The following is a 72,089-nucleotide window of genomic DNA, read 5'->3' on the forward strand; positions in this document are numbered from 1 at the left end:
CGCCACCACCGCCGACCACCACTACCGCCGACCGTCACCACAGCCACCGCGCCACCACCACCGCCGTCCACCACCAACGTCACCGCGCCACCACCTTCGACCGCCACCACCGTCGACCACCACCGACCAAAACCAGCACCACCGCCACCAGCACCACCGATCGCCCACCACCATCGACCTCCAGCACCACTGTTGCCCACCACCTCCCACCATCGCCGACCACCATCGCCGGCAAGAATATGATGATTTTTTTTTTTGATGAAACCAAAACTGGTTTCATCAAAAAAATGAAAAAAATATGTTGAAACCAAAATTGGTTCCAACAATAAACTACAATTTGGTTTCTCGACAAATCTGAAACATGAAACCAAAATTTGTTTCAACATAAAATTCTCGTATCACAAACAAGATTTTTTGTCCAAAAAAACTATAAAAAAAAAGTGCAATAAAATTAGATGAAACCGAAACTCGTTTCAACATAAATTATCGTATCACCAGCAATATTCGTTTCGTCGGAAAAATTTAGAAAAAAATGAAACCAAAGCTCGTCTCAACATAAAGTTATCGTATCACCAATAATATTGGTTTCGTGGATAAAAAGTAAAAAAAAAAAAAGTGGAATAAAATTAGAAGCAACCAAAACTCGTTTCAACATAAATTACCGTATCACCAACAAGATTGGTTTCATCGACATAAAATCTGAAGAAAAAAAATCACATATTTGATGAAACCAAAACTGGCTTCAACAAAAAAAAAAAGATTATTATATCACCAACAAATTGGTTTCGTCGAAAAAAATAGCAAAAATACGATAAACTAATTTTGGTTTCATCATAAATAAGATGAAACCGTAATTGGTTTCGTGCAAATGTCCATTCAACTTCAAGAGAAATTACAAGAGTGTATACAATTCCATTGAACAGATGCGGACTTGTTGTGTACTTGTTGTCTATTCAACTGCAGATCAGTGTCAAATATAAAAGCAAGCTGCCAAGGTGATAACGTTTTCAACCAAATGTATAAAAGAACTTAAATTTGATAAAAGTATTGGAAAGATGAAAAACTGAGAAGAGGGGACTTTAAGGAAATTACAGACCTGGGATCTGCGAGCCTCAAATTGAGGCATAACCAGGGTAACTAATGTTGCTTCATCTTTCATGAGTTTGACTATAGCAGGTATCACCTTCATTAAAAAAAATATAAAATGTCAGGGTTCATTGTGCCAGGGTTCAGTCAATAAACTTGCATAGCAAAGAAAAATATAAGACAGGCACGCGAGTGAATACATCAACATATGATATACGTCTAAGATATAGAACATCAAGCAACTTGACTTGGTTTCAACAAAAAAAAAAATTATTATATCACCAACAAATTGGTTTCGTCGACAAAAATTAGCAATTAATACGATGAAACCAATTTTGGTTTCATCATAAATAAGATGAAACCGTAATTGGTTTCGTGTAAATGTCTATTAAACTGCAAGAGAAATTACAAGAGTGTATAATACAATTCCATTGAACAGATGCGGACTTGTTGTGTACCTTCAAGAGATATTACAAGAGGTTTTATACAAGTCCATTGAACAAATGAAACAAACAAAAGGGGTATGGATATCTAGTAATTTAGTTTACCAAATTTTTGCAAACTGAACAGGCTTAATCTGACCGGTGGGGTACTTGCTACACGAATATGGGGGTGATGATTTTGAGAAGCCACCAGCACCTCGCAAGTAAACAATAATCCTGCAAGTTAGTTACACATTAATACTAATCACGCGAATTAAATCCTTCCAAAATGAAAATCCCACTTCATGCTACGTAGAGAGAAATAACAAGTACACTGACCAGTTCAAGCATTGAGCTTTGCCGAGTTGTTTTTAATAATTTGTGGTACGTGTAATAACCATTAATGTACTTCCTCACCATGTTCAACCTTCCAACAATTCTTCCTCCTCATTGGTTAATTCCTGCAGCAAACAAACATACTCATAAATGATCCCTAAGTTAATACCGTAGTGTTCGAAGTATAACCAACAAGATTGGTTTCATTGACATAAACTCAAAAAAAGAAATAAAAATAGATGAAACCAAAACTGGTTTCAACAAATAAAAATAATCATATGACCAAAAAAATTGGTTTCGTTGACAAAAACTAGATGAAACCAAAATAAAACACTAACACAAAATGAAACACTAACATAATCATATTGGGGCAACTGTTTTAACAACATCAATAACAGAGCATACATTTTACTTGCTTTACAGTTTTTCACACCGTAAACAGAAGCCAACCCTTCTTGTTTCCTTTACTTCCTTTACTGTTTGCACAACAACATCCTTCTTGTTGTCTTTATTTCCTTTACACTGTACACGTAAATGATCCTAAGTTGATATTATCGGTATCTGGTAGAAGTATAACCAACAATATTGGTTTAATCGACATAAACTTGAAAACATGAGATGAATATTTGATGAAACCAAAACTGGTTTCAGTGGAAAAAATCATATTACCAGAAAATGCAGGAAGATGTATAGGATACGGGAAAATGTACATTTTTTCCTCCACCAGCTTTATCAAAGACAAAACTAAATAAAAATATCAATCTCTAATACCTAATCAAAATGACCTCGAATGCTAATGGTACAGAAAAAGTACACATGTTTACTTCAACAACGTTACTGCCTCAAATTAACAATTAATAGACAAATACCAATGTAGTAAAGAATGATTCCGATAGTATCACCACATAGCACCACATACAATTATTGGCAGATTGAATTAAGCACTGACATCAAATAAGAATGGTAAAAAATAAACTATTCACTTTTTCCTCGGTGTGAAACTAATAGGTACTGTGCGACTTAGGCGAGAGTGCTTAAAGTTAAAGTTGAAATCCATAACTTATTTCAGAGCGATATGTTGATTCAAATATCATCCATATAACTGGAAAATTATGCTACATGTCCATGGTTTGACTTTCCAAAAGGGTTAAACAGATTTTGTAGATGATAATTACGCATTGTGGTGCATTATGTAGATGCACAAGAACACCTTTGTCATCAAAATTCCAATTTTTAACATATTTACCTCTACAATTATGTGAGATTTGATTGAAGGTGAAGAACTCTATCTTTGGCGTCATCCAGAGACATTAAACGCTTCAATTTGTGTTCACTCTCTCGTAGTCATTGCATCAGTACCTTATCCTGCAGTGTAAATCCACGCACCAAAGGAAAAAAATTTCTTGTAAGCTAACCAAAATACATCAAATTCTCCATGTTTTATTATACTAAGCTAACCACATAGAGCTATTATCCCCAATTTTGTACATAACTTGGTAATCTAACCTAAACACATCAAATTTTCAAGAATCAAAATTAACGAAATGTCAAACAAAATGGGATCTGGTATCCAATTGAATTAAAAAATTAGTGAAATGATAAGATTTTTTAATACTTAAAAACTTCAAATTACCATTCTAAAATCCACCGTTTCTCCCAACATAACCAGATGAACTTAAATCCCGTCGTCATCGAGAAAGGTGTTGTTGGTAAAGAATCAGGACATGATAGGAGATTTGGTGTTGCTGTCGGAGCAGAAAGATGAGGTGCTTCAGGGATGGTGGGGGAGGAAGAGGAAGAGACGGAGGTGCTGTTGATGTCAGATCTGAACATCGATCGTAGTGGGTTTGGTGGCGGCAGAGGTGATGTTGGTGGAGATCTGAAATTATAGTAGGAAAAATCAAAAAGAAGCGTTGGTGGGGGAGGACAAGAAGAGCCAGAGGTCATCATGGCAGATCTGGATAATGGCTTACTGGTGGTGCTGGGGTCGGAGGAGTTGCTGCTGGTAGTAGGGGAGAAGAAAGATCGATAAGGATATATACAGTAAAGGGTAAGATTGAGATTATAAAATTTAATAAATACTAAATTTCAATATTTTAAATGGAAATGGGGTTTTTATTCCATTTTTATTGGATATGATTTCACTGAGCCCAAATAATATGGCTGATGTTTGTGTAACTCAAAGAGTATCACCTTGATTTTTTAGAGCTTAATATGAAAAAAAATGCAAAGAACAAGGATATTAATCAAGTATGGCTTTAAGGCTCCCATTCTTCCTTGGGCTTTTTGGGCCAGATGGAATAGCATTTGTAGGCCCACACTCGTTGGAGCAGATCGAGGTATGAGTCCGGGAGAAATCAATTTTTCCGTCGACTCTTTAACAAAGAAGGTGTTTTTAAGCCTAGTGTTCTTAGATCTAGCACTGTGGAGAGCCCCATCCCTTCCCTATCCCTCAAATGTAGGGAAGGGATAGCACAAGGAAGCCAAGCTTGTTATAGTGTCCTCTCATCTCTTCCCTACACGAAACGGCTACTCAGTAGCCGTGTGAATAGTGCTAAACGGCTACTGGGTTGTCGTATATTTTTTCCCCAGTTTTTTTTTCCAACAAGAATATAAAGGAAAATTTTAGGATAAAATTTCAAAAACCAAATACGGAAACTCAGTAGCCGTGTAAAATGTTACGGCTACTGAGTAACCGTAAAGTGTAAAAAAAATACGGCTATTGAGTAGCCGTGTGATTTCCCTTATGATCCTCCAAGTAGGGATCCCTGTGAATATCTCTATATGAGTAGGGATTTGGGAGACCATAGCACTTGATTTTTTGTGTTTTTAAGGGATAGTGAGGGGATGAACCCCTCCATAGTGCTAGCTCTTACAAGATCGGAATAAGCTTTTCTATTTGTCTGATGCCTTTGGGCGTCCTCCTGTAATCTCTTTCGTTTTGTAATGAATACTTTTAAGAGAGAAAACTAAAAGTCGTGCAGAACAGTTCTCCCTCCGTGGAAAAAAGTTACTAATCACTTCTCCCAATATGGGCCTATTTTTAGGTTAAAATGAAAAAAAATGCCAACAGCCTAGCACCTCATTTCCAGACATGGAGATAGTATTGTTTTATATAGATCGGTACAAGCCCTTGCAAAGCTCATACTTGCCTTGAGCAATCAAGAAAACATATTGAGCTTAATTTTTCCAACAATTGGATTGTGGATACAAAGTGTCCATGGTGACAGGGATTATGAGCACGAAGTGCAGTATAAGGATTTACACCAGAAATCTAAATGAAATGTGGGATCGACATTGTACAAAGAAGAGTCCCGGATAATATTTAGACATATTAATGAAACATGGAAAATTCTGTAATAGAGGCAAATTAACTTACACATCTACTGCTTATCGTCCATTTAAACTACGTTCAAAAAACAGATTACAGTATAAGTTGTACCAAGTGTACTAGTTCCAAAGAGCTTTTGGGAGTGGTAGAACACTTAATCGCAGCCATTAATTTTTGGATCAATGAGTCAGGGAGTAGAATCACACAGATGGGAAGAACTTGTTAAGATTAAAAGGCAGGGAGTAGAATTCCTCACTTCTAGTATCGCCCTTAAACGATCGGAACTTGGCCCACCAATGCATACCTCTGTCTTTCCTAATTGAGTTGTCCTTTCTATGCATAGTAAGGTCTAGAAAAAATGCAACAAGTCCAGCGACAAAAGCTTCAGATTGGAAAGGGACGTTGATCATATCATTGAACTGCACAAACAAGATCAGGAGTTAGAACTTGAGTAAATTTGGACAATTCACAGCATCTGGTGATTTAACAACTGAACTGAAGGAAATTAGAGGTACGCTCAAGAGTATTTACCCATCTTGCAGTTGTATGAACAGGACCATAACCCTTGACCACAGTGTACTCGTTAAAGTACTGTGGTATCGATAGACCTAAGAAAAATGAGAAGCCTAAAATGAACTTTGTTCTGAAACTGTTTAGATTGCAGAACTGAAGGAAGCTGACACCCGCCGAACCTGTTAATTACAATAAAATCATAAGATTAACTAAAAATAGGCATAAGACATAAAAATAAAATTAAAAGAAGAAAGAAAGAAATAGAGGAAGATAGGTTGCGTGTACATACCAACGTAAGCGAAGAATAGACAATAAAAGGCAGCTATAATTGGAGCGGGGATGGATGCAAAGATTGATCCAAATTTTCCTGGATGGGCCATCAAATGTTTAGTCATGTCTAACGCTGAATATTTTCAGAAACTGCACAAATCAGGGTCAAATACTAACCTAGAACTGAAAAGAACAGCATGAAACCAGCTGAAATTTGCACAACTCTTCGACTACCAACACGGGTTAATGCTAGCAGACCAGTATTTTCACTGCAATTCAACAGCGCGATAATCAATAGGAGATAACAATTATGTTCGCTTGGAATGGAAGGACATCACCAGAGGTGTATATCATTTTATTAAGGAACTTACGGAGATACTGTGGATCCAGTTACAGTTCCAAACAACCCAGAGAGAAGAATTGCAATTCCCTGAAATCAGAACAAAGCCACTTTACATACTGAGGTAAAATTTCAACTTTGGTTCAAATTTATAGTGCCCTTCTACATTGTCTTGCTCGCCGCTGAATTAAAAAGTAGGACACCTGTCCTCCAAGATATGCAAGGGCTCAAGAGAACCTACTTTGCAATTTTAATCGGCAAAACATGGTGACTCTTTCCATGATATGGTTAAAGTATATTACATACACTGTTACAAACAACAAAAAAAAGAAGCTCAATTGCCAAGTGGCCTACACGCATGCACAGAGGATACATCACAAGGCAAGCAGAGAAGTCCGGACTCCAGACTAGTTTTTATACAATATATTTTCTTTTAATTTTAATTTAATGATGTTTTCATTAGTTGCAGGCGGAAAAGTTGGGAAACAGTACAAGACCTTGCGACTATATTTACCTGCCAACCAACACCACGGCTGAGAATAGAAGGTGGCAAGGGAGTGGCACTTGCATACCTTGCCAGTGCAATGTAGACACCGGTAGACTGCAAAGATAATGACATATGGTATCAGCCATAATAAAAAATATCAAGCTGTCATTATGAACAATTTAAATGCAACTACTGGTGGACACAGGGGGTGCAGAAATAAATGTTGCTAGGGAAGTGCCTTATGAAAGAGCAAGAATTATCAAGGCAAGTGTGAAAGAAGAAGTATTGGCTGGTCTCGTAGTAAAAAATATTGTCTGGTATCATGAAGTTCTTTTGAAACGAATCAAGTGAAAATATATCAGACCTCTACAAGAGCTACAAATGAAGCCATCATCATTGCGAAGACTTCTCCAGCGTCAAATGTAGGAGCACCCCATTGAAATGGATATGGAACTCTTATCCTGAGCATAAAGATGAACATGATTAGGATCAGTATAAAACTACAATAATGACACCCAATAAAGGAAACCAAATCAAAAGCAGTCCGCATTAGGCCCAATAACTTAATTTGATGGAATTCCAAAAGCCTTACCATGGAGCAGCGCCTACAAGTCCACGACGATCTGTACGACAACTAAATTGAGTTGTCAGAGGCGAATTCTTATAGGCACCACCAACGGTTAGGAGGTGAGCATAAATCCATACGATAGCCACCGAAAATAGAACAGCAAACCGGTCAAACACATCTTTCGCGTGTATTAGATGAGGTAAATACTGTTACAAGCATTAGCAGTAAATTCCATATCAGTTCATGATAGAAGACAATAATGTCAGTTTCTCAATCAGAAAACATACAAACGGGCACATTAGAAAGTACCTGTGAGAATATTACTAACAATATTAGCTGAGGTAGTCCGATTTCTATACATTTTGCAACCTAATCCAGAGAAATAAGCTTGTCAGAAAAGATGAAATTCATTCCAAAGCTATAGTTCTCAACAGTTAAGCAATGACGCTTCAACAAACAAAAGCTACATAAGTAACCGTAATCTAAAAGTTTTGACTGACACTTCTAGAGTTTCAGTTTATTAAAAAGCAATTTGCAAGATCTTACCCCAGGAAAACCTAGCTCATAAAGCCCGAACCCAGCTAGAGCCACCAAAGGAACGGCTGAGAGTGGACTTAGGAACCTGTTAGGCACAGAGGAATACATATAATGCAATCAGCCATTCAGCGTATGCTACAGAGATTTCAGTGACATCACAGACCAAAATTAAGGTCTAACCACATTTTGGAAACCACTCTTTTAGACCAAGGGTGAGGTAAGTCATGAATCGAACTCATGGAAAGTGGTTAACCTATTGGAGTAGCTTATTAAACAGGGGAAGCTCAATTCAGAAGGCAACACTGAAGTAATTTCAAGTACCTATACAGGTTCTCCATGTCATATAACAATTAACTTTAAAGAATATCAATTGATAGTAACAGATACAAAATTGTAATTTCTAATTGTTCCCAAAACCGACCTAGTCACATTACGCCAAAGACCACTAAAGCCAAGTACAATCTGAAGAGTTGAAGCAACGATTAAGGCCCCTTGAATTGCTCGCATAGTCCGCTCAAATCTCTGCAGAAGAGGCCACGGTTAAAAACCAAACAGACTACAAAGTAGACGTAATCCGAGGAAGTAAGATTCGAAGCAAGACCTCATGAGGATCCACGATAGAGCTGAATCGACCAGCTAAAATTATTGAAATTGTAGGTGCCACAAACGTATAAGAACCTCCAATTACAGCAGGTAACCGAGTTCCAAACATTGTTTGGGCTAAAGTGTTCAAACCAGCAACAAAGAGTAATGTCTGGATGACCTTTGCTTTCTCCTCCTGAGAATAACAAAACCGACTTACATTAAAAGGAAGATAACCCATCACTGAAAACAAGGACAATCGATAGACATAAACTGATAAGCAGCATTTCTATGGTTTCGCAACTTTCTTCCAAAGTCTTACATTATCTCCTCCCATCTGGGGTACAAGTGCAGTAGGGATGATGACAGTGGTACCAAGCATAACTAAGTAGTGCTGGAAACCCAGAAGTATAGCCTCCGCTGCATTTAACCAATACAACCAAATGATTTGGAAACTGTAAGTCATAACTATATCAATTGAAAACAAATACAAATCAAGAAACAATTAAAAACAACACTAGATTCCCAAATAAGATGCATATAAACAGACATAAAATGGCATGCTTCAAATTTTACAGACTCCATAACGTTAGCAGTGAAAAAACAACAAAATTTCACCCATCTGTAACTAAAGTTACAAGTAAAAGGTAGAGAGAACAACAAGAAACAATACAGTAAGAAACAAACTTAGATAAGATTTCTCTACCACCCATAATAGCAAAACATAAGGAACCATCTAACCCGAAAACTCTAGATCAGGTGAATCTAAGTAAAAAAAGATATCATACCATGTAGAACTGAAAAGAGCTTAAAAATGAGTTCCAAATGATTACCAGATAAAGAACAAGTAGTTTTTTACCCAGTTTAATGCACATTTATCTATACACAAATATGAGAAAAATGTCAAGAAAATCACTCACGCCATGGAGGAGGACTAGTTATACAGTATGCAATGTTAGGTAGTTGCTCTTTTGATGGATGTGGCTGTAACTCATCTTGTTTAGGTGCTGGAGCTGCTCCTCCTGCCATGATTTTCCTTCTTTACCACCTTTTTTTTTTCTTATCCTTAGTTTACAAAAACAAAAACCCACAAAATTAATTTCTAACTAATTAATCTTCACAACAACAACAACACTGAATGAACCCCAACCAAAACCCCAGAATCCCAAAATCACTTAAACAAAAGGTAACACAAACCCAGAAATCAAAACAGGGGTTTTTTCTTTCTTTTTTACAAGGTTACTGACACTTTGAGAGTGATAAATAAAAAGAAGTTAGAAATGTTTTACAACTAAAACCCACTTGATAGGATTTTAATTAAATAAAAAGAGAAGAGAAACAAAAGAAGAAGAAACCAAAATACCTCTCTATATATCACTGACACCTAGAGGAATCTCTTAATAGTTTTTTAATTATCTTCCTCCTCACTATAATCTTTCTTTCATTCTCTACTCTCTATTCTTCACTGTTTGTTTTGCTTTTCTTTTTGTGTAAAGCTTAAAAATAGAGTAAACAAACAGTGTTGCTGCTGCTACCCACTCTATAAAATGACCCAGAAAGATTGATGTAGTAGTTCTTTCACACTCATGACACGAAATACATTGAGATAGAGAGACAGAGAGGAGAAGTTTGGCGTTTCTCACACCTTTTCTCTCTCTTTCTAGATGTGTACAGTAAACAAGTTTGGTGTTTGCTTTATACAGCAAGGTAAGGTTTGTTACTGTACGAAATGTGAAAAAGAAACCAAGAAAGGGAAAAGCTTTAAGCCTAGAAAAGAGAAGAAGCAACCGACATTTTTTATTTTTTCTTCACTCCCTTTTGGACTAATCAAAATCAAAATAATTTTATACCGGAAAATAGTGTTAGGACTTTCGAATCATGGCGAGATTGGAGTATACCCGGATTAATTGGGTATATCCAATAAGATAAAATCTGGTCATTGTGAAGTAAAACCAAGCCATCCGTTAACCTTGTATTTTCTAAATGGCTAATATACCCTTGTTTAATTAACATAATCAAAATTTTAATGTTAATTAATTAAGTAGATTAAAACTTCTCAAATTCTGAAATTGAGTAATGAAATTTTGTTTTTGATTGAACTTATTTGGGAAGGTTTTTGATGAAAAAAATTTGTTTTGAGAAAATCTTTTGGAACGGAAATGAAAGCACACTACCTTAATACTTCTAAAGAGGGGATTGCAAAGATGTTGTATGAAATCATACTCAAAATTAGATCAGAAATCAACACTTTCAGTTCTGAAAGTATGAAAAGTCGGCAAGGTCGACGATGAAGACCTTGCCGACTTTTTTTTTTTTACATACAGGAGACGACAGAAAAAAAAAGTCGGCAAGGTCTTCAAAAAATACCTTGCGGCTGTTGAAAATACCTTGCCGGCTGTTGAAAATACCCTGTCGGCTGTTGAGAAAAATGTATTAGTCGGCAAGGTTTTCAAAAAATACCCTGCCGGTTGTTTATTAGTCGGCAAGGTCTTCAAAAAATACCTTGCCGGCTGTTGAAAAAATTTACAATCGCCATGGCTATTATGAAAAGTCGGAAAGATATGCATGTCACGACCTTGCCGGATGTATTGGCCGGCAAGGTCTTCAAAAAATACCCTGCCGGTTGTTGAAAAAAATTTACAGTCGCCATGGCTATTATGAAAAGTCGGCAAGATATGCATGTCACGACCTTGCCGGCCGAAGACACGGAAATCATAATTTTTGATTTCTAACCTAATATAACAATTATATAACAACCGAATCACACAACACAATGATGGGTTTAAGTTTAGACATCACTTAAAGTCTTCTTTTCGTCGGCCAATGTTGGAAAATCAATGTTGAAGATTTTCGATTGATAGAAGAAATGGAAGAAGATGAAGGGGAAGAGCAGAGAGATTAGGAAAGATTAAGAGTTTTTTAATTTTAGGGTTTAATTTTCTTTTAATTAGTTCAAGGGTATTAAAGTAAAATCACCAATTTTGACCACCCCTTAACAAAAGCACTATGTCCATTTAGATTTGGGCATACCCCAATTAATCTGGGTATACCCCAATCAAGCCAGATTTGAAATTGAATACAACCAAAAATACATTAAAACAAATAAGTTAAACTGAATACTGAACTTGGTTTGACTGTTTAGTCCTTTTTTTCTGCTGCTTTGACAAATGCTTTTCAGTTTTGGAAGTGAGTTTTCCTTTCTTGTTTTGACCATAGAAAAATACACGACCTCTATTTTCTGTTTGTTTGTTTTTTTGAATCATGAAATTAATTAACCTCTATTTTCTGTTGTATCATCATTACACAGTCGGTCAGCAGGGTTTGAAAACGCCAAAATGCTCAATCTAAATTAAGTTTCGTTTTAGTTCCTTTCTTTGTTTCTTTGTTTAAATGCTTCAAAAAAAAATACACAAAATTGGTTAAAAAGACCAAAATCAATAATTCCTGGGTGAAATGGACAGTTAGATTTTGATACTGTTTAAATGGACAAAAATGTAAAAATAGGCAGGATGTAACCAGTTTCATCGTGCCCATTTTCAAATATTTTTTTTATTTTTAATTTACACAGGATGTATCCAGTTTCATCCTTGCTATTTTTTAAATTTAAGCTAGGAGTTTCATCCTTACTATTTTTTTTTACCATTTCACCCAAATTACTTTTTACTCGTCCATTTGAACTGTGATTTAAAAATATTTGCACAAATGACCCATTTTCCGAAGAAAAAAAAAGACCTTAAAAATCCCTTCTATATTAGATTTATTTAAAAAAAACTTATGTGGTTAATGAAATCTGCATAATCTTAGAGTTTATTATTTTACAAGACAAACCTCATACTATTTGCAATGTTTTTTTCGTTGTCTGTCTAACATTTAGACGAGCTTGATTTTTTTTTTTCCTTTTTTTTTGATAAACAAGGAACCTTTTTATTAATGGGATTTCAAAGTTACAATGAGTTTAAGATCGAAAATAAGAGAATACGAAGTAACAAGAACATATCGTAAGAGTACAATACCGAGAAATCCGACAAGAGAAAGAGAAGGATTACCGGAGTAAGACAAATACAAGTATGAATAAAATCCGATTAAATCGGAAGAAGGATGGTTTTTCTCGGAATTAAATTCCAACCATTTAGTTTGTTTTTCTTCTTTAGAAAGAAATGCCCAAAATAGGAGTGATTTGCTCAAATCTCTTATAACTAGTGATGAAGCTTCCGTCGTCAAAAAGACCACCTATGGAGATTCCGTCGCCGGATAAGTTGATGATGAAGATTTCGTCGCGGGAGACAACCAAGATGAAGATTTCTTCGTTGGAGAGCATGGAGAGTATCACTATTGATCTTAAAACCCAACCCAATAATCAAGATTCGCCATTAAAGCGAAGATAAACCTCAAAAGAGTAGATAAAACCACTAAAATGATGTAGATAAGTAAAAAACATAATAAAAACCAAACTAATCTACTAACTAACCTAGAAAGCAAGGAAAAATGAAGAAATTTGCTCAGATCTAGTCCAAAAATGGACTAGATCTGAGCAGAGAAGGGTTGTTTTTGATGGTTTTGTTGAAAAAGAAGAAGGAGTGGGAGAGAGGAGAGAGAGGCCGGTCCATGGTGGTGCTTGAAATTTATGTGAACTTTAGAAAGAAGTTTAACCATGTTTCTATTTTGGAAATAACAATCGGATAATTAGTAAACTAACCAACAACCAAGTCTTTAATTTCAAGCAAATTGGGGTAAGCTAAAAATGAACCTAGTGACATAGTCATGAAATCCACAAACCTAAAAAGAAAAAATGACGAAAAATAAATATGCTTCAAAATTATGTTTAGTAAATTGTCAAGTGAAAATGTTGGAAACATAATTAATGACAAAAATAGATATGCTTTAAAAGTTATTTTTGGTTGTAAGTTGTTTTTTTTTGAAGCAATTTTTTTTTTTGATTGTAAGTTAATAAACACAAACAATGTCATTAATATTAGGAGAAATATTCGTTTGGTGTGGTCCATTTATATTTCGGACCACAACAGTTTGGTCAGCGAGAAAACACGCTTCGTGTTTGGTCCATAATTATTTATAAATGGACCAAAACATCCTTCCGTGTTAAATCCTACTACTTATTTTTTTGTAGCAGTTCATTTTGTATGATAAACTTCTGTTTGGTCCATAATAAAACCAAACTAAATCACATACGAAAACAGAGTTCATTCTGTAAAATGAACAAAACACAAAACTTCATTATTATGACAAAAAACAGAGTTCATTCTTTTTAAATGAACACCTGATAAAACCTAAAAAAACATTGTTTACTTTTTTTTTTGTAGCAGTTCATTCTGTCTGATGAACTTCGGAGTTCATTCTTTCAAATGAACACCTAATAAAACCAAACTAAATTACATATGAAAAACGGAGTTCATTCTGTAAAATGAACACAACACAAAACTTCATTATTATGACAAAAAAACAAGTTCATTCCTGATAAAACCTATATGAAAACAGAGTTCATTCTTTACATGAACACACAAAAAAATCCATAAAAATTAGAGTTCATTATGTTTGATGAACTTCGTCGTCTTCACCATTCTTCAACAACAACACATTTGAGTTCATTATGTTCGATGAACTTCATCGTCTTCATCATCTTCAAACAGAAGCAGAAAAGATATTCTTCGGCATCTCAACAGCAGCAGAACTTCATCTTCAACACGAGCAACAGATAATCAAAATTTAGATTCTTCAACAGAGTTCATCACCAACACGAGCAACAAACATCATCTATAAATCTCTGTAAATCAATCTTCAAATCTTCTTCGTCGACTTCATCATTTAATTGCAACAACATGAAAAAAAAACCTAGAAAAAATCACAACAGTAGCAACAGTTGACGAAAAACTAAAAATCTATGTCGTCTTCATCATCATATTTAACAGCAGCAGTAGCAACATAGAAGAAAAAACAAAAAAAAATATCGGCATTCTTCATCGTTTCCATGAGCAGCAGCAGGAAAAAAATGGAGATGAGAGAAACTAGATATGAAATCAGGAAGAGAGAGAAAGTAAATCTGAAAAATAAGATATTTTCTAGTGATTTTTTCTATATATATGGTCCAAAAAGAATATTTCAGTCACTACCAATATATAATTACATCATGCATGACGTCATCCCGAGTGTGTATTGTCCACCCTAAGACCAGACTATTTTTTCTAGGACAAAATAGTAATATATATTTAAAAATGGACCAAACTCTCTCTAATATATCATTTCTAGGACCATATGGTATTTTCTACTTAATATTTATTAATAAGAAAAATATTTCTATTTTATCAGTTTTATACCGAAAAGAAGAAGAAAATTTGAAAGGGCATATATTAGTAGGAATTGAAGATAAATTTTGTTTCCCTTGATAAAATAGCAAGATTAAAATGAGATACAATTATAAAAAAAAATATACGGGTCCAAAAATTTTATTTTTACTGTTGTTAGAGATTGTCCATATTAAAATTGAAGTGTTTTACAGAAAAACGCTTTGTATCTATTATCAACAAGTATTTAGTTTAAAAAATGTTATTGAACTTGTTACTTTTTAGGAAAAAAATCAATTTCAAATTAGACCAAAAATTGAAAAGGGAATATATTAATAAGAGTTGAAGATAAAATTTGTATCCGTTGATAAAATAACAAGACTAAACTGAGATACAATTATAATAAATTATATAGGTTTAGAATTTTATTTTTATTGTTGTTAGAGATTGGCTATGTGAAAATGGAAATGCTTTACAGAAAAACATTTTATATCTATTACCGACACGTATTTAGTTTAAAAATGTTACCTAATTTTTTACTTTTTAGGAATTCTTTCTTTTAATTAGGTCTTTAGTAATACTTTGTATACAAATTAATAATGATATCAATAGGTAATATAATTAATCAAGAAGATTAAAAACACGTGTATACCGATCAAGAAATATGGTCTCCAACTTACAAGTCAATTGGTAGGTTCAGTTTTATTACGCTGAATTACAAATCTGAAACCACTAAACCTGGCTCACTGCACAAACCCAATCCGATGCTCATATATATTTAGACAACATGTTATTTGAGCCCCACGTTCCATACCTAATTTACAAAATCCCGACCTTACGTTTATAAGGCAAGATGTAACCATCATACTAGTTCTGATGAGGATCCATCAAATAAACGTATACCTGAAAGGCTAGTTGATATTTTATCTGAGGTGAAAAAGGATATAGTGGATGCGCCTACTATGTTATGCCAAAATTTTTGGTCTACTTCGATTATAGAGGGGGATAGTTACACTGGTTTCTTATATAATAATATTAGTATGCGAAGAAATCATAGCGTTATTTCTGACCTTGCTCCTTCCATCAATCATCTGGACCTACGGTGTATATCAATAGCTCATAGTTTCGAGGATCATCCATAATTATCCATTATGAAAAGACCTTCATCTGATTAGATATGTAGAAGTACGCAATGATGATCCAGAGAAACATGTGGTCTCTTAACCCATTAAGATGACCCAAGAATTTCATTAGGATCCTACACAATAAAGTTTGTTGTTTTATCTAACGGGAAAGAAAGATTTATTAATAATGAGTACTAAAAAGGAGTATCTACTCAAATGAGTACAACGAAATCAAAATAGGGGCATAAGGCTGAGCAGCCAAGGCAAAACAAAAAACTTAATAAAATGGATCGAACCAAATTAGCATCCACGGATTATGACCATAGTTATTGATAACTCTAACAATTGTATCTTTGATTAACATCTTATCATAGCATGCACTATAGTAAGGCAAACATTATCTCGAAACTACAAAAACCATAAAAAAAATCGGTCGTGAAAAACAAATACTATAAAAGCATCCTTATTTTGATCCGCGAACTAACTATCATGCAAGATTTTTAGCAGATAATAAATATATGCACAAGCCTTCAAATGAAAAATACATGATTTTAATTTCTTTATTTAGCTGGACTCCGATGGTATCCGACGTGTGTATAATTTACACCCTAGACGAGATACTCAGTATCCATGGGGTAAATTATCCTTCCTGTTTTAATTGAACGGTCAGAAAAATGCGATATTTTATGGTCTTTCCCCACCATAGCAATTCGCATTTCCTTCCTTATCACCCATATGATGTGAAAAGCGGGTACCATGGTAGTTGCTCGCAACTCAGTTTTATCTGGAACTTGGCTTGATTTTAAATTGTGCCCTGATTAATTTCGTTTTTGGTATGATAATATATTATTTATTAATTCCAATTCTCCATGTTTTGTCAGACAAAAGGCAAGGTGATTCTAGAGTGTTATTTTTTCTGAAACGTCATGCTTGTATAACATCTCCCCTGATGTATTAGGTAACCGAGAAAAGGGAGATTCCATTTGAGCCAAGAATAAACCATCTACGTCGTCTCGATCCGATCATATAAGATGGTTGCCGCTAACAGTATATTTTCTTGGTATTTTATGAAGACCTAAAAGTAATGACTTAAATTCCTCTATGAATAATAATCAAGTTCTTGGAAACATATCTTCGTTTGTTGATGAATGTGCAAAAATACACCCTAAAACGTCTTTTGCAAGTAAGGTTTACTATTTCGAGTTTCTGGATGTTTACATTAATAAGTTATCTAAGCCTCATCAAGAAGGGATCATGTTTTCATTCGTATTACTAAGAAAGGTATCAGTTTGGTGTTGTTAATGGATATAATACTTGTTACTAAAGAAGAGTTCTACACCATTAAAGATTGAAAATTCTAACATCTTGATCTTTCCCGAGAAAACACTATGGGTGGGGTGGGGCGATTTTTCCTTAAAACACTAAAAACCATAAAAAGTTTTTGGGTGTGAAAACAACTGATATAGGAGCATATGTACTTTATGTATGTTGTATCCACAAATAATTGATTTACTTAGTTCCACTCAATTAACTCGTAGTACAATAGAGGTAAGATTCGTTCCCATGAAAAGAAATGAGATTTTAGTTGTTATAAATAACAGAGTTTTTTTAATAAAAAATGTATTGCAACAAAGTAAATAAAAAAATGATTAAAAATATGAGTTTGTAAGCAATGGGTATAGATATGACTGGGGATTCTTTACTCATTTTTAGGCATTCATTTAACTGTTATACTCATCTATCTTCATTCATCACCGATTATCACCAATCATAAGATAACAACGAACTCAGTGTTTTTCCCAAAACTTTTTAGATCACTTGATATAAAAGCTCTCCAACACCAGATAATATCCATCTAAACCACCTAGTAGTAGCTCATTTTAAGTGTAATTTGGCCGAAACACTTCATATATTTTGAATTTATTTGTTGATCCTAAGAGTTAAAATCATATAATTCTCCTAACACTTCATCTTAGTTCAAGGTTTAATTTCTAATGTTATTTTTTCATATAACTACTCTGCATAATCCCTCTGCAAGTTCTCTCGTTCTCTACTTGTGTGCGAGTTATTATAATATTATTTATCTCCTAACTCTTTACTAGCATTAGATTACTAATAAATCAAATTAGTTGGTCACCTAAACAATCAATTAATCATTCATATTCTTTACAGTACAACAAACGATAATCATTTGAAGAACTCAAAACAGATTCATAAAATAACTCAATTGAGAAGTCATTACGATAATGAAACCGTTTTGAAACCCTAGCTTTCGCTCCTTATGTTTGATTCTCCTACAAAAAAAATGCAAAGTAATATAAAAATGTCCCTTCTTAATATCTGGTGAAGCTTCTTATATAGTGCTATTAAATTTAGGTCTTTAAAACCTCATTGGGCATGTGTTTCCTTGAAAATATAGTCAAAACGCGTCAAAAGTGTCCCAGAGAGTTGTCAGGTACGGATGGCACTTGCACTGACTTCCTCAGTCAAACATGAAAAGTTAATTTCTGGATGAGTGTCAGGTTCCGCTGACATGAGGTGATGAGTTGTCAACCGAATTTTTCTTTATGACCTTTCCAGTTTTCGGAAAAATCTTTATTTTGGGTTCGGCTGCCACCTTTTTATCCGAATTTTCTTTAAGAGATTTTGTTGAAAAATTGATTTTAGATTCGTCTAGGTCTATTGAATCACTTCCTAGCAGAATATCTTTGTGTATCAAGTCTTTGAAACTTGTTTTCCAGTAACTTCTTTGTCCAACGCCTAAATGACCTTTGCTGGCTTCGCCTTTCGATTATATCCAAATCTGAGGTGAAGAATTATGGGTTTAAGTAAATTATAATTGGTCTTTGATCCTTCTTTATTTCTATACTTCACTTTCTTAACACTTTTAGAGCAATTTTTGTTGATTTCGGATGATTCGCCTAAAGAAACAAATAAAATAGAGAACGAGAGCAGTGCAAGGTGAAAGGAGACAAATATAACTAAAACAAGTATGAAATCGACACTAAACAAAATGTTGATTAATCACTTATGATACTTTAGTCGGAAACTAAGTATCATGCTAATATCCGCTAAGCTTTAAAATCAAATATGTATGATTTATTTTAGGTAAATAATGTTTAGAATATTTTTTAACAAAACTCTTAATTGATCTTCTCATGCCTTCTTCGATTTTATTTTAATGTTTCTTTAGTGTGTTTTTTTTTTGGTAAAAAAGTTTTATTTGGTATTGTATGGCTTTCCAATTTGCATGAACCTTTGGATATTTTTAGTTGCTTATTTATTGTTGTACGAGATTATATTTTTATGTTATATTTTTAATTATGATATTCAAGAATAAAACATGTATTCGATCAATTAGCCATTGTCTACGCTTTAATCAAAATACACTTAATCTGATGTACTAAACATACAATTCGTCTAAAAATTTTGTATATACGAATTCATTTTAAAATTCACACCCATACATATAACTAACATTTTAATCTTATAATTCACCGGTACAAGTACATTTTCCCAATATATTTATACTTTTATCCTAGAATTCACACACACGTATGTGGATTAATCTCTTAATCTACATGATTATTCTATAGTACATGGAATCACATCCAGTCAGTGTATATGTTATTCACCTATAATTATTGGGTTTACGAAAATTTAATTTATGTATATAATACACAGTTGTACATACACTCGATTCAAATACGATTGACTGGTGCACGTCACTTACATATACATAGTAATAAAAAGAGAAATCTAATACTCCCTTTCTCTTAAAATAATATATTATTTCTTCTAGTTTGCATTTTTTTTTTGGAAGCAAAGAGAAATGATGATTTTTATGTTTTTAAGTTTTTTTTCATGTGTAACAATGTAACAAAACTTAAAAGTTGCATATCTCTCTTAGGTGTTTGTAGATTTTATACTGCTGGAAAATTTTCTCAAATGAAATTTTGAATGACTTATGGGGAGTTTGCAAATCTACGGTAAGTCCACAAAGACTTTTGGAGAGTCTCTTAATGTCTCTTGTCATCCGTTAGAGACTTTTTTCAAGTCATTTAAATTCTCTGAAACTCCATGTTGTTGGATTGGCAGTTATGTGCCGCTTGTGCAATACGTCATAAAGCTCTGCATATGAAATCATAGGCGAGATAGCGTAGAAAATAAAATGTGGGATGAGTGGAATAAAGAGAATGAAAATTTAGGCATAGGACAACAGTGAGATTTATTTTGACAATAGAAACATATTTCATTAAGAAGTCATGGTACTTTTATTATAACTATAACGTGAATAATAAAAAAATCGGTAATGTTTGGAATTAGTCAGGGGATATCATACATTTTTTTGTCTCTATAAATCACATAAACTTTCTAGAAGTCTCATTTTGATTAAAGCGATATTAAAGCGAGATTTCTACCAGTCGCAAAGGCTCTCTAAAGTACTCTCAGAGAGTCACTAGAAATCTCTAAATTTTCAGAGAATATCCGAGAATCAGTCAAATTAAAAATCTATGAAAGTCCATAGAAATCTTAATTGACTACCTCCCTGTAAACGAACTACAACCACTATAAACATAATAGCAAACTATTTTCAATTACTAGAGAAAATTTTAAATCATGTTATAGGGCCTGTGATCCATGGATGTGCGGTCCATTTAGATGAATAGGTCTTCCCTTTCCTGTATATAAGAGAACATTGTATGTATGTAATAGAATGATGCCTCTTTATCAATACAAGTTCTTCTCCTTCTCTATCTCTTGCTTTAACCTAATTGTTACTCCAAAATGTTATCATGCACAAGCTCTAACCCTGCGGCAATGGATTTTCTTTTTTTTGGTTGCTATCAAATACGTGAAGGATTGTTTTGGATCTGTTTTTTTCTTTCAATCAAATATAATATGTTGGAATCAGTGGGATCGTTGGAATCGAATCAAATCAGATAAGTTGGATAAATTTTTTCCTATATTATATATATTTTTTCCCTGTTTTTATATTGGGTATATCAAATATGGGCCGAAAATCGATTTAATCAGAGTTTAGGGATTATTTTGATAAAGTATTTGCAATGAGGAATCATTTTTTATTATTATTTTTATTTTCGTAGATATGTACTAGTCAGGTACTAATCAAAATAATTAGATTAGAGCTACTTTGATTATTTTACTACTGCATATGTAGGTACCAATCAGGGATTGCTTTGATTTAATTTAGAATTGGTTTGATTTAATCTAATCGTTTGTATGTATTTTGGCATTTGCTTGCGGATCTGAGAATCTCTGGAAAGAGAAAGAAAAGAAAGTTTGTTCGTCTTCCAGAGATGTCCTTTCAGCTGTCCTGTCCCGTTCCGACTCAGCTGTCCTGTCCCGTTCCAGCAGCTGTCTTGTCCCGTTCCGGTTCTAGTTCAGGGTGTGAGCAACTAACGTCGTTCCAGTTCTGTATATATAAAGTGGGAACCGAAATTTAAGGTAAAGGTATGTAACCAAAATTAAATACTTGTTGGGCTTATTTTTTTTTTTTTAGAACATGGCTAGTTCTGCTTTTTATCTTATTCTTAAGATAAGTCCATACCATACAAACGGTCAATTTAAATTATGATTGTTGATCATTAAGAGTTTTGGTTTTAGTGTTATTTTGTTCTCTTAAATATGATATTGGCTATAGTTGAATGGTGTCTTTTGTTTAATTGGTTGTACCAACTCAATTCCAATGTATTTGTTTGGGGTTTAGAAGTACTTGAGCATTATTATTGTGTACTTGATATTCTCTTCCCAAATTTGAAATGTTCTTTGGGATGCAATCCACTGGCTCGACTATTAAGAGTCGGTATTTTTCTAAAGATACATTGCAAATAAAATCACATGTATTCCAATTTGTGGAAGAACTCACAAAAGGTGATATGAGTCAGAAAATTTCCATTTCTCTACTTCATCGATGATATCAACGAAACTGTATATGTTGAAGTATGACAACAAGAGAACTACCTTTTATACTCGACCTAAAGTAAGTGGTTGACATGTGTAGTAAGATTCTCTTGGCCTATTGAGATAAAGAAATTTCTCAAATTAAGCTAAATGTAACAAAAATTGAAAATGGAAAGAACTCCAATGTAATGAGGATTAGACGTACCGACTCATATAAAGCATGTGAAAAGGGACATATATATCATGATACAAAGATGTATTTTTTTCCCCAGTAGTAATGACACCAAAGTACAGGTATCAGCTGAATATGAGATGAAGCTAAGATGTAATTCTAGCTTCCATCATAAATGAAAGAGTTGGAAATGCACCTGGTCATAGGTATTGGTATATACAATCTAATGTGTGTATCATAGTAGCAACCAATTTTCAAATCAACTTTAATGGCAACAAGAACTTTGCTGGGCCAATCGACTATCTTATTGAGTTGAACGAGATCCAATGTCTGCACTTATGGAATAAAAACATGAGACATAAATTCTCTAAAGCACTTGAGATATATTTGGTGACACGTAATATATATTCACTCTAAAGTACTTGAGCTGAATCCCACTTTTATTACGTAATAAGGCCACACCACTTATTAAAACTCTCAAGACCCAAACGTCTAACTCACAGTTGTTTTTCTTCCACTAGCTTAAGGAATTTAAACTAGTTGTTGAACTATTTCCTTATGATGTGACTACGAGGATTGGATCATCGAGTGCAACACTGCTCAAAAATTTGTTTTCAAGATAGAACAAAGACGTCACAAAATCTCTATATGTACCGAGAGATAATCACACCTTGTTAAATTCCAAAGACACCCATGCAAACGGATATCATGTGAAACCTGACTGTGATGATTATGTAATTGATTGCATCTTTTATAGTTACTAACGTATTTGGAAGGAAACATATTTTAGAGAGACTAATAAGTCAATTTAGTGAAATGTAAATCACTGTATTATTAATTTGGATTATTGAATCCATATTGACTCTGACGATGAAATGTTGAAAATCGACTCATACAAACTTTGACGTAACCATAAAGGCACTTTGGTTGTGACATGATGTTTCGTTTTGAAAGGACTCATACATACATCGGTGTGTTTGAGTGGACGAGACAAAGGGAAAAAGATTGACAGAATGTGAAGGAACGACATATCTCTCAATAAGTGTTTTCTAAAGTACCAGATGCATGACCCCCTCCTCCCTCCCATTATGCTTTTAAGTAAGAGAGCATATCACTCATTTTACAAAGTCCTCAGTAAAACAGGATCGAGACCATCCTAAGATGCAAATGGTAAACAATCCATATTACAAAGATAAGAAGGTGAATTTAGAAAAATATTCATGCAGAATGCGGATCATTAAAGTGACTTATGGCTCTGGTGAATGTTTTGACATTTTGGACTAGTTATAGTTCCCAAGAAATTTGTGTTTAAAAACTCCTAGCACATATTACACAATGAAAAGTGCAAAGGCTAATCACCCTTGTTAATGCTAGAGAATTTACATCAAAAGGACTTGATGAATATTGCGTGTTTAATAGGATCAATATAGAGCATCTTATACCCAATGGTCTCACAGAGGCTATCATCAAAGGTTACAGATGGTGTCTAAGGAATATTTACCAACCTACCCTTTTATTGCTTTGGGAATATGCAATATTACACGCATCTTACTTAATTCGTTTTTAGAACCCAATATTAGTCAACCTTTTCTGCGTACCAGTTGGTAACTGGATTTAATCCTGACATTCGTGTTCTTACGCATTTTTGGTTGCACTATATATGTGCCATTATGACTCCACATCGTACTATGATGGGTATTCAAAAATGTTAAGTAGTTATGTTGGAAATGAGTTCCCAATAATTATCCGCATTTTAAAACTTTTGACAGGATATCTCTTACCGCTAGATTTGCGGGTTATCACTTTAATGAGACAGACAGTCTTCCCGTCGTTAGGGGAGATAAGAAAAAGTATTTTCTAAGGGAAGAACATGAATTGTCGTGGTGTATTCCCACTGTGTCTCATATTGATTCTTGTACTCCACAAATGCAAATGTGAAGTGATAAAGAATATTCGATTTTCAGAATGTACACTGATGTTGTTAAAGTGATGAGATCACACATACCAGCTGCAAACCGACCTGCAAAGTTACAAATCCTCAATACGGGACATACACCATAGGCTAAGGTATTGCAACTGCACTCAGTGGAAGTGTGGTTGAGGTCGTGGCCCCATAAAGGAAATTGGAGAGACCATTTGGTTCGATCAATCCTCACCTAGAAAGGAAGTAGGTGATTAAGGCACAACTTATTTATATCATCAAAAATCATGTCATAATATTGTCTCTGAATATGTCCATGAATCAACCTGGAGGACGCTCCGAAGTTTTAAATGATTCTAGAGAACAATGAAATCCTGGCGGATTATGAGAATGCATATGAGTCAATGGAAGGATCATGCGTGCACAGTGATGATATAATCCATAAATAGTTGCTCCAGAAGTAGAGCACAATGAGATCGAACCATGATTTATTTTGATTAATTTCAAATAAATAACATATTTGGCCTACGCAATCCAGGCAGAACTTAGTTCTTTGACAAATATACGAGTATTTGGTGTTGTAGTGCTAACCAACCTAGTGTAAAGCCTGTGGGATATATGTGGTTATTTGTCACAAAATGTAGTGAGAAGAATGAGGTCTTAAAGTATAAAGAATCACCTTGTAGCGCGAGGTTTCTCACAAACCCCTGGATCGCTTACTCTTTTGAACATCATAATGTTCAGTTAATTAGTTTTCTTGGTTTCAAAAGAACTTGAAACATAGTAGATGTGGTTATATCTCTGGAGATTTAGACTCAAATATATTTGCAAAAGTGCATGATGGCCTTTTGCTTCCCAAGTCGAATGACTCTAAACCACGGAGTGTGTTTGCAGTTACACTGGAACACTCACTCATTGATTTAAACAATCAGACGGATGTGGTATACCCGTCTAAGTGACTATTTGATTGGGAAGGGATAAACAAGTAAGGTTTCGTGCCATGCGTATTAAATAAGTTCCTGATTCAGAATTATAGCTATCTATGTCGACGGTATGGACATGATAAGTACTCTTAATGGAATAAGAGATCTTACAAACTATTTAAAATATGAATTTGAAATGACAATCCTGGGAAATCTCGATCTTATCTATGTTCTAAACTAGAAGACCGAGCTTGTGGTATATTATTCCACCAGTTTGCATATGTCCATTGTTAGGCAATTTAACAAGGACGTGCATGCTGCTAGCACTCCCATGATTAGTCGAGTTTCAAATGTACATAAATGACCAATTCGTCTAAAGGAAGATGACGAAGTTGGGTCGGGAGATGAATTTTCCTTATCTAAGTATAATAGACGCATTATTGTACTTAGCATAATGTACTCGACCAAATATTACATCCTCAATGAACTTGTTAGATAGATATAGCTCAGCGCCAACACAACGTCATTGGAATGGTATAGTGAATGCAATCATATACTTAAAAGTAACCATTGACATAAATTTGTTTTATCCATGCAAAGACATAGAAGGAATGATAATGAAAGTGCAATCCAAAAGTTGTTGATTATGAAGGAACAATAATCTCTTCTCCAACGAAAGTAACCAGGGGGAGATACAGTAGACTATTTTCTAGGTCATTACCAATATTCAGTTTCGAAAAGTATATGACCAAAGGAACAATCTGGAACAACTCTGGAAGTAATCAGGGGGAGATGCCGACATCAGGGGCAGGATTCAAGGATATGATGTCGACATAATTTACTTCGAAATTGAAGCTGTGTTGTACTCTTTTTCCCTTCGATCAAGAATAGTTTTTCCCAAAGGATTTTGTTACTCAACAAGGTTTTTAGCGAGACAATACTACAAACATCAAGTATGTTGAACGTTCAAGACATAAAGATCGCGTTGATATTACTGAAAATATCTGAATCAAAGAAATGAAATTTGATAGTCTGTTAAGCAACGTAACTTACATAATCAACAACAAGGTCTTATAAACATTTGAGTCACCAAAGTAAAGTGTGATGAACTCTCATGACTTGGTTGGACTAATGAAACTGTCCGACATCAGGGGGAGAATATAATAGTGTGTGGGACTCTTTTCCTTCACCGAGGTTATTTTTTTCCCACAGGGTTTTGTTACTCGGCAAGGTTTTTAATGAGACAACAACAAACACCGGGAAGTAATTTCCCAGCTAAGGCTATTGTCTTTCCCACGATGATTTTCTATCTTAGGAGTTGTGAAACAAATAGTCAACTTCAGCGGAGCAAAGTGATCATCTTCAACGGATCACCTTTACTTGCATCTGTCACGTTGTACTCTTTTCCCTTCGTCAAGGTTTTGTTCCACTGGGTTTTTCCTTGTCAAGGTTGTAATGAGGCAACATACTCAAGTCCAATTATGTTCTAAGTTTGCTTAGTATTGTACTCTTTTTATTTAGTTCAGGTTTTGTCCCTCTGGGTTTCCCTGGCGAAGTTTTAACGAGGCAATTAACTTAGACTCATCGATCTGTGAAGATCGTATTGCATGTGATGAACTACATGTAAAGTAAGAGACAACATGTGAAGAGTTGTACCAAGGTTTTATCCCACTGGGTTTTCCTTGTCAAAGTTTTAGTAAGGCAATTGATTTCGACACAAGTCATCAAGGAGAGAACAACATTTGAAGAACTACATTTAAAGCACTATATGTGAAGAACTATGTATAAAGTTTTGTTATTGAACCGCACAAGGGGTAGTGTTATAGGGCCTATGGCCCATGGATGTGCGGTCCATTTAGATGAATATGTCTTCCCTTTCCTGTATATAAGAGAACATTATATGTATGTAATATAATGATGCCTCTTTATCAATACAAGTTCTTCTCCTTCTCTATCTCTTGCTTTAACCTCATTGTTACTCCAAAAAATCACTTATTATTAAGAATTTTGAAATTTAATCACTAATTATTAAGAAATTTGTTTAAGAAATAGGGACAAGAATAAAGGAGAAGAACATAATGATCGGGAAAAGTTAAAATTAGAAACGACTTTATTTTATAATCTGGACTACTTTTATGTTTTGTTATTCGAATTTGAATTCAGATGTTATTGAGGAATTTTTACTAATAGTATTATCTTCTGTCAAAAATGCTATATATGTCATTAGATTTTTATAAAAATTGTTAAAATATATATATACACACACACAATAAAATCTCTATATAAGAATACTCCGTAACGGAATAAACTCTAAAAATAAATAAAAAATTCTGGTCCCATAATCTTTGTAAAATTTACCTCTATATAAGAATAAAATCCATATAAGAATAATTTTATATGGTTTTGAAGCATAATAAAGAAGAAGTCAAACTTTAGCTTTGATAAATCATTGTGCTCTGAAATCCCGACAACTTCACCTCTAATTTATACTTTCGTCGGGGGTGGAGTATGGCCGAGGAAAAGTTTTTGCACCCCTCTCCTAACTTTTGTCATCGATAGTGACTTACTAAACGCGTGGCATTTCTCTTCCTTTTCAAAGTTACAATTGTATTTTATCTCCAAATTTCCAATCTTTTCATAATGGAAATTCTACAAAACAGTCCAACAATTAGGACCCAATTTACAAAATGGTCAGACTGTTACAAACCATTAACAAAACAGTCACACTTCCGCTAAATGGGGCGTTATGCAGGTAGGTCCCATGATGTCAGAGTTAAATGGAAGTGTGGTTTTACCTTTCTGTCCTTGACCTAACCAAACCCGATATGCAACCATAGATCGCTCAACTGTCACATCTCGAGAATAGTCTCTACGGTTAGGATTGGTTATAACTAACACCCGATCTATAACAGATTAGGTTTTTCATTTCCTCTTCATTGTTTCCGCCTCTGTGTTTCTATTCTCTGCAAAAAAGGCGATCGATCAAAAATGAGGACTGAATGTTGAATTTGGAGTGACTTTTATCAATAAAAGTGAGGGTTATGGTAAGTTGGTTAGTTCGTGTATATATAAGGGTTAAGGTCAGTTAGTTCGTAGTGATTGTTTGGTAACGTTAACGGTGTTTTTGTGAAGACCTGAGAGCTGTGAACGGTTGTTTACTTCCAAGATCACGTCACAATGTACGCAAACATAATGAGGTTGGTAATCACAAACCTTTTTCCTGATTTTCTATCTTTTTTTTTTGTAAACCCTAATTTAACAAATGGGAATTTTGGAATTTTTTTCATAAGCCCTAATTAGGGAAAATTGGGGAAATAAATGTTATCTGATACGGTTGATTGTTGTGTTCACTAATTCTTTTCGTGTATTCTATTTTGTTATGTGACTGTGCAGGAAATATGTGTAGAACCCAGTGAGAAGTTCTAGGGTTGAACAATCTGATACAAATAAGGTTAGTTTTTTTGACAATATTAGTGTCAATTGTGGGAGATTAAATGGTGTTAGTGATGTTGTTCATGCTACATGTCAGTTACCACCAATTAAGATTAACCTAACATAGTTCAGTGAGACAGACCTATTTTACATTGGTAATAATGATGAATTTTACGAAATGTGGGATAAAGGAGTAGTTGAAGATTATGGGTATATTCATCTTTACATGAATACTACCCACAAGAAGGTTCCACTTAATGATGAATTCCCTGAAATTTCTGGTGTGTCAGTTGCACAGAGTTGTTATTCAACACTTGAGAAGGCAAAAAATGAACTAGTGGATTGGTTAAGTTAGTTAAGCATTCATTTCGTTATATACTGTTGTAGTTGTTTCAGTTTTCCTTGTTTGTTTCATTTTCTTCTGCAGACATATGTATGCAAATTTCAAAAAATATTACAAAGGTTCAAAGCTACATCAACTTGTCTGCAGTGATGCTCTATGTTACATGGAAAGACATTGGAAGGTAATTACTGGTCTTTATTATTGTTTTTGCTTGTTGAGATTATTTTGGTTAGTGAATCATTTTGTTTAAATGACTAGGCCAGTAAGGATGAGCTTTTGAAGTTGTCTCCATCTTCTGCTGAATATCTGATGAGGGAAAAACCAGAACAGTGGTCTAGGGCCTTCTATGACCAATCCACTAGTTCTGAGCGCACTAACAATAACTTATGTGAGTCCTTCAACAACATGATTTCCCCAATGAGATACAAGCCTATTTGTACTCTTGGAATGATGTATGGTCAACTCATTATGGGTATATTTTATAAAAGAAGAGCTGAGGTTGATAAGTTGGAACTTGGACAGTTGGTGCCAAGTGTTTTAAAGTTGATTAAGAAGATATAAAATTGCACAACTCACTTGAGAGTTAATGGAGCTGTCTATGCCAGGTTATATGAGGTGAGGAACATTGAAACCAATTCTCTGTCTCAAATTGACATTGTTCAGAAGACTTGCAATTGTGTTCAATGGCAACTTAGAGGAATACCTCGCATACATGATGTATGTGTATTGATGAATATGAGAATCAATTGGGCTCAGTGAGTTTTCATACCTTTTCTTTATTGCATTTTTGATATCAATGTTTTGTTTCTTAATGAATGTGTACTTTCTTATTGAATGCTACGTTTAGTGTTTTAATGTTTTTATGTTTTGTACTGGTGGTAGTTATTACGACGACTGTTATCTATAGAGCTACCTATGCTCCTGAGATGGGTCTATTACCAGGCAGAGAAGAGTAGGATGAGGTAATATACAAATTTACCCTTTATTATGTATGTCCTTTTATGTAATTTACTTTCTAGGGAATCTTTAACTTTATGTGGATTTTTTTTTTAATATTTAGGGTTTCCAATTCACTACTTATAATCTCTTTCTCTTTATACTTTCTTCATCTCTTTCTTTGTATCATTGTGCAACCAGAAGATATTGTTGTTATGAGACCTCTTATTGACATCAGAAAACCAGGGACGCCTTGCAAGAAAATAAAAAGGGCTTATGATGAAGGTCACACTGAGAAGAAAGTAAGAAGTTGTACCAGATGCAAGACAATTATTGGACACAACATGAGAACATGTGCGGGTGCACCTGTGGGATCTATTCCAAAAACAAAGAAGCAGAGAACCATGGTTCAAGAAGGATCTCACTCCACTTTTTATCCAGATCCAGTTGAGCTTATTACCAGCAGGAGGGCTAGAGGAGGAAGAGGAATATGAGGAGTTTCATCATCTTCATTTGCTGCTGCATCATCATATCAACCTACAAATAATTATGCTCCTGGTGCATCATCATATTCAACTGCACGCGGTAGAGGTGCAAGAGGTGGCAGGTATGACAGTGGACTGCAAGTGCATCAAACACTGACACAGAGCATTGCAGGTGTTGGTGGGGTGAGTCAAACACTGACTCAGACTTTCACAGTTCCAAAAGCAAAAGGAAAGAAGATGCTTTCCTTCCCTGCTACTCAATGAAGTGTTGTTGTTAGCTTATGTGCAGGTCTTTGTTGGGTTTTTATGTTTTTTAAGTTTACTTTTGTGTTACTACATCTGTTTGCAGCAGTTGGTTAACTTGGATTGTGACTTATGTTTGTGTTTATGATATGTTAATATTAAGTAATAGTGTGGGATTCAGACTAATTTTCTTCTTTTATTCAAACTTTTGCTCATTACATTACATTTTTAGATCTCTAATTTGCTTGCATAAATTTGCCATATTTTTTACATTGGATCTTGCAGCATTGAAAACAACATTAGACAACCATTGAAACTCAACACAGTTGGAGCATTTGAGGTAAGCAATATTGTAGTTGTGTACATTCTGGCATATCTTTAGCATCAGTGTTCCCTTACACTTCTTCTTCTTGCAGGGTTGATTCTTCCATGGACAACTGTTATACACATGGCTCTTGTCACCACAAGCAAATCAGGAATGAGAGTTGGGAGTTGAAGTGTTATTGCTCTTTTTTGGTTTGTGGCATCTGCAAACCACTCAAAGTATGAGCAGATTGAGCATCGTAAGAACTTCTCTCCATCATGATCATCAGTTTGAGCTTTCAACAACTTCCTCACTCTATTGCAAGGTACATTCTTACACCTTGAATAGGTCCATGGACAATCAATAGGATCATGCATACTAGTTTCACATAAACAACAAATGCTATTGTTTCTGCTTGCTATATCTACTACACTGCTGTTGCATGATGCCTCATCTGAATTGCAGAACCATTCACTTTTGCCCCCTACCCATTTTTTCTTTGAACATTTTACTTGTTTTCTTTGTTGGAATGGAAAAATGAGCATAAATGTATGCAGGTATATAAAGAAAATGAAATCAGACCGTTGGGAACAGTGTGATTTTCTGGCCACAAAATCTTTGCCACGTGTCCGGGTTCTCCACGTGTCAGAGTCGTCACGTCAGCGAGTTGGAACTAGGATGAGTTAACTGCAGTTAAAGAAGCTTGAGTTAAAAAAAAGAGGGTATTTTGGAGACAAGTAACCCCGTTTTTTTACCCAACTGTTATTTCGGTTCGAGTATGACCATTTTGTAACAAAAACCAAAAATACGGTCATTTTATAAATGAATTAACAAAAATACAACCATTTTGTAAGTGCCCTTTCATAATTCAGCTTTGATACATTGACCGAAGCATTTCACCGTGAAATGCACCGTGAGGGCAATGAACGGTCCCAGATACGCGTGCTTAGCATCGGGATAGAGGCAGGCAGAAGTGGACCCCACCAGCCCCTCTCACACGGTGCGCCTCACAGTGTAAATTCCCGGTGCTTTAATCATTTTTGTTCATAATTCACACAAAAACTGAAAAACGTTCGACTTTCTTTTTTTTTAATAGAAAATCTTAAGGCAAAAGCACCTTAAGGAACCATTACAACTTCATCAACACCATTACATGGACCATTACAAAGATAGTGTATGCAACAGAAATTACAAGGATAATATGAGCAACAACACTTACAAATCTGATGTAGGAAACTTGAGCAAATTTGACTAATATGGACACTAACAACTCTAAAGACATAGCAAAGAGAATCACACAATAATACAACTAATTGAATCATTTCCTTGTGAAGTTTAAATGGTATTATTTGGAAAGAACTAATTTCTTCCAAATCAATTAACAATTTTGCACAAGGTAAAATTGTTAGGATCCAAAAAAAGATCCATCCATCTCTCAGGGTTTTGGGTGTGTGGAGATGAACAACCACACATAGCACTCCTTTCCTGGTCACGAACAGGAGAGGCAGGATCATACAATGATCCACTATTTTGTAACATAGTAACTGAAAGGAACCCAAAACAGGGGTATTGATTACTGATAAGATCTTGCTACTTCGTCTCTTTGAATCAGATGTTATGTTGATTGATCTTAGAGTTGAGTATGTGATTTTTTCTGCTGTTTCTGTGATTTTTCTTGTTGATTTTGTGATTGTTGTTGCTGCTGTAGTTGAAACTCTTGTGATTGCTGCTGCTATTTTTGAAACAAGTGATTATGTTGCTGCTATTGATCCTGATTTAAGAGATGTTGAAGAAGTATTGAAAACAGAAATTTTCCTCCGCAAAGAGAGAAAACCCATCAATCCTAATAACGAATCTATACAAACCAGAGAAGAACTACTCTACACCGATCTAAACTTAAAGGATGAAAACCCAACTAGATTTTTCAAAGAAATCAGTCAGATTTAAACCAAAAACTAACCTAAAAAAATGAAATCAAAACAGTAAAAGATGAAAAGGCAAAGGGAAAAGATGGTTTGAGCTTCTCTTGCTCAGATCCGCTCCAATAGAGCAAGATCCGAGCAAGAGAATACTCAAACGGCGCTAGGGTGTCGTTGGGTTTTCAGAGAGAATTTTTTTTTGGAGAGAGAGTTTTTATGATGAGCCCAACTCAATAAACGTTCGACTTTGAAAAGGCATTCTCATGGTAAACTTTCTTTTGTTCGTGCTTTGATGAATGAAATGAAATGTACTCCAACTTTGCGTCCTTTGATGTATCAGCGGTCCACCCTTTTAGTCACAAAAACACCTCAATGTTCATATGATTTGTCCTCTTCACCACAAAGTTTACAAAACAGAAGATGGAGCTGCTACATCAAGTTGACATTTTATAGGCTCCGAGTTTCGTCCTAGCTTTTTCACGTGTAGTTTCAACTTTCAAGTGGTACCTCTATAATTTAAACTGTTTATTACTGGTTTTTTTTCTTTTTTGAGAAATACTGATTTATTCTTTTCATAAAGCAAGACTCCCAAATTTAAAGTTACTTGATCCACTTTATTAGCAAAAATCACTTTGAAAGAGAAGAAAAGAAAAATACTTAATTAGAGCACAAAAAGCCAACATCTTTAAAAATAGAAATTTGGTATATACTAAACTTGAAGAAAACAAGTATAAATTTTATTCCTCGTTCATTTCTGAAGTCAAAAACAGAATTTTTGTGAGATTAATTTAAAAAATGTGGGTTCCGATTCTTTTGAACCACTACCTAAGGAATATATATAGTTTTTAAAGTGTAGGTACTCAAATCACCTTAACTTTTAGGGTTCATAATGACAATAATTTCAAATGTAATTAAGCATTATTAAACAAGAAAATTCTTTTGTGATATCAAATCAAAAACATGGATTAGTCCCACAAGAAATCATCATCCCATGGAAAAATAATTCACAAATATCGATTGGGGGGAGTGAGCTGTCAGATATTTCAAATTAAGTCCCAATCCAGAGTTATTTTTGGCTCAATTATTTTTGGATAGGTAGGTACACTTTTTCTTACTTCTTCCATTAATTAAGGCCTGTATCCATCTATATCAATTCATTCCAAGGCTATAATCAAACTTAGATTTGTACTATAATTTGCTTAGATTAGATTATCATTTTTAGTCAAAATAGTAAGAACCCAATTCATAATCTTGGTCATGGTTATAGATTTTGATGAAAATAAAATATTACTCCTACTATTTTGAAAGGAGAAGCACCGGGACGGAAAGTACAAACAAAAGAACGTGGCTGTTGCTTTCTTTCATTTACACGACACCACCAAAATCTTTAGGTTGGTGTGGACCCACCATCATGCAATTTGGTGTATCATTTTACTATACATACACTCACGGTAAATAAAGGTGCAAGTATAAGAAATCCAAATTTGTGTCAAATTATGTTGCGAATAAGAGCAGGGGGGAAGTTATAAGTGTAATGCTAAAGGAGTTTTCCTGAGATGATGCACGGGTGAAGCTTTAACCCACATTTTGTCTCTTGATCGTAGGATTCTAGAATCTTGGCTGCATTGTACAGTCTCTTAAATAGGTGTCTGCTTGCAACCGTAAAAGGCAAAGTTTCAGACTACTAAGAAGCCCTAAATAGGAAGATATCTTTGCAAATGTTTTTCAGGTCTAGGATTAGAAATTTGTGAAGAAAAGATTGTCCATAAAAAAGCAAACTTATCATAGGGGTTCCAAACTTTGGTTTCTAGGGGCTCATAAGATGATAAAATAGAAAGTCATGAAATAATAATCAACAAAATCCTTTAACCTGTTAATCTTGTTAATGGTAATACTAACAAGATTATACTAATTTATAGTTAGGGTTTGAAAATCAAAATCAAAATCTAACTTTTTTAAAAAAAAAAATTAACATACGGTTGAGAGTCTTTAATTTTCCCAACCGTAAGTACCGTATACGGTTGAGACTTCCAACCGTAAAAAAACCAGGTTAAAATACGGTTGGGAGTTTATATTTTCCCAACTGTAAAAAAATCCAGGTTAAAATACGGTTGGGAATTTATATTTTCCCAACCGTATAATTGTTTTACGGTTTGGAAAACCAATACTTCCCAACCGTAAGTAATTCTGAAACTATTTCAAAATCTCTAATATGATCAAATATATCCTATTTATGCGATCAAAAGCAACAAAAAAGGGTGGGTTTTTTATTCTTACCTAATTGAAGTAATTACTTGCGGAGAATCGATGAAGTAATTACTTGCGGAGAATCGTGGTTGAAAAAAAGAAGAAGAAGAAAAAGAAATAATGGAGAAAAAGAAGAGGATTAGGTTTAGATTTAGTTAGAGACATCTCATTTTGGGATGCAAAGAAACCACAAAAATGTTCTTCCACATGGTCGGCGATGTTGAGTGTTAGAGACCAACTTAAAGAAGGACGTATATGGCTTATCGGGACGGAGGTGGAGATCAGGGTTTGGAATGATCCTTGGGTTCCAGGTCTGCCAGGCTATACTCCTACTGGTGCTACTCAGACAAACCAGCATATCAAGTTCGTGAAAGAGTTGCTGAACTCAGAAGGTACAGATTGGAACGCAAACATGGTGAGACAACATTTTGATCCCTACGAGGCAGAGCATATTCTAAAAACTTACATCAACAAGGGGGAATCGGATAAGCTCGTATGGATTTACACACCGCATGAGAATTTTTCAGCTCAATCTTACCAAAAGTTGTTGAAGGAGAATTCAGGTGAGTCATCTATTCTAACGACACTTCATTTCCATGGAAATAATTCTGGGTTGTTAAGAAACTAGCACCAAGGATACTGTATTTTGGTTGGAGGGTTATCCATAGTGGCATTTGGGTATCGAGTAGGATCGGAAGATTCATAGATGGGGTACCAATTGAACGTGCGTTGTGTGGTATGGAAACTGAAACAGTAAACCATTTGTTTGTTAACTGTAATATATCGCAGGAAATTTTGTTTGCCTGTCCACTCAGTCTGAGGTTACGGGATAGTAATAATGTCACAATTAAAGAGGTGTTGGCGTCTTGGCTTCGAATTAAGGACAACAATTACAATTTCAACCTAGGATTCTGTATGCTTTGGACAATATGGAGGGCTAGAAATGAGTTGGTGTTCGAGCATAAGTCACCGAATATACATTCTGTTATTTCTCATGGTATGTACTGGTTCAATACTTTCTTTTAGCGAGATGAAGAAACTGAGATATAAACCCCTTCATTCAACCAGCTGAGTAAGCATACAACTAGAAGTCAACAATGGTATCCTCCACTTGCGGATACAATTAAAATTAATGTGGATGCAGCGTGGAAAAGCTCTACCTCTTCGTGTGCTGTTGTGGTACGAAACGCGAGGGGACAATTTATTTGTGTGCAGATAGAAATTGTTGATATATAGAGCCCCTTAACTGCAGAGGCATCATGATTTCTAATGGCTATTAATATTGCAGTAGAACTAGGACAAGACCGGGTTATTATTGAAGGTGATGCTCAGAAAGTCGTTCAAGCTCTGAATGGTACTTTGTCTAAGGTTCCCTGGAGACTGATTAGGTATGTGGATCAGATAAAGCAAGTTGCAATATATCTTCAAAGAGTTGAGTTCGTCCATATTCCGCGAGGGGCAAATGAACCTGCCCATCTTCTCGCTGCTTATGCCAATCAGCATAATATTCACCGATGGTGGATATCTTCCCAACCTTCTTGCATTTCTTCCAGTCTGTCTTTGGAGGAAAATGCGATTTCTACTTAGTAATTCTGTTTTTTGCTTTGGCTGTTGTTCTCTCAGCCCTCTATAAAAAAGAAGAAGGAAGGTTTAGGTTTAGTTTTTGACTTTAGGTTAATTATTTAAGAATTTTTTTTTCTTTTATTATGGATGAAAATATCTCCTTATCCACATTTGTGTTACTTGAATTTATAGGAACCCTCAAAACCAAAAACTCGGAACCCCTATAATAGGTTTCTAAAAACAAAAAAGAAAAAAAAAGTTTCGCAGTGCCCAACTTGTGTTGTTTTTGCACCCATTTGGAAAAACAAAAACTAAATGATGGGAGTGATGCCGGTGCCTGGGTCTAGCACAGTCTGAATTAGTATGTATGTTGGTGCCAATCCTAGTATTGAACAGTCTCTTGTCCAAAATACGTCGTTCTTCAATTATTGAAGCTTCCTCATTGTCATAGCGAATGATGCGAGGTTTCCCAAATAGAACGAACCCTGAACTTTAAAATGATAAAGAAATCCATTAGGATATAACACAAAAAAAGGATTAGCCGGATAACATGGTTTCTTTGATTTTATGTGACGGGCTATTACTTGTTTGTAATTATGCACAACTGTTATTGTTGCGACGTCATGGTCGTGTTCAATTTGTGTCGGTATAGCGTAGTAAATAATGCAGTGTGATAATGTTGACTATTGCATCATATCATGTACTGTGTGTCTGATGATCCTTTCTCTCCTTCGTGTGACCATAAAAAAATAGAGTTCGCGTTTGGTTTTCTGATCAGATATTAAGCTGTCCTCTCATTGAACCCTTTCGCGGCCTTGCCTCTAACTCGCTCAATTTCTTTGCCATCCTCACGTACAGACTACCGACATATAAATGCCTATATTCAACAATATTTATTTTCTTGACTCGGGATAACTCTGATATAAATTTCGTCATCATTTGAAATAAGAATACAAACGCAAAAAATTGCTCGCTGCCTAATAGTGTTAGGTTTAAGCCTAGTCTGTCCGCCACATGCTGGGACCAGCTGATTGGGTTAGGTGTTAAACTACATTCAGCAAAATGTACCTTTCGCACCTTAGTACAAATGCTATGGACACCACTAAGATAGTTGTTATCACTCCGCGAATGGTAGAGGAACAAGTCTGAGAAATGAAACAGAATAATTTGAGCAATATTCATTCATAGGCTGCCAATGCGTCACGATCCTAAATAGTTATCACATAGTCATCTAGAAAAGCAATGCTGAGCAACCTCTAGTTGATCGAGCAATGAAGGTTGGAGTTGGAGTATGATTAAAACACTTTGAGAGCCCTTAACTGGAGGACTGTGACATTCTATCGCGACCTTTCTCTACATTAAAAATGGGTCCATTTTTCACTTTGTTTTGTTTTTGTGACAAACCCTTTTCCCTTGAAACAGGGAATCATATTTTTCATTCCATTTTCACTTTTGAATATAAGTTCTTCCACCACAGCTTTCATAATAACCGCGATCCGTGAAGCTGTCACACTTATCTTTCGCCAGAGTTGCTTGTTCTCGTGCAAGCACGGGCGTATCTGGCCGGAGACGGCTTTTGTTTTAGATACTGGATTTCGGATCCAATCATGGGCCTCAGAATGATCAAGATATGGGAATGAGTAGAAAAATCTTAATAATATGTGCTAATCTCTCCATCTCTTGGGATATACAAAAATGAATTGAACCAGTAAGCTGGCAACTGAAATTCCAAGAATATGTACATGTACAATCCAATATAATAGGCTTTGTTAAACACCTAAATTAACTTGGAGACAAACATACTTTCCCACAAATCCCCGTAGAAATGCTGGCGCAATTTTATATGCCACTCTTCTTCTAATTTCCAACCTAATTTCGCTACTATTCGTGTCACTTTTCTGTAAGGTAAACATCTGGACCTGACCCAATAATAGCATTGGGCCCAATAGGAAACCTTATTTTGACGTTTGGTTTGGAAATCAAGAAAATGACGAGGCTATAAAAAGTTTTAGAAACCTTCTTATGACGCGCTGTAATGGGAAAATGACAAGCCGCACACCGATTACAAGTCATTTCCTCGCTAATGACGACGTTGCACCCTCTCAATCTGCGTATGTCGACAGCGATATAAACGGCACATCTGATAATATAGATTTTGAGGATGGTGCACCGCACCACCAGATGAAGTATACGAGTACTAATGCCCAATAGTGCAAGTTCAAAAAAAAAAAAAAGAAAAAAAGTTTATGGTGCAAGTAGCGAGCTGTGAGATGGCAATTTATATGTTGTTTCTTTTCACTGCTCCCCAAACGTTATAACTGCCATTGAAAGAATCATCAGAAATTTATGTGGGATATTTCAGAAATCAAGAACGGTATTCATCATATGTGGCATGGAAAATATGTCGCACCCCCTATAAGCTGGAGGGTCAGGAATTAAGTCGGTTAGCTCTTTTATCTAATCTAAATGGTTGTGAAGGTTTAGCAATGAAAAAGCTGCACTTTGGCGATCCTCCCAAATTCGAAATCTAAAATTCAAAGTCTTCTCCAGTAGCAAGTATCGGGTCGATTAGAGAATATCTCATAAGAGTAGAAAATGGGTTTTACGCCGGCCTGTCCAAGCCTCGCACAACTTGCACTATGACAAGCAAAAATACTTGACGCTACCCGCGTCGCGATTGTTAATGTTTTTCGACCAAGTGTGGGTAGCCACCGTGTTAATGGGATTACGACTTCTCGACCATTAATGCGGATATACTTACACTCTGTCCCGGTTGCAGAAGCTACAGGGTGTTTCCCCTTCACAATTTTGCCTACTGCAGCGTACAGGGGGATTCCCCCCTTCAAGAAACTGCAGGGTTGCCTTTACGTGTTCTCTGATTGAGTTGTAAGGAACTAAAATAGGAAATAAAGGAGAAGGGTTGTTAGTCTACATACATGAAACCCACCTCTTCCACGCGTATTGCCGCCCTCCAAGTCTGTCTATCCAGCGCTTGCTCTGGTGAGAGATTTCGGTTTCTCAGGTCATTCTTCACGCACTCGTCCCAAGTTAGCTTCGGTCTAACATCTGTGGGCTAGTGATATTTCCTTCAAGGAAGCCTATCCTAACATTACTCAACGACATTTACAAAGAACTGGACGCTTTAGAAATGTGCTACAATTTTAAGCAACGAAGGCATTTGGAAATTAGATCTAGATAAAAGATTTTTATTTTTATTTTCGGTCCGCCTAGATAGAAGATTATCACAGCTTCAAAGAAACGAAGTTATATCTCTTTTTTTTTCCTAACTACTTGGGCTTGTAGGTAGTAGGCCTCTTTGAGGTTTAAACTTTGGGCTTTAACCCAATTTGTTTTGGAACATATTTGGTAGTGCATTTGACTATTATCCATCAGTAATCTATGGAAAATTCTGGGCATTTCTAGGGCTGCACATAGGTCGGGTTGGGTCGGTTTTGGCCTCACCCACCACCCAACCCACTAATGGCGGGTAACATAAATCATCACCCGCAACCAACCCAACATTATAATGGGTCGGTTTTCACCCGACCCACATTACGGCGGGTTGGATCGGGTGGGTGGCAGGTATACCCGTCCCTCTCTATCGGTCTTCTTCTTCTCCGATTTCGCCTGGAATACAAACACCGTTTTCTCATTCACTCGAAACAATCAAAAATAATAGATAAATCATAAGTAAAACTAACAAAAATCAATTTTTCAGCAAGTTTATCTGAAACTCTAATTTACTACGTCAACCCAACATTAGAAATTTAGAACCAAATCATACTTGGCTCTGCAAATAATCGTTGATAAAATACTATCATACAGAGACATTGAAAAATAAAACAAGACTTGTAACACCCACAACTCTTTGCAATCTTTTTACTCTCCAACACTCGCATTTACATTCTCTAGATGACAAGAAATATTGAATGAATCAAACCATTTATCTTCTCCACCTGCATCTTATCAATCAACACCCAATCTCTGACCACACTGGAATCCCCCAGATCCATTGTTGTCGTACCATTTCTCAGTCAAAAACTTCCACTAGATCCAATTTTGGCTCACATCAAGAATCTCTTAAATCCATTGTTACTGGCTAACATCTAGACCCTACAGCGTGTAAGAAATTAGTAGCCAATCACTCTTATAACAATGAAATCGGATCTCAATCATGGCGTACTAACCATCCATTTTGTCAAGGCGGTGATTTGAACGATAAGTCTGAGACTCTGAATTGAAGAGTGAAGAAGATAACTAGAAGATAAGACTAAGAAAGTTTAGTCTGTTTAGGTTTATTTGTGGTGGAATCTTTGGATTGATGGCTCAGATTCATGGGTGGGAATTAATCTAAGGGCTTGGGAATATTTAGGCGGGTGGCAGGTTGGATCGGGTGAGATAAGGTTCCACCCGCAACCGACCCAACATATGGCGGGTTTTGGTGTTGTGACCCATAGTTGACCCGTGCCTAAGTGGGTTGGATCGGGTGTGGATATTTTTCGGCGGGTGTGGGTTGGGTTGGAGGGTTGGGTCGATTTTGTGCAGCCCTAGGCATTTCTAGTAGTCTTTGTATATTACGTTCTGGTTAAACAATAATCCCACCACCACTATATTTTCTAGTATAAACACACTCACTAGTCTTAGTAAAACTGGCATAGAATTCTTTGAGCTTTGTTGTCGTATAAATGGATGTCTATTGATACAATACATTTACCAAGCGGATGTTTCATTGTGCGCTTGTTACGAGACGTTGATTATACATGCGCCTACTCTCAGACACTGATCATATCTTCGCTCGAGTAAATATAGTTTTGATCCGGATTTCAGGCCAAATTTGCCTCCAAACCCTAGAAAACACGACCATATTTGGTTATACACCGTTTCACTGTGATTAGTTTTTTTGACCATATTTGATTTTGCTCCATTTTTTGCTCGTCCATTGTGGACGCTCTTAGAGGAGAAACCGATGTACATCTTCGTGAATTTGCTAAATGGTATTTGTTTAATAACTCTATAAAAAAGGAAGCTCCACTGATATGTATTGTAGTTTGCTTTATTCTCTATTATAAGTTGAGTTAATTATCTTTACGACCCTAAAAAATATGGGTCTTTCTCTCTTAGCCATAGGGTCATAGAAATAATTATGCAAATTATTATCATGATCATGAAACAATTGTCATTTTGGGAAGACCAAAATAACTTTTTAGTTGCGAATATTTCCTGCACAGACTCTAATTATGAATATTTTTTGGATAGATTCTAGTTGCAGATATTTTCTACACAACTTCATACTTATGCATTTGTTCATCTTTTTGAAACGGTTTCATAAACTCATTTTTTTTATTTGATTGATTGTGCATATTTTTTCTGCACATTTTTTTTTGGGCCAATCAACATATTTCAATTCATTCAAATCAAAATACTAATTACATGATTGCTTACAAGAATACCAAAGATATCAAAATACAAGATGATTAAACCCCTGATACAATTAAAGATACCAATTACAAGTATATCGCGAAGAGAAAGAGCCCAATTTTTGTTTATGTAGTGGAGAAAAATGATGGTATTATCCGGAATCAATCCCGACCATTTAATCTGATTTTCTTCTTCTTTAATAAGAGATGATGCTGAAAGAAAGGAGAACTTTGCCCGTAATCTTGTATAAACGAACCTGGATGTCATAAATCTCTTATGTTGAAAATAGATTCAAAGCTATACCAAGTTGAATGATTGATGTTTTTGAACCGAGAATAGCAAGACACGATCCAGCCATGAATATTTGAAAAAATCGCCGGCAAAGTGAAGAGACAATTGTCCAAAATGACGAAGAAAAATCGCCCCAAATGGCGAAGAAATATGCTGGAAAACATCAAAATAATAAATAAACATGTTTTATTTGATTAACTAATGACTAAAACTTAAAAAAGAAAAGAAATCTTGCTCAGATCTGGTCCCAAAGGACCAAATCTGAGCAAGAGGTTGATGAAAGCTTCGATTTTTTTTCTTTTCTTTTAGAGAGAGAAAAGAGAGAGAAGAGGAAGAGTTACATTTTCAAAAGAGAGTTCTTTTTTTTTTAGCTCATATAATGATGTATATACTATTAGCACAAACAATTATAGAAGGTTAATTAACACTGTGGATAATATCTGCATATTACAAAAAAATTGTGGATAACAGATGCACACCAAAAAAGCTGTGGATAATGTTTGCACACTAAGAAAATACTGTGACTAATAGCTGCACTCTAAAAAAATTGTGGATAATATCTGCACACTAAAAAATAAGAAGAAAATTTTAAAAAATCATTAAAGGAATACAAAATTCTGGAAAAACGAATAATTGATATTTGTATTTACGCTCGTTGTGTAGGTCTTTCAAAAAACTTTCTAATATAAAATTTGTCAAATTCCTACGTATGATTTATGCGATATCTTATATTTAAGCTGGCTTGACAATTATACCCATAACAAATAGAGTATATTATATATTTTACATATAAGGGTATTTCTTCCATTAAAATCTTTTATTTAATGACATCATCAGACATCTTTATTCATATGACCCTCCTTTTTTATGGGTCATTTCAATAAAGCGGGTTAAATTTTTTTTAAATGAATTTCCAACTAAGGCCATTAGAGTAAAAGAGAGTGAGGAGAGGGCCAAACACTTAATTATCACATATAAATTTTAATTATAAAACACATCTACTGGATACTCGACATCCAATCCGTCCACCCGTGTATTTATTGGATTTTGAATTGGATGCAGATGTCAAATGTAAAATCTGTAATGGATTGGATGTGGATGAGGTAAAAACTGGCCCACACTAACCATGCTCTCCCATGTCCTTATGCACTTCAAGTCCAAGCCTTTAAGTCTAACCAACTCGACCCCACATGCTAAGGCCCGTATCCACATTCATAATAGGCTTGATCCAATCCAACTCATTTGGTCTTCCAAATTGATCTTAAGCACGTTTTAACCCCTTTTCTCTTCGCAAAGACCGATTTTACGTGTGTACCTACGAAAGCACAAAAGAAAAAGGTAAGTACTAACAATGTACATATAAATAGTATTACTGAAGAAGCAAGTGTCTACCAAATACCCCCAAATGACAAGATTGATTAGGGTTTCTTTGGTATGGTTATGCACAACTTTTGCAGTTCATACCTTATCATGAATTGCGTGCAGATAAATTTTTTGTTATTGTCATTCTTAATGGTTAAGAAAGTATGTTTAGGTGACAGAGACATTAGAGAGGGATGTCCAAAATATCATGTTCAATACTGTTATTAGAGTTTATCCAATATGTATTATTATGAAAATGGAGTTTTACAGTCATTGTTTAGCTTATAACCTAAACATGCGGGCTTCCCCTATAACACATCAATGTTTGCGCAAATAGTATAATGATATTTGAGATGAATGAAAATACGATTACAACTATATATATAATTCTGCAATAATATTCATATTGGTCAAACCTATAAGTTAAATATCAGCAAGACATCAACATGTTCAACAAAGAAGTTTCTCTATAAACACAAGGTGAAGTTATTAGTAGCTCGGGAGCAAAAAAAGATGGAAGTTGAAGAGAACGATTCAATAGTGAAGATATTTACATCCTTTCATAATTGATGTTTTTGTTGGCTCATGTGAAAAAGAAAAATAATATGTATAAACAATGGTTTTTCTTTCTACTTCTTTTGTTATCCGGATTGATAGAAAATGATTTGTTGTATCGTCAGATGGGCGTCAGACCTTTGATATCATCAAAGAGACATTAAAACCTTTGTTAGAAAGACTAACAGTTGTTTAAACTAATAATTCTTTGATTTTTTCGTTCATTCATTTCAAAATATATAATACAAAGACATTATAGAACTTACATTGTTACATCCATAACTTCCTCCTACAAATAAAGGATTAACTGCTAAATAAAATGCAAATGGTTATCTATAGATAACCGTACAAAAAACAAATACTAATAACTTTAAGCACACGTGGTAACCATGCTGAATTAGACCTTGCAATTTAAATCCTATTGAAACTCTAAACCGATATGAATATCTGCATATTATTTGTATTTTTTTTCTTTTATGTTGACACACACTACTCTTGTGTCTGTCGTTAGTATTTAGTGTGTATGTTAGCATTTCTAGTCTTAGTTTCACATGTGTGACTCGCTTTATCTGTATAACAACACTCTCATTACAGTATATCAGTGTAACATAAACTGCCTTTATTTGACAGACTGTCACCGCCTTTTATCTTTACTTTGCTTTATAAGCATCTCTTTAATTTCTTGTAGAGATTTGATCAGTTTCAATACAACCTAATACTGTTTCTACATGGTATCAAGTACCAAAAGGGTAATATTCAACTTCCACCATTAATCTGCAATTTTTCACTTTGATCCTGTTTTTCTACAATCTTGCTCTTGATCAATCATATTGAGAACCACCAGAAACTCAATGAATTTCACTGCAAATCACAACAAAAATACCTTCAAGAACCAACAACGATCTACTCAACAACACTATTTTCCACCATTAACACCACTGCCACAAATTCAACAACAACCAGTACAACATCAACGACCTCCGATACAACATCAATCAGATCCACAACCTTTGTCACCAAAACAAACTCAATAACAACTTCATCAACAATTTGATTAACAACAAACTCAACAATCTCAACAAAAACTTCATCAACAATACAACAGCCTCAAAATTCTCCTTTCATTTTTTAACAATCACCACCATTACAACCTTACAAAAACAACATTCATATATTTTTTCGTTTTCCTCATCTTTATTTTTAGAATATTTCTAAGTTTGTCTATGTTAAGCTTGATGGTCTAAATTTCTGGTTTGGAAGGATACATGTCTTCGATTCTGATCAGCACTAACTTGTTTGGTTTTGTGGATGGTTCAATTGAACCTCAAGATCAATTATTATTCCATAATAATGTGTATGTTATTAATCCTTTATATCTTGAATGACGATCTATGGATCACTTCGTTGGATCTTGTATTAATGCAACTGGATCTCGTATTAATGCAATTGTTCTACTTTTCTTGCGGCGAAGTTGTTAGGAAAGCTACTGCAAGAGATAACTGGAATCATCTATCCAAGATCTTTGTTCAACAGTTTTTTTCCCCAAAAGTCTCATTTTAGAGGTCAGTTGCACTCAATCAGAAGAGGTAATTATTCGATCTTTGATTTTCTTCATCAAATTAAGTGGATAATCGATTCTTTGGCCGAGACTGGAGAACTGGTACCCGATGATGATCTTGTTATGTATACTCTCTAAGGTTTAGGTAGTGAATATTTTCACTTTGTTATTATTGTTTAAAATACAGAAGTACCTCTTTCTTTTGATGAGTTACGATATAGACTAATCAATCATGAGCAATGGCTCAAATAACATACAAATAAAGATTTTTATCCTTTAGTTGTTGATCCTAGCGATTTTTTTTTTGGTGAATAAATATAATCCAAATTCTAAGAAAGTAAGAAACCACAAACCTCATTTGGTTACTTACACTCAAAAGCCATCTGTTTCTTTTGGTAATCCTTATACTTCTGGTTTTTCTACATTTACCTTTAAGAAAGAAGAGTTCAATCCATTGGTAAAACAAACTGTAGATTATGGTGCAATCACTTGTCAGATTTGGAACAAAAGTAGACATTTTGCAAATAGGTGCAGATTTAGGTATGTTGTAGATGGCTTTTGCAAGAATAAAGATTTCTTTTTCCACTTTTAGTACATGGACTCATGCTGAATCTTTGCTTCATACTTTTGGTCTTGGTGAAACATTTATTTCAACTAGTCACTGGAGCTCTAATGAGAACAGACCAGTCTGGATTCCAAATTTTGGAGCTACTAATCATATGACAAATGAATCTACACTCATGACTAACCCTGAAGAGTATGTTGGTGAGGAGAATGTCATGGTAGGTGATGGTAAGTGTGTCAGAGCACTGCTCGGTCGAACTCGCAAGCGTTGCTACCTCAAGCTTGTTTGTCAGTGTTAGTGATCAAAACTATAAGTATTGATTCCTAATCTACTTATAATGATGTCTCATACTAGGATAGATTGTGTAATTGAGCATTAGACTTCACGGCGTTCATCAATTGAAGACGAAGAAGTACTAAGGAGAGCTTATGGAACTTCATCAACAAAAGGTATGTGGAGAGTAAAACTCATCTATCACTTGAAAAGTCTATTTCTACTCTATCTTATATATTGAGACAAAAGTCGTATTACTATATAGTATTCGATTATGCACATTTGAGATTTCGAGTTGAGTTTAACTCGCTTACATATTTCTCGAAATATGTATTGGTAAGCTTTCGCTTCAACCAAGTTCATCTTATATTCTTGGAAAAAGTCAAAAGATGATCATGTGAAAATCATCGAGTAATATCTTACATGGCTTATGTGATACAATCATTTGGTGTAGACTGGAATGTTTCGTTATGATTATTTCAATAACTTGAAAATTTCTTTGATGCTAATAGTGTGTGAAAACGGCTATTTTCATCCTCAAAGAAAGTTTCAATGATTGAAATATAGTTTAAAACACTTAACCATCATTGGATTATGAACATAGTATCCGTCCTTGCATGTATGTGATCCATGACCGGAACTATATTATGCATACCCATATGTGTACCTGTTAGTTGTGGAATTACGAGTACCCAAGTACATATACCCGTACGCGTACTGGCGAAGGGTTTGGGTCTAGAAATTTCTATTGTGTTTGGAAGTATGCGTACCCGTTCGCATACTAGCGAACCCAAACTCAGACCGGCTACTTAAGTATGCGTACCCGTTTGCATACTTGAGTGGTTAAAGTTCTAAAATCGGTTCTTTCATGAATTAATACATTTATATAATAAGGAATGCATTCTTTGCAAACCGTGGTGAATCAAACCGATTTGATTCAATTGTGTTCTTGTATACTTCAATGAGAATATAGCAATTCAACAACTCTATAACTAGTTTCATTTGAGTCATTTGAACTAGTTGTGGTTAAGATGAATAAGGTTGATATGAGAGTGTTCATATAGCTAACCTCGGTTAACTACTGTTGAGCCAACCTAGTGTACACGTTTAGGTACGGTTACTCAAACCTAAATGAAGGTACATTTCATTTGTGTATAACAAGCTAAGTTCGATCTAATGGATGAAAGATATTAACTTGAGTATAATCAGGTTTTTCATCTAACAGTGAATATTGAATGCTTTGTTACCAAGGTAACTTAGATTGCAAACCTTGATTTGAAAACTATATAAGGGAGAACTCTAGCAACTGGTAAAACCTAATCCCCACACCTCGTGTGTGATACTAGTTGCGACTAGAGTCGATTCTCCTTTAACCTTAGGTTTTTCACGAAACCCTGTAGGTTAACGACTTAAAGAATTCATTGGGATTGTGAAGCGAGACCCAACTATTTTCTCTGCAGTTGCGTGTTCTGATCTTACTTCTACTATCGTGATTGAGTATTATCTTTGCTAAAATTTGCTTGAGATTTATCTCTGATATGTAAGATCAAAAGTAGTCACAAACACCTCTGTCTCATCGTTTGTGATTCCACAATATCTTGTTTCGCTACCATACGATTAAGATTATTGTGAGGTGATTGAAAATACTAGGTTGTTCTTCGGGAATATAAGTCTGATTTATCAATTGGTTCATGTGCACCTTGATTTATCAAAAGATGGAACAAAACTCGTAGGTATTTCTGTGGGTGACAGATTTATCTATTCCAATAGACTTTTCTGTGTGAGACATATTTTCTTATCAAGTCTTCGACTTTGGGTCGTAGAAACTCTTGGTTGTGGGTTAGATCAGCTAAGGGAATCAAGTGCGTAGAATCCTGCTGGGGTTCAGAGACGTAAGGAGCGAAACTGTACCTTGATCAGTGTGAGATTGATTAGGGTTCAACTACATTCCAGTTCGAAGTTCATTGGTAGTAGGCTAGTGTCTGTAGCAGCTTAATACAATGTGGTGTTCAAATCTGGACTAGGTCTCGGGTTTTTTTTTTTTTTTTTTTGCGGTTTTCCTTGTTAACAAAACTAGTTTTTCACCCGTGCGATGCACGGGACTGAATCTTGCTTGTGAAATATTAGATACTTTTTATTAAATAACATTATGAAAAAGTGGTAACAAATCAGTAGCAATAAGCATGATATTCTTCCTAATAAACTAATACTCCTAATAAAAACGGAGTATCTCAGTTGGAAAATAAAATGAACCAAAAAGAACCAAAATAAATATAAACTCCAATAGAGACAATGAAATAAAAAGAACATGTGATTTGGGGATACTTGAACTAATTTGGGGATATAAATTACTTCCCCCAACCAATAGTGTCTGCTAAGGGGTGTTTTGGGGGGCAAAAATACTAAAATACCCTTCCTTGAAAATAAAAATAAAAAAACTTAAAATAAAAAAACTTAAAATCATATCCCCAATTTCCATCTTCACCTCTTATTAATCTCTTTTAGGGTTAGGGCTTTGAAACCTAAATATTCCCCACTCCCTTTCAAATTCTAAATTTTCCCTACTCCCTTTCAAATTCTCTTCTCCTTCTCTGTCGGCTCCTCACTTTGAAAATGATTTTTTTTAACATTCGGAAGTGATGAAGACCATGCCGGTAGTGATGAAGACCATGCCAGTATAGATGAAGACCATGCCGGTAGTGATGAAGACCATGCCGGAAGTGATGAAGACCATGCCGGTAGTGATGATGACCATGTCGGAAATAATTTTTTTTTACATCGCCGGAAGTGATGAAGACCATGACGGAATTGATGAAGACTATGCCGAAAAATGGTGCAGGAATGCTTGGTAACTAACATTCAATGTCGTAACTAAGTGCCGACATGCTCGATAGAAATCTATCAATGCCGGTAGTCAAGTGGAAAAAAATTCAATTTTCTGGATACTTTACATCATGTGCCGGCAAAGAAATTCAATCAACATACCATGCCGGTAGCAGTACCGGCATGCTCGAGAATTAACTGACTGTACCGGCGCTGCCCCCTAGACCCCCGCGACCTGACCTGTCAGGTCGAACACATCCGGGAGGGGCTACGCCCCCGCGGACCCCCCCAGACCCCCTGGATAGCGGCAGGTAAAAAACAACTTCTTTACCGGCATAGTTTTTTGGTTGAATACTATGCCGGTTTGAATTTCAAAATGGGGGATAAGCTCGGTGCCGACATGGACGTGGTATGAATACCATGCCGGTATGGCTGCTTCCGGCATTGTATTCATACCACGTCCATGCCAGCACCGAGCTTTTTCAGCTGCAAAAATAGTAGATTCAAAGACAAAAATCAAAATTTTAACCTCTTAGCAGCAATTCTCTCTTCACAATCATCCTCCATTTTCACCAAAGAAAGTTCCCTCTCAAATACTTTTTCCCTCCTTCTAGTCTCACCTCACTCACCTCATTCACCTGAATGCAAATAAAAATACACACTAATCATTTATCAAATAATCTTATGAATTTATTAATTATAATTAAGCACCAAGCATGATCAGTGAGGGGTAGATTAGGTATTAGGTAAAATACTTAGATAAAGGGTGACCCTGATTTGATATTTAAATCCATTTTTTGTCCTTTTCCTCTATCCCCCAATTAGTTTTAGTATCCCCCAATCGCGTGTTCAATAAAAAGGGACTTCTTCTAAAATAGCATTCTTCAACATCCTCTTTTGTCCTACCCTTAAAAATGATATCTCTGTCTATGTAAGGAACGATCGCCATCTTGGATGTAAAACATTCTTTTGTTTCCTCTTTCTTTTGGTAAAGTAACTGAGTTCCTTCATTTCCTCTTTGTCTTGGTAAAGAGTATCATAATTATCGACTTGCAAGACCATGAACCTGTTTGATTCAGTTTTCATGTTCAATCCCAAAAATAGTATATCGAAAAAATAAATTTGCCAGCAAAGCATCAAACAACTTCTTCGAGAATTCTCTTTGATATTCCTCCATCAGTTTCATAAAGATAGGCTAAATGGTTTTCTTATAAACATGTCACTATAATCGATGAAGGTAGTAGTTATTAGGATAAATGATTTTCAACCCTTCTTACGGAGCTCCTCCAAGCTAAAGACCATGAATTCTTCTATTGGCCTTCCCATAAGAACAAAGACTGCATCGGAAGTGTGATACATCACTAATACTTTAACTTATAAATTTCCAATCAACTAATCATAGACTATAATAAAAAGTATAAAAATCTTTACTGCAGGCGTTTCTTTGTAGTTTTTAAGAAAATAAGATATGCACAGTGCAAAGTACCTGATTAGGACACGTTGGTCCCCTGCAAAAAACTGTAAAAACTGTTTAATACCTTTACAATAATGTTAGCTAAAAAACTGTAAAGTATTGTCGAGTGCTCTCTTTCTCTTTTTCAACATCACGGTCTATTGGATCTTTCATGCGATGCACGGGTCTATTTCTTGCTTATCTAATAATTGAGGGTGATTGTCCTGAGGACTTTTGAGTTGGTTCAATCCATAAAGAACACAAATTATTTATATTATACGAAATACCACTTCATAATAATATATCAGGTTGAAAAAATCGGAACATCTTGGAACCCAAACATTTCCTAAAAGGAAAACAAACATCTAATTTTTTTAATAAACTTGTAGTATCTAAAAATCTATCAAACAATTAATAGACATAAATTTTATTACCTAAAGAAAAACAACCTAAGGTACGTGATGAGGATTAAAAATAAAACTCTACATAAGTACCCCAAAACTCCAAAGTTAAAGTCAAATAAATTTAATCTTCTATTAACCATTTTTATGCCTATGTCAGTGCTTCGAGAATAATACAGTCTATAGATCTGGAATTGGCACGAATGTGTCCACATAATGGTTTTGGTATATCCATCTGGTAAATCATTTTTATTGATGTTAGTAATTTTTTATTTTGATGGTTCATTAAATATATTTGAGAAGCCATTTTTATTCTCATCGAAAGCTCCCGATCTCAAGTAGAATCCGGCATTATATAAGCCATGTGCCGAACACCTGTCCATGATGCATGCAAAACGATTTTTACTGGAAATTAACATCTAGTCCAGTTAATACTTCTGCAAAACTTTTATGTTTTAGTAGCAGTTTCGTAATTAGTTAAACAACTTTCTTTTTCCATGGGGAAAGTTTGTTAAGGTGATGCTTCGACTATTAGTTGTTGATTAAAAGTTGATCATGCCATGAATATAATTTTTATTTCTGTTCGCTATTCACAGCTGATAATCTTGTCAGCATCCTGATTCACACCAGATCTTGCGTCATTCACGTAATGTGGATAGTTGCATTGTATCCATTGTTGTATGGAACTGCATCTCTATGGTGACTCAACGGAACAATACCGTATCGATATATTTTGAAAATTATATTTGAAACATGAAATACATGATTAATAGAAGAAGGACGTTTTTATACTTTTAAAATACTGCAACACTTGTTTTTGTAGGGTTGTTTTCTTGAAGCAAGGGTTTGCTTCCTTTGCTTCTTTAACAAATTTTTGGAATTTATGTTTTTCTTTTTCAGGATCGCTTAACCACGTCAAGATTTACCAAGAAATGATAGGGGAAGAAGGAAATGAAAGAGAGATGAAGAAATTACAATTCAGGATTGCTTAACCACCACTATATGTATTTTAAGACTAAAGAGAAATATTAGAAAAAGCGTCAAATGTAACGAAATGTGAAATGCTCAATTAACGAAGTAATGGGGTTATGCAGCTAAAAATTGAAACTTTCATGAACAAAGAAAGTGACATTTAACAATGCTAGCAAATACTCCGAGCAGAAATAAACCATTACAATTGTAAAGGAAATTACGAAAAAACTTACTGCTTCCAAATATTAAATCAACCATTTATCAGAAGAAAAATAAGTAAGCATAAGACTTGAATTTTTGTTGACACAATTGACATTTAACCGTGTAGAACCTACCAGCTGTTAAATTTTGATTTTTTTTTACACGGTAATAGACAAAAAGTTCAATATTAAGGCCACATTTGCACCAACCTGATCCCCGTCCTAAGTATCTCATCCACGAGATTGTGGATTTGCTTCTTTATCATCCATGTTGTTTCAATACTACTCATGAAATCCATTTGCATTAAGCTGCATAATCGTTGAGCCTATCAAAAGTAATTTGAACACGGATAACTTTTTCACTAGGAAAACCAAAAAGATAAGAAAAGAGATTCAGTTACATATGCGCATATCTGCTGCAGTCTGACCACAAGAGGGACAAGGTTTGAAACGCAACGACCGAACACAATTGATAACTTCAAAACGCGAAAAAATAAAAGCGCATCACATTATGCTCATTACATATTCATGATAGAAAAGCAAATAACTTTCCATTTTCACGTCCTGAGCAAAATAACGTCAGGCATCTGAACAAAAATACTTCCACTTGCAGCTTCTTGGACCTATATAAAAATGGAGTTGAAACGCACACAAGTCAGCAATAATTCTAACGTAATCAATATGTTAAGAGAAACTGAGCTAAAACTAAACTTGGGTAAAAATATATTTTGAAACATCAAACTGGCCCTTTTCTGCTAAGACCACTCCATTATCATTTACAACATATAAATTTGCAGGACGTTGAACCAAAACCTGAGAGGAGAAAATCCCAAGGTATAATTAATTCACCACAATTAAAAATCCAGATAGAGGGAAAACACAATAACCACAGGTAATAGTCACACTTTGATGTAGAGCTCGCCATATCCAGATGTGTCTCTTTTCAATGACCTCTTTTTCTCAAAACGCACCTGCAAATATCAGAAACAGGCGCCAAAGATTTTAAAAGTGTATAATAGTAAAGTTTTCACGATAATTTATGCTAGAACTAAAAAAATCTTCCGTAGCTTTTATACAAACACTTCCTAATTGCTAGAAAAAATGTTATCTAAGTTTCTTAGAACAGAGAAAAACATATTTATCTTCCTAAAAGTTTACAAACCAGGGAGAGAGTATCATATGAATATTTACCATCAGTTGCTTCTTTAGCAGTCCGGAATATATCCTTTGCCCCAATCATCACTTTTAAGTTCTAAGCTCCAAAGCATCGACAAGACATTGGGACACTTCTGATTCACATTAAGAGCATCTCCAATCGATCCAATAGATGAATAGATACAAACTTACAGTTATAAGTTACTGGAGGGGAAAATATGAGCAAGAAATGAGCAGTTAAGAAATATGAGCAACGTGCAACCAAACATCGTGGAGGGGAAAATATGGAGTCTTGAGATTTACCTCGATTAGCTCCATGCAGTTACCTATACAAAGATAAAAACTGAAAATATACAAAGCACAATCGTATGAACACAATCAGTAATAAAACTGAAGAACAAACAATATTAACACGATCAATAATAATTTCAGCATCAACACGATCAGTAATAAAAGTGAAAAACGAGTATTCACATAATGGATGAGCCGATTTATACCTTGATATTGGTTGAACGATGCTAGATTAAAACATTTACTACAGGTGCATGATCAATACCTGTAAAACAAAGAATGGAATTAGATCAGACAAAAGAAGAAGAAAAAAATCGCAAAACAACCTAGCAGTGGGGTTTTGGCATTTGTACGAATGCTTTATATAGACAACAAATTCATAAATTCCATAAAAGAAAAGACTATGCCATGGTAATAATATTATTCAATACCTAAAAATATCTATAGTTCTAGTTTCTTTTAGAATATGCGTATTTATTTTTGTCATAAATATGTTAAGTATTCACATGAATAATTAATATTTATTTTTTTTGGAATTAGGAATTTCAAGAATATTGATTATGAAAAAATATATTTTTGGATAAAAACCATTAATATTTGAACGTCTTTTTTTTGGGAAAGAAATTATGTTCTTATATTTTTACCTAATTTAAATTTTTATCTTGGATAGTCTGTTTTAGAAAATATAAAAATAATATTTTTTGGCAACATAAGTACGTTTTGAGTCAAAAATAAAATAAAGTTTCTTCATTTAACAAAAAAAATTGAAAAAGACTATCCTAGATTTTCTTTTTTTTTTTAGAAAAAAAATAAAATTCAGGAATGAACAATATTAAGAAAAATAATATAGAAAGCCATTCATTCTTGTTTAATACACCTATTTTGATTTGATTTCTCGTTCTTAATGTTCTTTTCAAATGCTCTCAATCTTGTACTAACGATTTCTCTTTTTATTGTTGGACAAGACTAATAATTAACTTATTCACAATTGAGGAAGAATCAATAATGAACAACAACAATGGGCCACTAATAGTTCAGCAAGGATGTTTAGCAAAAATTAACTTGTTATTTCCTTCTAATCAGGTATTTTCTTTAAATCGATGTTCTAAGATTTTCTTTTAATCAGGTTCATGTTTATGATTTTTTTTAGGTATTAATACCAACAGAAAGTATAACTGCTAGCATTTTTCTTTTACCTGTAGTTTGGAGATGTAATTAGGGGGATCTTATTACAAAAACTGTAAATGGACATTGGTTTATTTTTTTATTTATATGATTGATATTTTTTTAATCATATGATTGATCTAATCTTACGATGAAATCACGATGAACATTGCATATTTATTTTATTTTATCACGATGTCATGCTTGTTTCACAGAGTGTCTCGATACCTACGGAGAACACGCAGTTCATTGCAAGGTAGACCCAGGTTTTAAACATAGACATGATCATGTGAGGGATACTTTGTATGATATATTATGGAGAGTCGGTATTTCATCGAAGAAAGAAGCGACTGTCAACTTTTTGACAGATCCACTCGAAGGGAGATCAACACTTAGGCCAGCCGATGTTCTTATTTTTGGGTGGGCAAACGGGAAACACGCATGTGTTGACCTAACTGGGGTGTCCCCTTTAGTAGGTATTGGACATGGCTCGTTTACAGTGGGACAAGCAGCATTGAGGGATGCCTCAGGTAAGATAGCGAAACATGAGAAAGCATGTCATGATAATGGACATGTCTTTATTCCCTTTGCTTTTGACATATTTGGTTTTTTGGCCCCTGAGGCGGTTGAACTTCTCAAGATAGTCCAGAAAGTCATGCACAGTAATGTCATGACTCCTGGTTCGAGAGAGTTTGTTTTTAAAAGAATAGAATTCGCAATTCAAAAAGGGCTTGCGCCACAGCTTGTTGCGCGCTTACCCGATACATCGATGTAAACTATTCATTTGAAATAATAAGTCACCATCTCATGATGAAATCGTTTCTTTTTTTGGTAGTGTTAAGGTTGTATGTTTCTTAGATTAAATGAGATTTCGTAATTTTAGGAAATTATTTTATAAAATGTGATTGGCCAAATAATATTTTGTGGGTCCAAAAGATTTTTCTGAAATTTTATTGGCTGCAATTCTAAATGGTGGGACCAGAATCAACCAGAAGCTCCGGTTAACCACGTCGCTCGAAAAAACTCTATTTTTATATAGAGAATTCTGGTGTCTGTTTTATTTCTTTTCCGCATTATATTTTATTATATAATATAAATATCACAGGTTGTGCGTTAAGATCAATCAATTAGATTATCCAGCCTTTGGTTGTTGATATAATTTGATTGACGAACATTGGTCTTTGGTACCGTTCAAGTTATTTCTCTTATTCAATCAGGCTCGCAAATTCCTATTTGCTGATTGCAGATTGAATTAAGAAATTGAGATATAAACTCTTTGATATACTTTTCTCTAGATTGAGTCTGACTGTCTAGCTGATTCTCTTGAAAGTATATTGGAGTTTTCTATTCAGATTTTGTCGAACGAAATATTGGTTCTGGTTGTTAGACCCCCACTTTCTCAATTGGTATCAGAGCAGGCAAACACTATAAACCTAATAAGTTTGTGTTTGACTGATCCTTAAAGTTTGTCCTTATGGGAAGTTACTTTGGGAAACTTGTTCTGGAAATCTGTAACGCACGCCAGAAGTCCTTAAAGATTGTTCAAAGATTATTATCTACTAGACCTATGATCTCCCTAGATAATCTATGTTCATCTAGGACATTGGAAATCTTAGATGATGAAAAACAATCTAAAGGAAAAATTAAAAGTTCTTCTAAGAAAAATCACTCGAGAAAACGAAGTCGAAGCTCAAAGGTATGGAATCTCACTAGATTGCTTCTTAATCTTTTTGAGGAATACTATCATGATGGATCTATTGACAAAGATCTATTTTAAGCCTTTGAAGGAGTTTTCAAACTCTTAGAAAAACTCAATTTGATTGAGGAAAAGAATTGTTCTGATAAAAGTTCTGTATCTGTCAAGTCATGCAAGAATAATGTACGAACTAAACGTACGATCAACACATATGAATTCGATAAACAAAATTAATGTTGAAAAAGCGGGGGTCTAACAACCACACCCAATATTTCGCTTAGCAATCTGTATGGACAAACTCCAATATACTTTTATGAGAATCAACTAGACAGTTAGACTCAATCAATGAAAAGTATATCAAAGAGTTTATATCTCAATCTCTCGATTTGATCTTTACTCAAGCAAATAGAAATCTGCGAGTTTTTATCAAAGAGAGATAACTTGGATGGTACCAAAGACCAATATCCAAGTGTCAATCAATTTAAATCAACAACCAAAAAGGTCGGATATTCTAATTGATTGAACAACGCACAAGCTGTGATATTTCAATTATATAAACAAATATAATGCGCAATAGAAATAACACAGACACCAGAATTTTGTTAACGAGGAAACCGCAAATGCAGAAAAACCCTCGGACCTAGTCCAGATTGAACACACACTGTATTAAGCCGCTACAGACACTAGCCTACTCCAAATTAACTTCGGTCTGGACTGTAGTTGAACCCCTATCAATCTCACACTGATCCAAGGTACAATTATGCTCCTACGCCTTTGATCCCAGTAGGATACTGCGCACTTGATTCCCTTAGCTGATATCACCCACAACTAAGAGTTGCTACGACCCAAAGTCGAAGACTTTAATAAACAAATCTGTATCACACAGAAAAGTCTACGATAATAGATAAATCCGTCTCCCACGAATATACCTACGAGTTTTGTTCTGTCTTTTGATAAATCAAGGTGAACAGGAACCAATCAATAATACTAGACTTATATTCCCGAAGAACAGCTTAGTATTATCAATCACCTCACAATAATCTTAATCGACGCAGCGAAACAAGATATTACGCAATCACAAATGATGAGACGAAGTTTGTTTGTGATTACTTTTGTATCTTGCCTATCGTAGATATAAAATCTCAAGCCAATTATTTCAATTGTACTCGTACGATAGAAGATGCAAGATCAGATCACACAACTACAAGAAAAGTAGTATCGGTCTGGCTTCACAGTCCCAATGAAGTCTTTAAGTCGTTAACCTACTTTAGAAGAAGAAACCAAAGGTTAAAGGAGAATCGACTCTAGCTTAGCACAACTAGTATCACACAGAATATGTGGGGATTAGGTTTCCCAGTTGCTAGAGTTCTCCCTTATATACACTTTCAAATCAGGGTTTGCAATCAATGTTAGCTTAGTAACAAAGCATTCAATATTCACCGTTAGATGAAAAGCTGATTAGATTCAAGCTAATATTTCTCAACCGTTAGATCGAAAACTTAGCTTGTCACACACAAATGAAATGTCCAATTTTGGGTTTATGAACCGTACCCTAACATTGACATTTGTTGGTTCAACAAGACAACCAAATGGTTAGCTATATGATTACTCTCATATCAACCTTATTCTTCTTCACCATAACTAGTTCAAATGACTCAAATGAACTAGTTAGAGAGTTGTTCAATTGCGAGGAAATCTTATGTAACTACACAAGACACAATTGAAGCAAAATCGGTTTGATTCACTCGAATCGATTCATGAAATTTATAGCCACGGTTTGCAAAAGCATTCCTTAGTTTATTTAAATATTAGTTCAAGAAAAACCGACTTTAGATATAACCTGCTCAAGTTCGCGGACTGGGTTCGCGGACTTAAGCTCATGGAAGAAGTACACGAACTCCGGCAGAAAATCTCGGGCCGAGAAGTTCCGCAAGTTCGCGGACTGAGTTCTCGGACTTGGCTCACGCCACTTCCAACTTCTCTTGATCAAAAAAGTTTAGCAAACTTTGGTTCAAGGAATAGGACTTATGCATATATGTGTTTCCACAACAATGCTTATATCCACCAATGGTTATGTAATCTAAAATCTCATTTCAATTATTGAAACATTCTCAGAGAACGTTATATAGTCGTTATTCACAGACCATTTTTCGTCAGAGCAATTTTCAAAGTGATTGAAACATAACATGACTTTCGTCACTTGGTAAAGATGAATTCGGCTAAAGCGAAATCTTTCCAACACATATTTTTCGAGAAATAGATAGGCGAGATAAACTCGGCTCGAAATAGCAAATGTGTATAATGAAAGTCTATATATCAAAACGACTTTTCTCTCAAGAGTAGGAGATAGAGTAAATAGACTTTTGAGTGACAGATAAGTTAAAGTCTCCACATACCTTTTAGTCGATGAAGATCCACCAGTTCCTTGAGTATTCCTTCGTCTTGCATGATGATTGCCATGGAGTCTTAAGCTCAACTACACTTTCTATCCTAATCCAAGACCTTAGCTCTAATAGGATAGTAATCAAGACTTATAGTTTTGATCACTAATATTGACAAACATGCTTGAGATAGAAACGCATGCGAGTTCGACCGAGCAATGCTCTAACACTTGTCGGTTTGGTGCAAGTTCTAAATGTCAGAAAACATTTTTTTCTAATCATAAGAAAAAGGAGTTGGGAAGCTCTATTAACCCTTATTATCATCATTACTATGATTATATCACTGGTACTGTTCACAAATGTCAACCAGAACTTGTGCGTGAGACTGTCTCTGCACATACTGCCTCTTGGTAACAAGTTTCGCTCTACCCCATTTGTATATAACTTGAGATGGGGCAAGTAACGGTGTAACTTGTTTTGAACATTGGGTTAATTTTTGTTTTTTGAAAAACAACTCCTTGACTGATTTCTTTTTATCAGTCTGTTCACCCGAGGATAAAAGTATGTAGTCTTTCTACTATCTTCACACTTATGTGTCCTCACAGGTTGTGATCCTTGGTACTGAACGCTTGAAAAAAAAATACTACATTTCTCTTTTGTGGGTCGCGGTTCAGGAACGGGTCCAAGCCCATCTTTGGGTCTATAAAAGTAGTGGTATGCGTACCCTTCTTCTACGTCCCTTCTTGTCCGCGTACGTAAACTTTTCTAGGGTTCATGTGTTTTCTCCATTAATCATCTTTGGAGATCAAAAAGTGAAAATGGTTTTCAAGGGACATATCAAGTAAGTCTTCTCTTCCTCTAATATCTCTCAATTTCTAAATCTCATGAGGAATTTCAAGGTTTCAAAAGAAGTTTCAAAAAACTTGGGTTCTTCATCTTCTTCTAGCATGAACTTACCTATAGATCAAAGTTCTATTAGGATTAGATTTGTCAATGATTCATGTGGCAAGGTTTTTGAAAGGATTTCATCTAATGGGTTTATTCTAGAAAAGAAATTGGATTTTGTTAGTGGACATAAAGAAGATTTGGTATGTTTTGAAAAGTTTAATCTTGGAAACATCTTTGATGGTCTTGGTGAAGGTTTTGTCACTCTTACAAGAATCTTCTATGCTAACATCTATGATGTTCATTATGATGACATGGAATTCAAGACCATGATAAATCTACAAAGGATTCTCGTTAATACAGAGTTGATTTCACGGATCACTAAAATTTCCCTAGGGAGTTTTCGCCTTCCAAGACCTAGTCGTGAAAGACCATCTTATGAAACCATTTCTAATCGTATTTGTGGTAAGAGTGTTGATCGGAATGAAGAGAAATTTCCTAATATTCATCTTAGTCTTGTCTTGATGTCTTTTGGAAAACTTGGTATTTCTAATCTTTGTCCCTCAATGATTGAGAATTCTCGTTGGAGTCGTGAGTTTGCGAAGTTGGTCTATTTCCTTGAGTTGGGAACTCAAAGTCTCGACATTTGTGGGTTTATCATTTATCAAGTGTTGTCGATGACTTCTTCCAACAAGAAGTTAGGATATCCTTGCTTGATTGAGCGAATTTGTCGCACCTTCTCAATTGCTCTCATTGGAAACTCTATTGGAACTCCCAAGCTTTTTCGCCCTTGTACTTTCAAACGTATGAAGGAAAATGCTTGCAAGAGACAAAGATGTGACACTCTTGTTGACTCATGTGATTCTTCCTCCGTGAAGCTTCTTCATCAAATTCACAAGGGTGTTCGTAAAATTGATGCCAAGATAAGGTGTGTGGAAGAACAATTACATGTGATTGCTACTAAGTATCCTGAAATCAAGGAGGACATGGATAAGGTTCGTACCACATTTATGGTCTCCGATGATGAGGATGATGATTAGATTTTCGTTCTTTTAATTTTTGTCTAGGAAACTTCTTATGAGAATTTATTCTCATGTTTTTAAGAAGGATAACTAGGGTTTGGAGTAACCATTATTGTGAGTACACATAGCTATTGCCAACGTTTTCATCTTGCAATGTTTTTAGATTTATTTATTTAAATTCTAAGTTATTTGGAAGATGATTTTTGCAGTATTAATATTTATGGTTTTATATGTTGCAAATTGTTATGGGATATGTTGTTTACGTCCATGAACCTCGACTGTCCCATATTTCTTCAAAAGTTAACTCTATTATATGTCGATATGAAAGTATTGATAAAATATAGAATGAACTTTTGACTACAAAAGTTAAGCCTATTATTTCATTATGCAAATATTAATGGAAGATAGGATGAACTTTTTTTTACAAAGATTAAGTCTATTATATGTCATTGTGCAAATAGTGATGAAAAATAGAATGAATCTTTGATTATTCCGCGGTATTGGTCTTTCCCTGATCCACATCTTTGTGTATGTACTGTGCGGCTTCGTAAGCTCTCTTATGTTGAGCATGGCCAATTGAATTGATCATTTTACTTGTGGTTAATTCAATTGAGATTTTTGGATACGAATTCATGATTCATGAGATTTGTTAATGTCCAAAAAAATCTTCTTTTCTTGTAAAAGTAAGGTCGCTCTTGTTGTTCTTTCGAGAATGACATTTTATAAGGGAGAGTTCTTAATTGAACTTGTGCTTAACTGCCGAATCTTTGTAGGGAGTGCGGCCGTGGAATATTGTAGGAGTTTTCTTATATATTTATAAACTGCTTGATGAATACACTAAGTTTCGACTATGTGAAATCATCGAAACAAGTTGGTATGTTGTTCTCTTTTAGTCATGAAGTATCTCTATGAAAATTTCATGAGGATCCCACTAGTTTTCGTACCTTTGCCAATTTATATTGACAAAAATGGGGAGAACTAATGTGTAGTTCACACTACAAATACATATGGTTTATGGATCATTATGTAAGGGGGGAGTGGTTTTCATTGTGAGATGAAGTATTGACTAAGGGGGAGTGATACATGTCACCATAGTATTGTTTGTCAAAACTGTGATGCATTTGGACTTTGATGTTGTGTGATAATACTATGACACTGTATAACAATGAGTAAGAGCAACTGTTTTCTCATTGTTATAGCTACGGATCTTCAACAACTATGATGCTGAGTTGAACACATTTAGAATCATTGGAATACTTGGAAGTGATGAAGATTTCGAGTAATGTTGAAGAACCAAGGAGATAAAGCATTTGGATGAGAAGATACAAAGTTTATTTATTTTGTAATCCATATGTATTGATAGTTTTGTCACTAAAATTGACAAAGGGGGAGATTGTTAGAGCACTACTCGGTCGAACTCGCAAGCGTTGCTATCTCAAGCTTGTTTGTCAATGTTAGTGATCAAAACTATAAGTTTTGATTTCTAGTCTACTTATAGTGATGTCTCGGACTAGGATAGATTGTGTAGTTGAGCATTACACTTCACGGCGTTCATCAATTGAAGACGAAGAACTACTAAGGAGAGCTTGTTGAACTTCATCAATAAAAGGTATGTGGAGACTAAAACTCATCTATCACTTGGAAAGTCTATTTATACTCTATCTCATGTATTGAGACAAAAGTCGTATTACTATATAGTTTTCGATCATGAACATTTGAGATTTAGAGCTGAGTTTAACTCACTTACATATTTCTCGAAATATGTGTTGGTAAGCTTTCGCTTCAACCAAGTTCATCTTATATTCTTGGCGAAAGTGAAAATATGATCATGTGAAAATCGCCGAGTAACATCTTACATGGTTTGTGTGATACAATCATTTGGTGTAGACTTGGAATGTTTCGTTATGATTATTTCCATAACTTTAAAATTTCTTTGTTGCTAATAGTGTGTGGAAACGACTATTGTCATCCTATAAGAAAGTTTCAATGATTGAAATAAAGTTTAGAACACTTAACCGTCATTGGATTATGAACATAGTATGCGTTCTTGCATGTATGTGATCCATGACGGGAACTATACTATGCACACCCGTATGCGTACCTGTTAGTTGTGGAATTCCGAGTACCTAAGTACACATACCCATACGCGTACTGGCGAAAGGTTTTGGTTCGGAAAATTTTGCTGTGTTTGGAAGTATGCGTACCCGTTCGCATACTGTCGAACCCAAACTCAGGCCGGCTACTTAAGTATGCGTACCCGTTTGCATACTTGAGTGATTAAAGTTCTAAAATCGGTTTGTTCATGAACTAATACATTTATATAATAAGGAATGCATTCTTTGCAAACCATAGCTATAATGTTCATGAATTGATTCAAGTGAATCAAACCGATTTTGCTTCAATTGTGTTCTTGTATACTTCTATGAGAATATAGTAATTGAACAACTCTATAACTAGTTTCATTTGAGTCATTTGAGATAGTTGTGTTTAAGATGAATAAGGTTGATATGAGAGAGTTCATATAGCTAACCTCGGTCAACTACTGTTGAGCCAACCTAGTGTACACGTTTAGGTACGGTTACTCAAACCTAAATGAAGGTACATTTCATTTGTGTATAACAAGCTAAGTTCGATCTAACGGTTGAAAGATATATTGGAGTTATTTTCCTCGATTGAGTCTGACGGTCTAGTTGATTCTCTTGGAATTATATTGGAGTTAGTCCATAGAGATTTCCTAAACGAAATGTTGGGTGTGGTTGTTAGACCCCCGTTTTTTTAATTGGTATCAGAGCAGGCAAACACGTTTAAGACCTCATAAGTCCGTGTTTGTAGCAATCTGACTCTATGGACAGAAGCACTATCTCAATAAACGTACCACCGGATCCAGGTATCTCAGAGTTTTCTTCCATGAATGATTTAATATAATATGTAGAAGAAATTCTTTCTAGACCTTCACCAGGTTTAAAATCCCTTGAAGTGTTTTCAGAGCTTGAAGAGAAACTTGAAAGTTTATCTTTTGATGTTGAGTCATATCTCTATAAAGAACACGACTCTATTGATAAACTAAACCAAGTTATAGTGAATAATCATGTTGAGGTTGATATTGATCTTCTTATTTGTGAGACTACTCCTCTCATCTGTATTCCAAAAGTTGTAACAAACTGGATAGAATACATGATGAGTCTAAATCTCATATACCAAATAATCTCACCTCAGTACATGACTCTATTCAACAGTAAAACCCTGATACACACTGTGTCATGCTAATTGTTTTACTACATGTCAGGATATCTCTTTACACTAGAAGAGTTTCCCTGCGCAATACAAAACGTTATCTGCAGACACTATTTTTATTAAGTATTAAAATGAGACATCAGGGACTCAATTTTTTGTGTATCCCTCTAAAGTCTTTTGTAAAACTTGTAAAAACAAACTCTTGGATACTTCTCAATTTTGTTGAATGCAAAAGTAGTTGGAAGGAAACTCTTTCTTGGTATCTGCAGACAACTGACTCCTTAAATTACTCTGAGAAGAGAAAAAGGCATAGGAGAAAGAAAGAAAAGTCAAATTCCTTATCTCTCTCTGAAGAAGACCGTAAACCTGAGGTGTCTTCTCCAGATTTTATTCATATCAATAATCGAGTCTCGGAGCTCAAGATAAGAATCAAACAAAGTATCAAAAAGGCAAGGAAAGTAGCAGATTCAAGTATTCCTTGTTCCCCTATGGTTAAATCCCCTTCAACTAAACCTAGTCATTTTTCTAAAAATCTTCATGAAGGAAAGAGAAAAGAAGTCAATATTCTTGATGAGCAAAATTCTCATAAAAATACAACATGACTACTTAATGTAACATCCTTCTTGTAATGTGGAAGGATGCTCGTAATTCTCAAGAAGCCTTTGTGTCTTGAGAAAGTATTCGTTGTTATATTTTATTTTCCCTTCAAAACGATGATCATAAACTGTTGAGCCTTGCTCCAGTACTTTACATGATGTAATGTTTTTGATCATTTACTCTTGAGAATAATTCCTTGTTTGATTGCCTTGGTTTTCAACAACTCTCTTTGTTCCTTTGAACAAAGAATTCCACCTTTTGTTTAGAATGGGTCCTTGATTTTTTCAAGACTTCTTTTAAATTTGGCTCCACTCCTCTCTTGGCCGTGTACCAAGTTTGTAACCACTGTGCACGTACACCTGACCCGTACAGAATATATACGAGTTTCTCTAGGGTTTCCTATGAAACACTCATATATATATATATGTATGTATCACGCTCCTTCTTGATACATACACGTTCCAGAACGTCAAAAAGTTCACCTGAATTTTGTGTGCAAAATGGATGGATGCATTAAAGAAGACAAAGTTGAGAGGGGAAAGACTATCGATTTTCACGAGAACCCTGTTTTCATAACCTGCTATCATGTTGTTGATCATGAAAACAGACTACCAGTTCAAATGTCACCACAACTGGTAGGAAATCTTCTTCGAGGTTTTGAGGTCGTACGTGAACAACTTGGGATTGCAACAAGGAATCTTGATTTTCTGAAAAACGAACTGAAGAAAGCAACTGATGAGCTCGTCCATGTTCAATCTTTGGTTGCTGGTCGTGTTTAATGTTTTTCAATCAAGAGTAGTTTATTTTTGTCTAGGAAAACTTCTTATGAAAATTTTATTCTTGTGTTTTTAAGAAGAATAACTAGAGTTTGGAATAGCCATTATTGTGATTACACATACCTATGTCCAATGATTTTCATCTTCAATGTTTTTAGATTTATTTGTTTAATAAATTCTAAAGTTTGTTTGGAAGATGATATTGTAGTATTAATCTTTATGGTTTTATATATTGCAATTTGTTATAGGATATGTGTGTTTGCGTCCGTGAACTATGATTGTCCCATATGTGGTCAAAAGTTATGTCTTTCATATGTCGATATGCAAGTATTGATAAAAGATTGAATGAACTTTTTACAAACAAAAGTTAAGCCTTTTATGTCATTATGAAAATATTGATGGAAGAAAGGATGAGCTTTTGTTTACAAGGATTAAGTCTATTATATGTCATTGTGCAAATAGTGATGAAAGATATAATGAATCTTTGTTTATTCCGTAGTATTGATCTTCCCTGATCCATATTTTTATGTATATATTGTGCGGCTCCGTAAATTCTCTTGTGTTGAGCATTTCTGATTAAATTAATCATGTGTTCTCTTTTGGTTGATTTAATTGAGTTTTTGGATACAAATTCATGTCTCATGTGATTTGTTATGTCCAAAGAAATCTTTATTTTCTTGCGAAAGTAAGGTCGCTCTTGTTGTTCTTTCTGGAATGACATTTTATGGGGGAGAGTTCTTAATTGAACTTGTGCTTAATTGCCAAATCTTTGTGGGGAGTGCGGTTGTGGAATATTATACAGGTTATCTTGTATATTTATAAATTCCTTGATGAATGCATTTAGTAAGATGATTCATTCACTCAGATTTGTTGAGAATTTGTTTTAAGACTTAATAAAGAAAATAAGGAAAAATATATATACAGAATTTGTCACAAGATGAAGAGACGCTGAGACGCGGGATTCCACTACTTTTCATATTGTTATGGTTCAGTCATTAACTCTAGAAAATATAGCTCAAACAAAAGAAGTTGTGACTCGTTCTTTGCCATAAATAGATTTCGTAAAATATTATTTGTAAGTTAAAAGCATGACGCATCTGAAGTATTTAGAACTAAGCATGCGACATCTAACAAAATAACAAATAATTAATAGAAATCCTAAAGCAATTAAATCTATGCAAAAAGTCAATAAAAGAATTAATTCATTTACCACAATCATGAAAAGTTGCTTCCTCCGTTGTCCCAGTGATGGGGTCTAGCTCCGCATGGTGAAAACACACTCAAAAGAATTTTTCATTGCTCAAAAAGGTGTTTACAAGGAGAAAAGGTATAAAACAGGGCCTTTGTAACAATTATAATTGTTACAGATGCAACAGTTACAAAGAAACACTGTTACAAGAGGTGTTACTAACTGAAGATAAGCGTGACTAATGGACTGTTACAGAACAGCTTGAAATATACGACCCTAGAAAACGACTGTCCTTAACAACTAATGTTCTTCATGTTCATCTTCTCTGCAGCAGCAGAAACTTCTCTCTGCAACTCGTGATTTGATCACTCTGTTGCTCTCTGTTCTAACCCCTAACTCTCCATCCCCCTTCTATGATACACCAGAAGCCTTTATATAGCTAACAGAACCAAGAAATCTCGCGCAATCACTCCAAAGATTCTTCCATTACTCGGCAGTAAATGCAAATATTCTCGAGATATTTTTGTTCCTGATTTATCTTCTCACGCTGTTTTCTTGTGTAAAAACACTCCAAACACGTTCATTCATCATCCAAAAAGTGGTTAAACTCGCAGCAGGCACATGCAAACCTCTTAATCACACACAGAAAACTCGGGTTACTCGTGATACTCTTTTTTATCCAAAAGCAATGATTCAGCCCTTGTTGATCGATTCTAACCCATATACCCGTCTTGTTTTGTCATAACAGGACCATACTAATCCAAATTACCGATAAAATTTCTCTCAAATCATTCCCTATTTCAAACTAAAAACCCGTGAGAAACCATCCTTCCTTGTTTTACAAAGTCCACGTATACAACCCAAGTTTATCGAAACTAAACACGTTACCAGCCCTGTTTAGGTGTAACGGGGTGAATATAACCAATTGTAGCGATTAAATCTCCCTGGAATACCTAGAAAATTCGAACCCTAATTCTTCCCGTACGCTGCAACTGTTCCCGCCAAAACTGGATTTTGAAAGTTTGGGGATGACCTCCCCCTAAAAGATAAGGGGGTGCGAATAGCATCCGGCGCCCTGGGGTGCAAATAGTAACGGTGGTGCCCCTTAGTAATTGAGTGCCCCTTAACATAAAATTGGGGGTCCATTTAGCAGCTGTCCTCCCGGGGTCCAAATAGCACTTTTTGAGCAACTTTTTCCACACAAGTGTATTTCTCCAAAAACACCTACACAAACATAAAAACACCATAATAAGTACAAAATCAAGCACTAACAATAGAGACACAGAGGATAATTCAGATACAAAAATGTGTCTATCAAATACCCCCAAACTTATTATTTGCTAGTCCTCGAGCAAAACTAATAGAAAATAAAACCGAGTTAATCTCGGGAGGGTTTACCAGGGGTGTACCCACAAAACCTTTACTCCAAACCCTAGCTATCTATGCAGAACCTTGGAAGGCACTAAAGAATCTCCTTGGTTGGCATACAATCATTGACTATATGAGGAAGTACCCTGATGCGAAATTCCAATTTCTGTATAAGAGTTTGCACTCAAGCATACTAAAATTCATATATAAAGTGACAGAGCTTTACTCAGATAGTTTCTGGACATCATAAACCAGAGTCAACCAATCACATGGATAGATTAAGAAGATGGATGTAGAGAAAAACGTGGATGATGTTGACTAAGGTGAACCTATCCTAATTGACTGAGATACTGGTCTGGACTAGTATCAACACACTGGCATATACAAGGGAACCAGTGGTCGAATTTATTGTATTTATTCCGGTTGGTATGGTCTTAATTATTATTATTATTATTATTTTTTTTGTATCTCGGTCACTCTATTTCATCCTAGCGATGGTAAAAAGAAAAAAAGAAGTGATCAGAATTCTTTCGATGTTTCCATCACGAGGATATGACAAAACTACCATGTTTTCTTTTTCTAACACCTGAGCTCTGTGCTTTTATGAATAGACTCTTCTAGATGTTTCCATCTAATCAGATTGGTTCATCAACTCCTACAACCAAGATGTTCCCATCCACTTAGATTGGTTAGTGCCGACCTTAATAAGCATAAATTTCTAGTCTTTGGGGTTTATTTTTTTTTGTACTGCAACTAAAAAGTTTCTCCCATACCCCCAAACTTAAATCTAACATTTTCCTCAATATTCTAAAGATAAAATTAAAAACATGAACAAGGAGAAACTGTTACCACTTGAAGCAAAAGAGTTAAGGAAAGATATTACCGTGTTGCATGAGCATGGGTTACCTCCCAAGAAGTGCTAAGTTTAAAGTCTTCAGCCAGACATTGGAAGAATTAGTCACCTTGTAGAATCATATAGCAGTAGCTAGAATAATTGTGGGTCATCAGGATCAAAAAGTGTTACCCACAAGAAGAGGAAACTGCAACAGACCAAGAAGATACCAAACATACCCTTGCTTAAGACAACTACATCTAGTTGTGGTTCAGGTTCAGGCTCTATAAAAGGTTTTCATTGGTTGGATTTCCTCAAAGCTAAGATCCGGTTCAGGTATTAGAGTCTGGAAAAACTCAACTAAGAACTTAGAAGCACATAACAACAACCTGAATAATTGGGGATCCTCTAAGTCAATTAGATTTGACTCACATAGTTGACCATAATAATGGTCATTCTTAAGAAAATGTGTCAACCCTAATATCCTAAAGTAATTACGTTTAGTCTCAAAACTTAATAACCGACACATCTGAAAATCATATGTTCCCACAATTGGAAGAAACGTTTTTGGTGGGAAAACAAAGTCAATCTTGGTATCATAGCCTGGGTTAACCACATCAACCAGAGGATGGGTTTCTAACGACTGAGCTTTTTTCTGGACATCATTAGGTTCGGAAAAACGTGTATGAAGATAATCTTGTAAGATGGTTGAGGCACGAATGTCAAGTCCTACACGAGGGGACTTTCTAAGAGTTAAAGAACATGGAGAATGATAATCACCCCCAAACTTAGAGTTTTCTGTGTCTCTATAAAGACTAGTCACAACTTCCCTAATTTCTAGGTCATCAGATTCCTGAAAATGGTCAATTGATTCTTCTAAGTATGGTTCATCCTCACTCATCTCTACGAGTTTATGGTCTTCTAAGATTAGTGTTTCTAAATCGCTAGACTCTAAAACATTATTCTCAGGGTAAACTCTTTCCTCTAAACCATCATCATATAAAGGATTACCAGCGAAAGTTTCTAGTAAAGGCTCATTAACTAAGGTGTTAATCATAGTTACTTCCTCTGATTCACTGATAGGCACATCAAATAACGGATTATCCAACATACTGCAGGCTAAAGGATCATGAACTACATCATCTAAAACGTTGGTATATCTAGTCAAATCCTCATCCTTTTGAATAGGTGAATAATTATTAAAATTATTTGGATTTGTACTAGAAACAACACTATCATTATAAAGCTCAATCGGAGTAACAAATTCCTGATTACTATGCCTACATATTTCATGTTCTTCATCAATACTATCCTCATCATAATCATCTTTATAATAACATGAAAAAGATCGAACCTCATCAAAACAAGTAATGTTACCAATTCTAACCTCGTCATCTTGATTATGCGAATAAAAACTATCCTTATTTTCAAGGGTGGTATTGGGAACACTATACTGGAAATTAAGACCATCCTGAGCAAGTTTTTCCACAATCCTATTTGTACTCTCAGTAAATTGCTTGAGGGACTCTTCTAGAGATATCTTATTTGACCGCTCTACGAACTCTTCTGTGAGAAGAATATTATAAGTCTCTTTCATAAATAACTTCCGTGTTGACTCATTGAAACTCTTGAGAGACTCTTCTAGAGAAATATAAGGATTGTTTTGCTCGTATGACCTGTGGGTATGTGCATAGTAATTGGGCTCACAATGGTATGGACCATAACCTTCAAAAGTTTCGCGTTCCCAATCACTATTCACACTATGGTCATAAAAAGGATAATGTCCAAGCTGCTCAGTCGGATACTCATTGTATTGGCTATTATAATACCAGTTCGACATCCTAACCGCAAGGGAATTCTAAACAAACACAAAGAAGGCTGACTCGACCACAACAAGCCTATTTTATCTAGCAAACAAAAAGCATGACGAATCCACTTAGATTGTTTCTAGACCAGCTTCTAATCCTTCGAAATGGAATTCGTTACAATTTAAGAAAACCCCTCTGGAATCAATCCGAGTCAAAGTAAGTTGAATAGAGGCGAGGGAAGCTCGGTGGAGCTTTGATACCCAAGGCCTCACCGCATTACAAGGCGGCGCAGTCACGCATTCAACTCACAGAAACCATCATGAACTTCGAAGTATGCTTAAAAGAGTAACCAATATTTTTCGAATGACTTTCCTATTAAGCTCGTTACCCTATCGGTCGCGTTGTAGTCAAAATTTTAGGCTTAGGTTCGCGTTTGGTTTCGTTTTCCTAAGGCGGGCAAGAAGAGAACGGTGATGAAATCCGAACCCTTATCTTGTATGGCCGGGCCTTGCCCTTTACTAGGAAATTAAAACATCCGTATTCGATTCCTCAACATATATGCATACAAAATCATCCAGTAAACCCGCTGACAGGGGATTCGCGGGTGTTTAAAATTCTTACCTCCCGTTCCAGATGGGGGATGAACCGTTGAAGTCGACTCGGGACACGACTCCTATGTCATGTACGAACCCGAGGGGTCGAGGCGATATTGTAATCGTCGTCCTTCTCCGCACACAGTTTATTTAAAACTACCCTTCCGTAGGGTTTTTAAAAATAGAATAAAGTCCAATGTCCAAAAATAAAGTCCAAAAAGAAAAAAGGTCCAAAAATAAAAGATTACAGAAATAAAAACCTTAATTACAGTTTCTAAAAAAAATAAAAAAATAAAATTATTTACAAAATCTTCTTCTTCACTCCTTTTGGATTTCTCTTTTCTTTCCTTTTTGGGCTTTGCCTTTATTTTCAGCACTTTCTCTTTTTCTTTCGCTCCGCTCCAAATCTGAAAGCAAAAAAGAAATACCAAAACGCATAAAAAAGAACAAAAAAAAAGAAAAATAAAAATATAAATAAAACCTACTAAAAACAAATCGATAAACAAATCTGCGTCGGCGACGTCAAAAATTGATGGTATTTTTCAATGATGTTGTAGTAAGATGATTCGTTCACTCAGATTTGTTGAGAATTTGTTTTAAGACTTAATAGAGAAAATAAGGAAAAATATATATACACAATTTGTCACAAGATGAAGAGACGTTGAGACGTGGGATTCCACTACTTTTCATATTGTTATGGTTCAGTCATTAACTCTAGAAAATATAGCTCAAACAAAAGACTCTAGTTCTTTGCCAAAAATAGGTTTCGTAAAATATTATTTGTAAGTTAAAAGTATGACGCATCTAAAGTATTTAGAACTAAACATGCGGCATCTAACAAAATAACAAATACTTAATAGAAATCATAAAGCAATTAAATCTATGCAAAAAGTCAATAAAAGAATTAATTCATTTACCACAA

At 35.0% G+C, this 72,089-nt stretch overlaps 1 protein-coding gene and 2 long non-coding RNA genes across 5 annotated transcripts; 2 read left to right on the forward strand and 1 right to left on the reverse strand.

Moving 5' to 3' along the window:
* Positions 1-5,119: 5,119 nt before the first annotated feature.
* Positions 5,120-10,135, reverse strand: LOC113297942 (nucleobase-ascorbate transporter 6-like). 2 transcript variants are annotated; one of them, XM_026546553.1, is made up of 15 exons: positions 9,836-10,135; positions 9,393-9,537; positions 8,795-8,892; positions 8,492-8,668; positions 8,312-8,412; positions 7,900-7,975; positions 7,663-7,722; positions 7,378-7,559; positions 7,150-7,246; positions 6,813-6,899; positions 6,330-6,388; positions 6,136-6,227; positions 5,978-6,055; positions 5,707-5,867; positions 5,120-5,594 (listed from the first exon to the last, which is right to left on the reverse strand). In XM_026546553.1, exons 2-15 carry the CDS (start codon positions 9,499-9,501, stop codon positions 5,376-5,378), a joined length of 1,596 nt encoding a protein of 531 aa, XP_026402338.1. In that variant the 5' UTR covers positions 9,502-9,537; positions 9,836-10,135; the 3' UTR covers positions 5,120-5,375. The 2 variants fall into 2 exon arrangements, with proteins under 2 accessions (XP_026402338.1, XP_026402339.1); XM_026546554.1 differs by lacking the exon at positions 9,836-10,135 and having other exon boundaries at positions 9,393-9,784.
* A 17,654-nt stretch (positions 10,136-27,789) lies between these two features.
* On the forward strand, positions 27,790-30,442 carry LOC113292843. Of its 2 annotated transcripts, XR_003331903.1 has the most exons (7): positions 27,790-28,030; positions 28,227-28,284; positions 28,693-28,789; positions 28,867-28,996; positions 29,214-29,363; positions 29,491-29,570; positions 29,783-30,442. It is a non-coding gene; the product is annotated as an uncharacterized LOC113292843 (long non-coding RNA). The 2 variants fall into 2 exon arrangements; XR_003331902.1 differs by having other exon boundaries at positions 28,867-29,363.
* Positions 30,443-30,538: 96 nt separating this feature from the next.
* LOC113292844 lies at positions 30,539-31,299 on the forward strand. Its single transcript, XR_003331904.1, has 3 exons — positions 30,539-30,612; positions 30,689-30,901; positions 31,134-31,299. It is a non-coding gene; the product is annotated as an uncharacterized LOC113292844 (long non-coding RNA).
* The last annotated feature ends 40,790 nt before the right edge of the window (positions 31,300-72,089 follow it).

Source organism: Papaver somniferum, chromosome 7 (genome assembly GCF_003573695.1).
Source record: "Papaver somniferum cultivar HN1 chromosome 7, ASM357369v1, whole genome shotgun sequence".
Classification (NCBI taxonomy): domain Eukaryota; kingdom Viridiplantae; phylum Streptophyta; class Magnoliopsida; order Ranunculales; family Papaveraceae; genus Papaver; species Papaver somniferum.

Coding starts and splice junctions, on each gene's coding strand:
- LOC113297942 (XM_026546553.1), bottom strand. CDS start 9,501: ATGGCAGGAGGAGCAGCTCCAGCACCTAAACAAGATGAGTTACAGCCA. Junction 8,669..8,794: donor CCCAGATGGGAGGAGATAAT/GTAAGACTTTGG, acceptor TGTTATTCTCAG/GAGGAGAAAGCAAAGGTCAT. Junction 7,723..7,899: donor ATGAGCTAGGTTTTCCTGGG/GTAAGATCTTGC, acceptor TCTCTGGATTAG/GTTGCAAAATGTATAGAAAT.